A 71,898-nucleotide genomic window follows, 5' to 3' on the forward strand; every position below is an offset into this window, starting at 1 on the left:
TCATGCTGATTGCATTTGGTTGGGGACATGGAGAGGTCAGAGAGAAAGATCGTTCTTTAGCATTACAAAACTGAGCCCAGACAAGCTAGATTTCTTGCTTGTGCACCTACTTTATCTCTAATATTTTCTTGTAATATATTTAGTAAGCTGTGATGTATTACTGCAGTCTTTATTACTCAAAAAGAAAAATCTAAAAAGTAAAAACTAAACAATCTATGCACTAAGCCACATTTTTCAAACAAGGCATTATGGATGTCAACACAATATGACTTTTTCAGTGAGAAGGCTTCATTAGTAAAGAAACTTCCACTTTATAATCCTTTATAAACAGCAGCAACCATAAGGTGTACTGAAAAAAAATTGATGTGTGCTGTCAAGTTCTAACTAAGGCACGGTAGTTTAACTGATCTTGCGAAACTGATGAATGTCCATTAACAAGAACACAGACATTTGTTTACCCAAACCTATTAAAATCAGATGTGCAGAAAAATGGGAAAAAGATTTGTTTCTTTGAAATTGTACTGTTGGATTTGAGCAAAAAATAAAACATCCTTCCGACTTTAGAGTGATGCAGAATTACTAAATATAGCAAGACTGCATGAATATGCTAGACTTGTGGTATGCCTTTAAATGTCTGAGTGGATGACTAATTTACAAATGAGAATCCATGCTTTTGTTTTGGTTTATTTCAGAAACTAGGATGTTGTATCAGATAAAGTGTGTGGCAGGAATATTCATCCATAGAAAGCTAATAAGTTCTAACATAAGGAAAAGTTAATTGAACAATTAATCAAAGCTTAGCATGTCCATTACGTTTATTGGAACAGGATGATTCATTGGGCCTGCCTTCTAATTTAGTTTGGAATTATCTAATTCTGATTTACTTCAGAAACATAATAACCGTTGATGGTTTGAATTACCTACCAAACAATTTTACTAATTATTTTGAAAAAAGCAAAAACTTTTCACAAAGGCATCTGTGATGCTTTGTTCCAAATAATCAATTCAGAAGGGTTGTGCAAGCAATTTTACAGTTTTGTGCTTTCTAAGCATAAACCATTTATAACAACACAACAAATGTCAACTGCCAAAATATGCTCTTAGAAATGAAGATATACACATCTGCTGTCTGTATCCCACCATACCAAACAAATCTCTCCTCACAGCTACTAGTATTCATGAAACATGATGCCATATCTATCTAGAAACATATGGAGGGGCTGAATGGAGCAGGACAGACGTTGTAGACGGACTGACACTCCCAGTCACAATCAGGCCTGAGATAGTTCATTTTCTCTGTAAATGTTTCGTTCCTCAATTCATCTTTGACACGTAAATTGCTTTTGAGCCAGATCCTCTGAAGACTTTGGCTTAGTTGGTGCTCTGTGCTCCGATGTTAAATGACCTTTGAAACAATTTGATTATGATGTTCTGCTGACAGGCTCAGATTTTTCATGGGAGGGAACACTGTAATGGATCCAAGCAGAAGCTTAGAAGAAGAGGAAGAGGGAGGGAGAGAGGGAGGTAGGCAGAGGAGGAAACACAGGAAAACAAGGCGGCAAATGCCAAGAGGAAATGGAGAGATTAAGAGGAAGATGGATGAATGACCATTCTTACATGCAGATAGTTTTTCAGTTAAGTTCCATATTCTGATTAAAACTTTATTCCAAAATACTTTTATGTATGTGTGTGTGTGTGTGTGTGTGTGTGTGTGTGTGTGTGTGTGTGTGTGTATAGATACATACACACATTATTGGAATAATACTGAATAATAACTATCCAGTGTAAATCTTTTCCATTTATTGTGCATGATAACATGGTCTTTAATAAACAAGAATAAATGCAAGTGAGATGCCAAAGAAGGAAAGAAAGGGGGGAGGATAAAAAGAAAGAGATTTTCATTAAAACCATGAGGAGGAGCAACAGAAGGTAATGAAAAGCTCAGATGAAAATAGACGGTCAGCAAAGGCTAAATAGGGATTAGTTCCTGGACTTTTCCATAATTGATCAGTTTGTTCAGATAAGGAGTATGTATGGATTTTCTCATCGTGCAAGTTAATTGACCTAATAATCCTGAAATATATATATTGCAAGCCATGCATACATAAATTAGTGATATTTCTTAAAAATAATAAAAAGGGATGCTTTTGTGTGTGTGTGTGTGTGTGTGTGTGTGTGTATATATATATATATATATATATATTTTTTTTTTTAAGCCTGCATGCAGCTCAGTATAGTATCTGGTGATGGGTTTGGGATTGGGGCAAATAAAAATAAAAAAAACATGTGATTATTAAAAAAAAGTTAAATGATTTAACTTATGTGCTAGAATTTTTGTGGTGTCATCAGCCAGTCAGCTTTGTCACTGCATACACTACAGCTGGGAACTCAGGACACCATGGCCGGACGGTCTCCGTGGCCTTGGCCTCGCCACTCGGCCCGGCCAGTACGGACGGACCCATACTACCCCCCCGACCCCCCAAAAATACTTGGGGAGAATATCATCTTTAGAGGCCCTCCGTTAGCTTAACTCGGGAACAGTGGCCCTCCCTGGGCTTGACATTGGGACTGGAGCCCTCCTTGGGCTCGACATGGGGACTGGAGCCCTTTCTGTGCTACACTCGGGGACTGGAGCCCTCTCTGGGCTAAACTCGGGGACTGGAGCCCTCTCTGGGCTAAACCCGGGGACTGGAGCCCTCACTGGGCTAAATTCAGGGACAGGAGCCCTCACTGGGCTAAACTCGGGGACAGGAGCCCTCACTGGGCTAAACTCGGGGACAGGAGCCCTCCGTGGGCTAAAGTCGGGGACAGGAGCCCTCCGTGGGCTAAAGTCGGGGACAGGAGCCCTCCGTGGGCTGGAGCCAACACTGGAGCGAGCTCTGGGGCTGGAGCCGACCGCCTTTTCCCCCTTCGTTTCCCCTTTAGGTTCGGGGTGAAAGGCGTGGTCAGCAGGCTTGACAAAGGAAGAGGTTCCGGATCAGGAACGAATGCCCTCGTGTAGGTGATCGGGTCGTGGCTCGCCTAAGTCACGGCGATGAACAAAGCTTGTTCCTCCATTTTAGCGGGGAGAAACAAACAGGAAAACAAAACACTTTTGAAAACGGAAAACAAGCAGTGGGAGAGGGGGCGCTGCTTACTGTCCTTGGTCCGGTATTCTGTCACGGTGCTACTGTGTTGGAGTACGGAGCGAGGAACGAGGAGACCAGGAGTACATCAATAACGAGATTTTAATTATAACCAGGAAAACACACGTAGCAGAGGAGGTAGACATAAACAGACATTCACAATACCAGACCCCGAACTGATAACACGGAACACTTTATATACACAAATGACATGAGGATGGGATGACGAGACACACCTGGGATCAATAGAACTGAAAAGGGGACACCTGGAACAAATAAGGACAGGAACGGGAAGGACCAAATATGGGCATGGAAACACATGGGGAGCAAAACACGGAACAGAGTCTGACAACCATAGACAGACTAAGATCATAATACACACGAATGGAGAGATATTCCATCTATCATCTACTCGTCTACATGAAGATGAACCTCAATCTTCACTTCTTTTTCATGGTAAATGTATACATGCCCCTGCTGTTTCGAAAACTTTCAATAATTTGTATTTCATCAATGTTTTGTTTAAAGTTTAAGTTTACCTGTTGTCTTACCACTTGCTTCGATGAGATTCTAAAATAAAACTAAACACTACTTGACCTAAATGGTCACCTTTGACAATGATTGGATATATGTGACCCTGGACCACAAAACCAGTCTTAAGTCGCTGGGGTATATTTGTAGCAATAGCCAAAAATACATTGTATGGGTCAAAATTATTGATTTTTCTTTTATGACAAAAATCATTAGGATTTTAAGTAAAGATCATGTTCCATAAAGATATTCTGTAAATGTCCTACTGTAAATATATTAAAACGTAATTTTTGATTAGTAATATGCATTGCAAAGACCTTCATTTGGATAATTTTAAAGGCGATTTTCTCAGTATTTAGATTTTTTTGCACCCTCAGATTCCAGCTTTTCAAATAGTTGTATTTGAGTATTACACTCAATTTGAAATTAAAAAAATTGACCCTTATGACTGGTTTTGTGGTCCAGGGTTACATATATGTGAAAAGAGGCTACTTTAATTTCCTTATGCCTTTTTTTCGACTGTATTTTTGATGGAAGCAAACAAGGTTGCACCATTTGAATATTCGCTGTGATTAGTCAGTTTAATAACGAGCATAGCCTTTGTTGTGTAGTCTCATATAACATTTGTGCAGTTTAAAAAACTCGTCTGAGCCACCATTTATAAATATATAGAGAGTGTTTATTCATTACGTTCATTTTTAAGAAAGCTCAGTTCATTTGCTTCTTCCAGTGCACCCACACTGACTACCCAAGCATAAATTTACCATGGATTTACTTCAGTAACAGTAGTTGTAATCATGGAAATATATTAGAGGAGCAAGAAAATATAATTAATTTATAATAATTTGTAGCATGTGCTCCACTAAAGGAAAACAAGTAATGCATTTTTCTAATGTAGGCCTGCTATTTCTTGCTTCATGTTAATGCACTCATAAATAGATACATATTAGCAAATAAATTAGTGGTATCAAACGATTAATCGTATCCACAATAAATGTTTTTGTTTACATAATATATGTATGTGTGCTGTGTATATTTATTATGTATATATAAATACACACACATGCATGTATATATTTCAGAAAAAATATGTTATGTTTATATATTAAATATTTTTATTTATAATATAAATTATATTTAAAATAATATATATTAATATAAATTATATGAATATAAATATAGACATGTAAATACATGCATGCTTGTGTGTGTCTATTTATATATACATAATAAATATACACAGAACACACACATGCAAACAAAAACGTTTATTTTGGATGCGCTTAATCGTGATTAATCATTTGACAGCACTAAAATAAATTAAAGACAATTTTCTCAAAATTTCAAAGACTTATCTCAACACAATGCACTTGTAAGGATCCACCCAGACTAGCCCAAAGACGGAATCCAATTGGTGGGAGTCCAATTTCAAGTGATCATTAAATTTAGGCAATATTTCTAATTGAAAACTGATCACAAATATTGATTGTTTATTAATTTAGATATTTGATTATTCTGGAAATCCCATACTTTCAATTATTCATTCATTAACGACCTGGTATAGCTTAGTAATTCACTTGGCCAACGGTGAACACACGGCACAAACTTGCCAGTTCTGTACATATTTAGAGGATACAGGGTGATTATAATACCTTTAAGTATGCCGCACCCTGCTAGCAAATAAGTGTATTTTTTCTCTATAATCACGAAAACTGTAACTTGTTAAGCCAGTGACAGTCAGAAATCAGAACATCCGTAATGACGAGCCCCCTGCTTCACTCATTGGTACTTCAGTATGATCTATCCTGGATGCAGATTTGCGGAAACACCAGACTACACTTTAAATAATGATTGTAAATAATGATTTCAGAAGAGATCAGAATAAATCAAATATAACAATTTATTATTAGTCAGGTAAAATTGTATCATGCCAGTTACATAATGAAACAAGAAGCCAATTCAAGTAGGATAAAGGATAATGCAATTGCGTATCACATTGTAGCTGCGTGGCAACCCTATGTTCCTATACATGGATTACTGTAGCTATATGGGAAATAGCCAAGTGTTTCATGTAGGAGACAAACCAATTCAACATAGTCACACATGCAACAGTTATTCTAATTTTACGCAAGAAGACACATGGTCTAGAATGCATAGCATCTACCACCTTTTAAGTAAGCATTTCAAAGAACACTTACAGCAAAGCAATCATGTGTTTTAACCCTCTATGGTACGGAGTTGCCATATGGCAATAATTAATTTTTACTCATTTCCTACAATATATTGCATTATGGGAATTAAAAGGGTAGGTCTTAAGGTAGCCAATGATGTGCTGTTTTTAAGTCACATGACAACTGAATGTCCCTCCAAAACTCCTTTTCCCACTGTCACCCTCACACAGAAGACACCTGTTGAAGTGCTCCAGAAATTGCTCTATTAACTTAATTTCTAAACATCTTTTTTCAAGGGGGATTTTTTTGCAAAATCTTTGGTAAGTAAATTAGATATTTTCATTCACAAATCAATTTTGTCTGACATAGTTTTACTGTAAATTAAGAAAATATCAAAGTTGCCATATGGCAACTCTGTACCACTATGGAAAAATAGGTGCGTTGCCATATGGCAACACTGTACCACAGTGGAATTGCAGTAATGTATTTCCCCATTGGGATTTATTATAGATAGTAGCATAAATAAAATGATCACAGTTATTTATTGATTTGAAGTGTTTATTTTAGTATAGTTGTATTTATGTATAAATAACAAAATTATGTATTCTTTTCAGAAAATGAATACAGCAATATTTTATGGAAAGGGCAATAGGAAGAGTGCAGAGTTAGCTCTTCCATGTGATGAGAGTGAGGATGAGTTAGCCTTCAGTGACTGTGACGAGATGGAGTTGAATGAGGGCAGTGAGGGAGAAAGCAGTGAGGGAGAGTCTTCAGAGTCAGAGGCAGAAGAGTCTTTAGAGTCAGAAGCAGAAGTGACAGGTATGATCTTATGGATAGAAGTAAAGAATAATGTGTGTGTGCATGTGTATATGTGTTTGTATATGTGTGTGGCAGATTTTGATGGAGATTAAGATTGGATGAGGCCTTCATTATTTTGTACTTGTTAACATTTTTAGGACAAGAGGAAATTGAAGAACTTTGTGCAGCTGCAACAAAGGTAAAAAATCTCAACTTGCTCAAGCGGAAGAGCATTCCAGCAGTGCTAAAATGGAAGGGAAGCCTTCCCTCCGCCACTGAACTCAAACAGCCAGTGGAGTATTTTCGCAGCCTTCTGAAGAAGACTTTAACGAAAGAGATTGTGGAACAAAGCAAAATCTATGCTTCCCAATACAACATCAACAAGCCACTAAACCTGACCTATGATGAATTGGAGCAATTCATAGGCATATGTTTCCATATGTCCGTGCATAGTCTGCCAGGAACCCGCATGTACTGGGCAAGAAGCACCAGGGTTGATTGTGTGGCTGATGTCATGTCACTGCATAGGTGGGAGGCAATCAAAAGATTCCTTCATTTTGCAAACAATGAAGAGCATATAAGTAGTATAGTTGTATTTATGTATAAATAACAAAATTATGTATTCTTTTCAGAAAATGAATACAGCAATATTTTATGGAAAGGGCAATAGGAAGAGTGCAGAGTTAGCTCTTCCATGTGATGAGAGTGAGGATGAGTTAGCCTTCAGTGACTGTGACGAGATGGAGTTGAATGAGGGCAGTGAGGGAGAAAGCAGTGAGGGAGAGTCTTCAGAGTCAGAGGCAGAAGAGTCTTTAGAGTCAGAAGCAGAAGTGACAGGTATGATCTTATGGATAGAAGTAAAGAATAATGTGTGCGTGCATGTGTATATGTGTTTGCATATGTGTGTGGCAGATTTTGATGGAGATTAAGATTGGATGAGGCCTTCATTATTTTGTACTTGTTAACATTTTTAGGACAAGAGGAAATTGAAGAACTTTGTGCAGCTGCAACAAAGGTAAAAAATCTCAACTTGCTCAAGCGGAAGAGCATTCCAGCAGTGCTAAAATGGAAGGGAAGCCTTCCCTCCGCCACTGAACTCAAACAGCCAGTGGAGTATTTTCGCAGCCTTCTGAAGAAGACTTTAACGAAAGAGATTGTGGAACAAAGCAAAATCTATGCTTCCCAATACAACATCAACAAGCCACTAAACCTGACCTATGATGAATTGGAGCAATTCATAGGCATATGTTTCCATATGTCCGTGCATAGTCTGCCAGGAACCCGCATGTACTGGGCAAGAAGCACCAGGGTTGATTGTGTGGCTGATGTCATGTCACTGCATAGGTGGGAGGCAATCAAAAGATTCCTTCATTTTGCAAACAATGAAGAGCATATAAGAAGAGGCCCAGTGGCCCCCAGTGTGCCTGATCAAGTCAGGTTGGACCAAACAAGCCACTGGCCTGTCATGGAGAAGAAAGGGAAGTGCAAATACCCTGGCTGCAAGGGGATCGTCCGCATGAAGTGCAGCAAATGTGACTTGCACCTTTGCATCACAGCTGAAAGGAACTGCTTTTTGCAGTTTCACGGGATGCCATGAAATATGACATGAGTTGGACTTAGACAGGAGGATGGACTGGGAAAACACACACTTTACTTCAGGGAGCCGCCTATCGTTATACTTGTATTTTTGAAGTTCTTATGTTTTCATGTTCTACATGGTATTAGTGCATGTTCCAAGCTACCATATATTTACTTAACTTGTATAAAATACTTTCAAAAAGACTTGTTTTTGTTGTTGTAAAGTTTCTGGATGTAAAACAATAAAAAGCTGATGAATTTGATATGCATATATGGTACAAAAGCACATTTTTTTGTCCGTTTGCAAGCACTATTATAATACTTTTAAGTACCGTTTTGAAGGTTAAATGATAGGAACCTACTTACTTTTGGTTTGCATGAGGTCCAAGTATAAAAATCTATCAGTATCTAAAATAAATTACCATTTAAATAGAAAAGAAAATCGTAATTTAATAGAAAAACTACTTTTTTGGCCATTTTCCATTGTGGTACACTGTTGCCATATGGCAACGGTTTCCTAAATACTCAAAAATACTCAAAAAAAAGGCCAAAATGGTACCTTTTGGGGTACAAGAGCTTTACACCTAGCAGTACAACATACATATTAGTCCCTTAAGAGTAGTAATTCGTACCCTTAAGGTACTAATTTGTAGGCCTATCTATTAGGGGTAAAAAAGGAACAAATATGTCCTTTTAAGGGTCCTGTTCCAGTGACAAGCTGTTGTACCCCAAAAGGTGCAATTTTGGCCCCTTATTTCCTGTATATAGCCTATACATCCACAACAATTTCTGAAACCAGACAACCCTATTATTTGTATGGCCATCACATATAAAAGGTCTAAATCCTTAGTCTGGGACCGGAAAATAATTAAAGGTTATCTCTTGCACTGCACCTTCACTTCCCTTTCCCTTCACTTCACTTCCCTTCATTACTCCAGTCTTCAGTGTCACATGATCCTTCAGTAATCATTCTAATATGTTTATTTGCTGTTCAAGAAACATATTTGTTGTTGTTGTTATTATTATTATTATTATTATCAATATTTAAAAAAGTTGAGTACATCAGGATTCTTTGATGAATAGAAAGATCCAAAGATCCGCATTTATCTGAAATAAAAAGCTTTTGTAACATTACCCATGGACTATACCAAAAGCTTGTCAGTATCATTTTTTTTTTGGAGGGGGGGGTGACCTAACTATCGGCGCCACCTATCTCTCAAATGGACCATTGACATTATATCTACAATCTCAATTAGGAGTGTCAATGGTCCATTTGAGAGATAGGTGGTGGTAATGCACTTATAAGTCCGATATGCGATCCGCCATAAAGCAAGAAGAAGAAGAAGACGCGTCATGCACCGGCTGTCGAGGATGCGCTAAGGACGCGCTCAAACCAGTTCAGACAGTTCCAGTTTCTTGCACAAACCGATCGTTTCGTGTCTTTACACATCAATGTATCGTCACGAACCGCAGGGTTTAATTTGGTTTTGTTTGTGTATGTTTTTTTTACTCTCAAGGCCGAGATTCCCATTCACTTCCATTATAAGACTGACAGACTGCAACGGTTTGAGTTAAAAATCTTCGTTTGTGTTCTACTGAAGAAACAAAGTCACCTACATCTTGGATGCCCTGGGGGTAAGCAGATAAACTTCAAATTTTCATTTTTGGGTGAACTATCCCTTTAAAGTCAGCATGAAATGAAAGTTGAAGTCTTTTTTCTTCCCCTTTTATGACATATATCAGAGTAAAATGGCTTCTCGAATGAGTTGTGGTTACATCATTTTTTATTTGAGATATGGTTTCTTAACTATTTTTAATTTGTTGTTCTGCAACATATCCTAACTGCAACCAAAATACAGTGTTCTCAAATATTGTAAAATCGTTTTGTGTTTGCTTGGCAGTTTTCAAATGTGTTTAGGGTGTTTTAGACTGATTTTCATTAGAAATAGTTTTTGTAAATTAGGTCCTGATAGCACTTTAGAACTTAATATAGCTAATAATAAAGCCCCGGTTCAGATCATTGGCTGAAAACAAGCTTCCAGTAGAACTACACTCTTAAAAATAAAGGTGCTTCAAAAGGTTCTTCAAGCGATGCCATAGAAGAACCATTTTTGGTTCCACAAAGAACCATTCAGTCAAAGGTTCTTTAAAGAACCATCTCTTTCTTACCTTTTGTAATCTGAAGAACCTTATTTCGCCACAAAGAACCTTTTGTGAAACATAAAGGTTCTTCAGATGTTAAAGGTTCTTTATGGAACCATTTAGACAAAAAGGTTATTCTATGGCATCGTGAAGCACCTTTATTTTTAAGAGTGTACTGCATGCACTCTTGGCTGGCCGATTTCCAACTGCATGCTTGCCACAGTAATGCTATCTTTCTCCAGGTAAGATAATCTCAAGGTACTAAGGTAGGTAGGTACTGCACCATGACAAAAGACAGCTGGCAAAGATCCTGGTAGTCTTCCTCCTCCGAGAGCAGCTTTTACCTGGTTTCTGTCTATAACATCCACGCTCCAGAACACACTGAATAGCGCGTTATTAAAGAGAATGAAGGCCGGCATACACAAAGAGATTTCAAATGTCATTCCGGGGTCTGGCCCTCTGTGTTTAACACGCTGTCTCTCTCGCCTCGCTCTCCTTCTCCCATTTGAATCCACTCCCACGCACGGAGCCAAGCAGCAAGACCTATATGAAACCGAAATGCACAGACCTGACTTGCACTTCTGGCATTTGTTCAGTGCACACTGTAATTGTGACTGGCGAGGTTTCAAAGCTAAACTTTTGCAGCGTCGTCTATAGGAGAAGCGGACAGACAAAGGCAGACACAACACTGACAAGCACTTTTCAAGTTCATGCCAGTTTTATCTGTTTCTATGTGATAAATGTTACCATGGAAACCAATGTGGTTTTCCTGGGGATGGGTATTATCAGTGTGTCAATCAAACAGAAAAATATCCTTTTGGCTTTAGACAGACCTTTACTTCTAAGATACAGGAATTAATATCAGCCAGACATGTCACAGTGCCGTGCCACTTGTTTTCTTGGATGTCTATGTTGGCGGCGTGAAAACTGAGCAGTAGCAGAGTTTCTAGAACAGGGGAAGTATCTATACCATCTACCGGCTGAAACTGAGCCTGAGTATCGATTTTAGCTAGGTGTCACTCATAAACTGCAAAGTGTCACTTTATACAAATACAACTGAAGTGACAGACCACTAATAGGAGATGAGGTTATCTGCCACCGCCAGAGATTTGCATGTCGGTTGTTGAAATCCTGCACTATTACTATACAATCTCAGTTTCGATGTGGATGTGCATGTATGAATTAAAGGTGAATATAGCTTGCAGCTAGCAGCTACATTGGCCGCATGATCAATTCATCATTATTTCATAACCGTGTTCATAGTTGGCCTTTCTGGAGCATAGCGATCAATAGCAACAGGATTATTTTACATGGTAACATTGATTATTTCTGACATTCTCTAATTTAATCTCAAATAAGACAGAATGTCGGCCGGGTGGAAAGAACCTCGGGTCTATTGAACTTGTGCCTAATGTGCAAGGCATATACAAAAATGGTCACACGTTCTTGTTTTAATTGCTTTAGTGCAATAGAAAACTGCAAAAGTTGCAAATTGCTTATTGCCTGGGAGGATGTGAGCACTTGGGCTGCGTTCAGATTCCAATACAGCCAAGATCTAGCTGTTGACATAAAAAACACATTTTTTTAGAGGTTCCATTTTCGCCTTTCATCCGCCTACCTCCCTTAAATATTTTATTTTTACTTTAAATTTCCCATTTCACAGTTTATCTAATTTATTGTACTGTGCTCATAGCTTATCACAGTATAAATATTATTTATAAATAAATAAATACACACATCTAAGATGTCCAGTTCATCAAGATTTTTTTATTTTAGTACTTATTTAGCCCACAGTAATTATACATAATTTTACATATGAACTGAATATTAACTGAAAAATGCAATCAGGTTTTGGAATTTTTCCACATTGCAGAATATTGCTCCATGAACACTTGAACCCGCTGACTTGTGAAAGAGAAGGGAAAAGGGATTCAGAGATGGATCATGATGCCTACTCAATGATTCTGCTTCAATGCACAAAAATTCATCAAAAGACTCGTTAATTAGTTGCTAATAATTTTGTTGATGAAGCATCCACATGACAAAACACTGCGTATACAGATAAGTGCCATGGTGTGCAAAAATCTGCCACACTTCAATTGCGACATTTCAGGAAAATGACTAATGTTGTCCTTACACTGAGAAGACAGCATAGAGGGCGCATCTGAAGTGGCATAAAAACCACAACAGAGGTAAACAGTGCATTTACACAGATATTTTAATTCACCGTGGAGGCGGAATAAATGTATTTACACAGGAATCACATTCATAGGAAACACTGCGTTGGCTGTTGAAAACCAGATGGACACTGATTATTGTTATTATAATTTCACTCGTTATATTTCTATGGGTGGGTCAAAGCTGGTATATATTAGTATGGCTGTTATGCTGCTGCATTGAATCTTTACATACAGTTTACATACACAGTCCAAATCATATGGTCTACTGCATGATTTATTGCAAAAACGGTGTTTTGAATTGGGAAAAGAAAAAAAAAAGAAATAATATTATAACTTTATTAGTAAGTGGACCACAGAGGAAAAATTATGTAGTTAAAAAATAAAATAGGCATCTTGACATTTAAATTTTACATAAATTGACAATTCACAGTTTTTATACTGTAAAAACATACATATTTGCTAGATGCTCATCAGCCAATAATTGTTCATTTAGAAAATCCTCTTACACCATTTAATGTCTCGAGCCCAATAAATTATTGTCATTAATCTCATATTAGGCAAGACATTTCTCTATGTTCCTTTTTTAGAGAACCGCTCTCAAGAACGTAATTAGGCATTTAATTAGAGGGCAATTTAAATCATTTCTCCACCAATAAACAAGTTCACATACACTCAAAACACATATACACATTTCAAAGTCATTATTTAGTAAAGAAGCATAGACCAGTCGCTACTGAAAGGCAATTTGGTTTAAATTTAATGTCAGTTTTTCACTTTATTCTCCACAGTATACACCGGCTTCTCCTCCACTTGTCTTTTAGAGAGTGCTGACTAAGCAGCAGTTGTTGGTGCAGTCTCTGGATGCTCTGTGAGCAGAAAGATCAATAGACAAAGATTCAGTACAACCTGCAAATAGTCATGTGGAGTGGCCTCCCATTCGGACTTCATAGAACTGCTTGTTGGTGGGGGAAAATCAATTGGTTAAGTTACTTGTAAAATGTACAGAAGATTGATTAACCACGTAGAAAATGGCCATTTGGCTCCATCACAGGTCATATTTGCAGGATACTTTTCACTAGATGTGTCCATGTTATAGGCCTGCGGCAACTGTCAGACTCTGTGAACAGGACGGTGTTTGCAAGAGAGAGAGAGAGAGAGAAAGAGAGAGAGAGAGAGAGAACACAACATGTTAAACAAGGCCAATCAACTTTGGAAAGCTCAGGACCCTCAAGGGCTAAACTCTCAATTTTATAGTAATACTTTTATAATACTGAATACAGACAATGTGTAGTATAAGCAGTATGACCAGAGTCTTATATCACAGTATGGGTAATGTACTGTATTAAATAAATAGACAGATGATAGATAGATAGATAGATAGATAGATAGATAGATAGATTTAAATAATGTAAAAACCGTACAAATTGCAGTAATAGATGCTTTTAAACAGGAAGGAATTTCCATCTAATATTAAACCGAAAGATTTTATATAATTTTATATAATAAAATTATAATTTTGTAAGAAGCTGAATTGAATGTTGTATTTTTTTTTTATTTTTGCCATAAATATAGACTTTGATGAATATATGACATTAAATATATGTGACCCTTGTCTTAAGTTGCACTGGTATATTTGTAGCAATAGCCAACAATATGGGTCAAAATTTTTCTTTTATGCCAAAAATCATTAGGATATTAAGTAAAGATCATGTTCCATTAAGATATTTTGTAAATTTCCTACCATAAATATATCAAAACTTAATTTTTGATTAGTAACATGCATTGCTAAGAACTTCATTTGGATAACTTTAAAGGTGTCCAGATATTTTTCTCTATATTTTGCACCCTCAGATTCCAGATTTTCAATTATTTATTCCTTTAAAAAAAATACCATTATGACTGGTTTTGTAGTCCAGGGTCCCATATGTAAATCAACAAACAAACTGAAATGTTGCATACAGTTGTAATTTATTGTAAGAAGTTTAATTGTGTTAATTTTTTTTTTTTTTGCCATGTATATAAACTTTGATGCTTACATGGAATAAATGAATGAATGAACAAACAAACAAACAAATAAAGTGTGCTTTTTAAACTTAATCCAGTGAATATATTGCAAATAAAAGTACTTATCAATTTATTTATTTATTGAAAACAATTTGGTGTAGAAACAAGTTTCACTCAAATTTCACAAACAATTACAAAGAAATGGCAAGTAACACACTGAATTACACATAAAATTTTGAAGCAGAAGGACTGATTCTTTTTTTTTGTAAAATGTACTCCAATAATCTATTTCATTTAGAAGTTAAAAAACACAGCGTACAGTAACACTTGAGTTAAAAATAAATGCCTCAAACAATACATTATAAATATGTTGTAAAATGCTGTTGTAAAAACACAGGTGTATGTCGCATCCGGGATGAGACGCTGATGTAGAAACCACAACATCTGTCAGTGTTTTGTAATAAGCAGATTTTTTTTTAATTACCAGTGTTTTACTGAACATACAAATCCACTCAATGATAACAACATCGGACAGTCAAAAAAGGCATGCGCCCACATGTGTTGCATGGGCGACTTTCAGAAGCTAGCGTAACTTCAAAAGATGCTTGCTGCCAAAGGCGACTCAGTTCCAGCTGACCATCAAGTTTTCAACAATGAAAAGAGTGTTTGGCCAGTACAAAGCAATCATACAGGTTTTCCTGTTTCTCGCCCTGTACCAGCTCACCCACTGAGGCCTATCTGTCAGCATGTGAGTCAACACAGCCTTATTTACAGATACAGTAAGCAGCTCTCTCTCTCTCTCTCTCTCTCTCTCTCTCTCGCTGTCTCTCTCTCTGCCCACGGGCCTCCAGCCCTCACTCTTCACTTTATCCAGTGCTTAAGCAGCCGGTAAATTGGGCAAAGTTGCTTTATCTGATTAAAGAAGTGAATCACTAACAAGCACTCCAGGCAGTCTCTCTGATTTATCCTCACTGGTCCTGAGAGAACTCGCCGGTGAAAGAATGCACGGCTGACAATACCGGTGTTAATGAGGCTAAGCGGAGATGCAAACTGCACAATTAAAAAAAATGTCAGCGCCACTACAAAATAAAAAATGTCACAAACTGATTAATAATTTAGTCCGGTGCAGGAGGTGGTCGACTAGTCGAGAGGAGTTCCATCTTGACCCCAAATTGTCTAGCTCATTGAAAATATAATAAGCTGTAGTTAGCAAGACTCTTCTCCGTCAGTTAATCAGGGAGAGATTTGGGATCATAAGCCGGAATCTTAGGCTGCTTTTTGATTGTTTTGTCTGAACTTGAGCTCGACTGCAAACACCTCTGCCTGCTCCCACGTATCACATTATTCTTTTTTGTTTGCATCATCAATATGAGTACTAGCTGTAGCTGCAAACGGAAACTAGGGGTGATTCTTTTTTACGGATGCAATGCAAGACATCCAAAGAATGCAAGGTGCTCCCAGAAAGCAATTTAATCGATGATAGACATTTAATAGACAATCTGTTATGAGAAATGCAAATTAAGATGCACATTATTCAGGGCTGCAAAATGCACTCTGTTCAAAAGTGTGGGGTGTGTACTTTTGATGTTTTTGAAAGAAGTCTCTTATGCACACCAAGGCTGCATTTATTTGATTAAAAATAGGGTAAAAACAGTAATTCTGTGAAATATTACTACAATTTAAAATTAGTGTTTTCTATTTTAATATATTTAAAAATTTAATTTACTCTTGTGATGGCAAAGCTGATTTTTTTTGTTACTCTCCTTTCCTTTTAGATTACTTTTGCTGTCAACTAATGCTTATTTTATTTTCAAACGTACCAATAATTTAATAACATTTTTAAATACAATCCATATTTTGTACATGATTCCGTAATGTACATTATAATGTTGTGATTCCTAATTTCACTTGAACCCTTTAAAACAATTGATTTTAGTATTTATTTATTTAAATAGTATTTCAATACCAAATAGTATTGTAGTATTCCATCAGAATTTTAATATTGTCATTCATTCGGTATTCTGCAGAATTATTATATCAGTGCATCCCCAACATTTTTATCATCAGAATCATTTTACTTCCACGAGTTGCTCTTGTATCAATTGCAAACCGTAGAGAAGTTCACATGAACCCTTCCTCAGATCACCTTTTCATGCGGCTTCAGGTGAGGTTCAGCCGAGTTCAGAAAACCACTACCAAATGAAGCACACTCTGATGTCAAACAGACTCAAGTTTACATCAAAAGCTCTAATAAAAAAGTACCCTGTGGGTTTGACTTCCTCAGATTGCCTTATGTTTCTGAGCTTTGTGGGATGGTTGAACTAGTTTTGGGAAGCTTCTCTTCTGTGCCCTCAGCGATTCCTCTGGCAATTTGGCACTGCTGCACAAGAAAAGCAACTTGGGCTTCCAAATGGTGATGCCTGCTGGTGTAAAAGACCATACTGCTGATGTATCTCACAGCAGAGAATGAAGACCCAGCGGGATTAAAGATTAGTGGCACGTCCCTGGGAAAAAAATTCTTTAAAGTTTTCTTTTTTGAGTAAAGTTTAAAGTGAAATGTGAAGGGGTTGAGGTTGCAAAACTACAGATGGTGTGAACAAATCATGGTGTGGTGTCCTCAGCATGCTGGGAAGGTGACAAGGAGGTGTCCATGCGAGGGAAGAGGGAAGCATGTTAAACCAGTAGAAGAGCGCATAGGAGTTCTATAATGCCTGGAGAACGCAAGCAATTAGCTGTTGTTCATCTCAATGGCAGTCGCTCAGCTGGTCAACCCCATCCAATGGTATACAATTTTGCCATCTTTCCTAATGGACACTCGCTTGAGCTATAAATGAGTTTTGACATCAAAGAAAGCAGTCGTGAAAAAATAGTCCATCAAGTCCAATTAATGCTTTTAAGGATCCTACAAAAAATAAAACAAATAATGAAAAAGAGCACTGGTAAAACATTTACTATAGGTTCAGTGACATGAAACATTAAAATGCAGTTTATACAGAGAAAGACTTGAATACACATCATGAATTAACGCATTGAGCAGAAGCTTTTATTCAAAGACATTTATATTATGTACGCGAAAACTGCGTATCATATGCACGCGAAAACTGCGTATTATATCCACGCCAAACACATGCGTATGCACGCCAAAGTCCATTTTTGCGTATCAATACCACGAGTTTTCGATTTTATTTGTTCTTTAGTTAATGCATTTCCTAGGTTGATTTTTAGGTTGAAAAGCTATCATAATAAAGAAAAAAATCACTAAACAATTATAGTCATTTAAAAAAAGAATACCTAGTTTGGCATTATCTTTTATTATTATTTGCTTATTAATATTTGAGAAACTAATCATGCACCAACAAAATAATGCAGAAACATGCAGAACAATATTTAAATGCTTTACAAATATATAAATGCTATAACATTTTTTTTTTCAAAACCATGAGAAACAATTATTCCTAAGAATATGGCATGTGTTTTAAACTAGATTTTAAATGTTTTTCCCCGTTTTCTTTACCATGAACACTCTTATTTATCATTAAACCTATAATATTATTGATTAATATGTTGCTTGCAAGCTACTATTAAATGGCAATGAATAGAGAAATATGATTTTGAAGACACAGATCATATAGTTACAACATCTGCCACAAAGGGCTACATTTATCTGCCATATTCTCTGGCATCTTTAAAGGATCGTTCATACAAAAATAAAAATTCTGTCATCATTATGCTTTTTTTATCTTGCAGAACACAAAAGCAGATAATTTAAAGAATTTTGGTAATCAAACATTTGAAGAACAAAAGTCATACAGGTTTGGAATGACATAAGCGGGAGGAAATCATGATGCAATTTTCACTTTTGGGTGAACTATCACTTTAAGCAAGAGCGTCAATGGTTAAAAGTTGGCTTGCACTTAAGGATACCTTCTGCATATACTTTGAAGGATGTTCAGCAAAATAAGACACACAATGCTGGATTTATACAGTGGTAAAAGGGTGCAAAAAGCATTGGATGTGCCTCATCACATGCTGTGTGTTTTATTTTCACATGCCTCCATGTTCTTGTAGTGAGGCTGGACGTGGGCCGGAAACAGGAGAGAGAGGGTCACAATGACTGGAGGTGGGCAGCCCCTCTGTCACAAAGTGGTTTTGATGGCAAACTCGTGGGCTTCAACTTTTCAAATTATTGTGGGAGTTGCACCATTATTATGACCTCATAATGGCATTAAGGTAAATGCTGGTTGCAAACACAGAAAGAAGTAATGGAATAAAAAAGAGTTTATTCTACACTCCTCCAAGCTAAAATGTCTTGACTTATAATGTAAAGATTGAGGCTCTTAATGTCTATGAAACGTCTAACGGTTACCTACTGTGTGACAAATATGGTTCTGAGCAGCCTGCCCTAACCTTCTTGTTATACAACCATTTTCAGCAAGGCTGGCATTTACTGTAATTATACATAGCATGCTTTTTACACTCCAGGCTTCTCTTTATGTAACAATACAGCCATGATTAAAAGGACACTGAAAGTTTGTAGCATACAGTTCGGTCTACTGTATTCATGTAGATAATGTGCAGTAAACCCTGTTTCAGGGCAGGCATTCAATCAAGCTATATCAGATTTTCTCATTAAATAAACCTCCAATTTCTGTTTCTTTAAATTAACTGTTATTTCGGTTTGTAGTAAACCAACACAGAATATATTAAAATAACACAAGTTCACAAGCGCTTTCTAGTAAGAGGATATTTAACCCCAAAATTAATATTCTGTCATAATTTACTCGCAACGATAAATGATTAATTTAAAAGAAAGAAAATAAAACAACACAAATGTATCATAGCTCTCTTGAAGCAACACAGGTTTCTACAGAGAATCATTAGATCCTTCAAATGCACAGAGAAAAAAACTAAGAAATCCTATCCTCAGGAAATAAATTGTTACATAATAATAATAATAATAATAATAATATATAATTATATGTGCCATATGTTTGTCCTTAAAAATAGGACAGAAATATTGAAAAATAAATGGTAAGGCAAAACAAATATGGAAATGTTGCCAAGTGAAATAATAACTACTCTGGAGGTCTTTGAGCTGGTATATAGAGGTAGCTTGTCACTAGCTGCTGATGGATATTGCTGTTCATGCGGTTCCCCTGACTCTGTTTGTGAAGTTCATCTCTAACAGATGAACAATAGTTAGCTGTACCCTTTAAACTAGTTCAACACAGTACTATTTATCATTTCCCATCATTTCAGTGGGGTACCCATAACTCCTGTAGCTGCCCAACAAGAACTGACAAACTATAATAACTAGTCAGATCATCAGTGAAGGCTTACAGAAATACCCAGGAGTGTCTTTTGAATGAGAGGACAGGTTAGGCAGATATTATAATATTGCACAGTTATATATTTATATAATATTCCCATTACTTTTCCACAACCTTTCCAGTCATAGTGAATGGATTAGGATTTTCAAATAAATTATTTATAGAGATACTAGATGTATGTCATCTTTGGAATTAATTGTTAACAATGACTTTAATTAATTTGGAATTAATTAATCAATTAATTGTTGTGAACAGTAATACTTTTGTGAACAAATGACTCCAAATAAATACATATATAAAATTGAAAAGATGCTAAAAGCCCCCCAAAAATCTTTTGCTTCTTCATTATAGGAAACCTGTAAAAATAAATAAATAAATAAATAATAATTCACTGTAGAAATTTTTCAGGCCTATAATTTGCAATATTTATATTGATTTGTATCCATTTTTCATGACCGCGGGAACCCTAGATAATGCATATGTTCAGCAGATATTCAAAATGTGCAACATGAAATAATTCAGATTAAATGAGAATGAAAAGGAGGTATGACATTGTAGACTTAACTCACTTTGCTAATATTCCAGTTTCTAAAACATTTCATTCTGCACAGTGATTTTCCTCTTCATTTGCAAACATTTACTGGTTTCCTTGGCAACTCAGTGCACACTTTTTTTTACCCCTTTGAGCAGAAACGATGCATTTTATGCTAATTTGAACCAGCTTTCTTAGATATGAGAGCTTGTAAATGGTATGAAAAATCTATGCTAATTCGCCAACCATGAAAACTGCAGCCTAATAAGCATCAAACTTTTCTCTATTGAGTTTTTAATGAGACAATAGAAGGATGATAATGTGTTGTCTAACACTGCAAAGATACTTTGTTTTATTTTTATACTGAATTGCCAGCCAAAAAAAAAAAACTTTTTCCTATCAGAGCTTGAGGAAATATGTAAACAGTAAGCTGATGGAGGCCACTCATAGTTTTATTTGTTGTTTAGTCATTCAGAGGATGTGAATCTCAGCAGGCATAATCAATAGAGCCCTTCAATGCAATGAAACATAAGCGAGTGACAAGTTTGATGGTTGTCAGTCGAGCAGAGATAAATGGCGTGAAGCTTAACCACAGCATGTTGAATTATTTAGAGATGAGTCGCTGCAAAGGATCTGACTCGCCCCTCCTCTCTTGAAGATCAAGCGTGCTGACAAAGTGTAGCGTCACTCTTTTACAAGTTTCTATGGACTGAGGTCATGAATAATTCTCTGTTCATATTTCTACCCTGGAACAACTTTTGTAGTTATTCTCCTCTATTCTGTCCTTTTAGTTTATTTTGCTAAGATAAAAAATAAATCCGTCAAGATGCGCTTGTTATCTTTTGGACCAAATGCCTAAGGTTTTAACAAATTTGATCTGGGTAGGCTGTCTTTATCTGTTCCCGTTCAAATTCTGCCAGATGCGCAAGCTTTGAAATAGACTTTCAAAAAAGAGGAAAATGTGATGTGCAATTACAGTATTAAGTGGTCTATGAAATGATAAAGCCTTAGGGGTCTTCTGAAGGTTATATTGTAACAAATGATGACTGAACTTTCCAGTCACCTCTAAATTTTTCATATCGCAAGGAAACGTGCTTGCTGTCTATGTCAGGGTGTGTAATTAGGTGTAGATAGGCCAGATACTACAAAAATTACAAGGCAGAAACCACTGGTATTAAAAAAAAACTAGGAAATGGAAATTTAAAAGCCAAGGAGTGACTATTAGCTTTGTGAGAAGATTCTTTTACAGTAAAATGACATCCAGAAACGTCATGGTTTGTTAAGCTCCCGCATTTTACTTTGTGCTATGGACCATTTTCACATTTCACAAAGCTGCTTGTTTTCAAACTTGATGTGGCATTACAACCCCGCATGGATTGGAATTTAATAAGCACTTTCAATTTAATTCTGGAAGTTCTACTCAGCTGTAGTTATCACTGGATTGATTTATTACCACTTTAGATTATTAATTTAATGCCTACGATATTTACTAAAGACCATTGCATATATTTTGAGCAGAGGCTCTCTCCTGCAATGCTTCTATCCCAGCATGTGGACTGAGGCCCCCCAGTGGTTTACAGAGGTACTGCGGGTTTTCTGGATTACGTGTTTCTGTAAACAATCGTTCAAATACATTTTACATAGTAAATAGGCATATTTTCCTGATTGTATGTTTGACTGATTATCTTAACCTCTTGTACAAATGTCCTAATACGATAAGTACAAAACTAGTTAGAATGGAAACCTAGCGTTGTTCCCAAATACATCCACTAGAGGCCCCTACAAACATGATATCGACAGGCGCTCATAAAACTGAGCTGTAGGCCTATATGAAACACTAAACGTAAATTTGGTCGTTGCATAGAGTTTCACAAATAGTAGAAATTAATGGAATAATATTTTATAAATCGACACATCAGTGGAAGTGACTCCAATGGACACATGGCCTGTGTGTGGACACTGGAGTATGGACTATGGCCATATATGCATTAACTTTTAAAAACACTACACAGCACTAAGTACACAAAAGCATTCAAGCGTCTTCGCCCCAGACAAGTTCTGAATCATCAATTGACAGAGTGAACAGTTCAATGTTTAGAACACTGCACTGTGATATCTAGACTATTTACTGTAAACGACTGTGTAGAACCTAGAAAATAAACAAGACCTGGCAACCCTTGAGTCAACTCGAGCTCTGTTTTCCCTTGAGCTGTGCTTTAACATATTACTTTGTTTGTGCAGAACTTTACATCAATGATTTTCACCAGACGTGGTCGGGTGAATATGACTTGCTGGAAGATGTTCACTCCTACATTCAATGGTTAGATCCTGTTCCACTTCATCCAGGAGTTCTAGTTAACACTGTTTGAATTATTATGTATGTTGTAAGTGTTTGAATGGCCATCATTCAACTAACCATTTTAAAACTTTGCAGGTTGTTTCCAATACAAGAGCCGGGGGTGAATTGGAGAGCACATGTGCTCTCAAAAAAGGAAATAAAGGTCAGTTTAAAACATTCACTTAGATGGGTTTTTCAACTTTATTTACTAACCATCTTAAAAAAGTATTTATCTGGAAGAATTTCTCAGGAAATATTAGTCTCCGTTCAGAAGCTGGTTACAGCATATTGAAAAATAAAGAATGCTTAAAGGGGTGGTTCACTGGTCTTTTTCTAGGCTTGATTGTGTTTATGGGGTGCAGTATAACATGTGTTAATGCTTCGTTTAAAAAAAACAAACAAACAAAAAAAAAAACATTATTTTTCACATAATTAACCTTTATTCCACACCGCTCTGTCCCTTCTCTGAGAAACAGGGTGATCTTTTCCTGTTTTTATGAAATCCCGCCCTCAGAAATAGATGATGGGATCTGATTGGTTAGCTAGCCCAGTGTGTTGTGATTGGCTAAACCGCCTCTAGTGCACGTCTAATCATCCCGCCCCTCACCTCAGCGCATGTGCTCCGGTTGTATTGTAAACAATGGCGTCTTTAATATCGCTTATCAGTTTGAGCCCGATTGAGAAGCAGAGGATATTATTGAAGAGGATCGTGCAGAACCCGTGCAAGCACGGCTTTTAATGGTAGGCCTATGTTTTTTGTTTGTTGTTGTCTCGTACTTTTAGATATGCTGTTATTTGTAAATGCTACTGCTTGTTAGCTTTTCATATACGGTTTTATCCTGATTAAAGCTTTAATACTGTACGGCAACTGCACGCATGTATAACGCTTCTCATAGCTATGTGAAAATAAGTGTATAATTGGAACAGTGAGCGGAGAGAGAGATGCAGAGCGTGTGCAGAGCAGGGGGACGCGATGAACAGTATAAAGAACCTCTGCTTTAGAACATTGATTTTGAAGCTTGTGAATCCATTAGAATCGTTAGAAGACTGAATCGCGATTCATGTATGAATAGATTTTTACCTGCACCTTAGGTTTTCTCTTCCTCTTCTCTAAAGCAGCGCAGCATGGCCTCGCCCCCTTTGCTGCCTTTTCCTGAGGGAGGGGTTTATCTGGGTTTGTGATGTCACGAACCCGGGAAGTAACTCGTTGTAGTCCCTACGAGCCATTTTTGTAGGCATTAAACAGCCAGAATTTTCAAAGAGGATATCTCCGTTTGCATTGAACTTTCAGCTTTGTAACTTTGCAGATATTGTTTATGCTCAAACAGCAACATTACACTCTAACTAACGTCAAAAAAGTGAAATCGCAATGAACCACCCCTTTAAATTCATCTGCTCCATTTTTTTCCAGCTTTTCCGTAAAGATAAAGAAGCAAAGAGCAAATTGGTGCAATCATATAAGCTCATGTTGGATTTCTACGGCATATGTTTGGTCGATGAATCAACAGGAGAGGTGGCTCGTGCTCCTAACTGGAAGGACCGCTTTAGAAACCTGAACAGGTTTTTACTCTCATATTTTTTTTTTTATTGGTTGCATTTCAGTTGATGTTGTTTCAACACGTTTAGGGCTAAATTGTTTTTCCTTTGATTTTGCAGACATACACATAACAACTTGCGCATCACACGCATCCTGAAGTGTTTGGGGACTCTAGGATTGAAGCACTACCAGGCCCCTCTGGTCAAGTTTTTCCTCAATGAAATTCTTGTCATGGGACAGCTTCAAAATGTGAAGCAAAGTGCACTAGATTACTTTATGTTTGCTGTATTGGACAAGTCAGAGAGAAGAGAGCTAGTTAAATTTGCCTTTAAGCATTTCAAGCCCCGAGAACCCTTTGTCTGGGGCCCAAGGAAGATTCTGTCAGGTCAGGTGGCGCAATGCAAAAACAAAAACTTGGACCAGCCAACAGAGAATAATAGTAGTAGTGCAGAAGATCAGCAGAAAATGGTGAATCCCCATGAGAGCAAACATAAAATGAACAAAATAGATGCCAGTCATCCTCCTAAAGAGATGCAAAGTAAAAAATATCACCAAAATAAAGATGAGCCAGTTATTCCAAACAAATTGACAGAAACAAATAGTGAAAATGAAAATGAGGGTGTAGTAAAAAAAAAAAATCAAGATATGAGTGTTGGGGTCAGTGATGGTGATGATGATGAAAACTTAGCACCAGCAAACAAGTCTCATGGTCATGGTGCTGTTAGTGGTTCTCACCAAACTGAAGAGAAGAGAAAAAAAGATCAACAAAATAAGGATGAGCCAGTTATTCCAAACAAATTGACAGAAACAAATCAGTGGGCAAATAAGAGCAGACAGTGCAGCTCAGACAATGGAGATGTAGTAAAGCGAAATCATGAAATGAGTGTTGGTGTTGGTGATTGTGTTGGTGTTAGTGATAATAGCGAAAACATAGCACCAGCTAGCAAGTCTCATGGTCATGATGCTTTTTGTGGTTCTCACCAAACTAAAGAGGGGCCTTCATGTCAAGTGCATGACGTAGAAATGAAAGATGAAACTGAAGATAAAGACTCAGAAGATAACCACAAAATGTTGAATCCCCATGAGAGCAAACATGAAATTGAAAAAATAGAGGCTAGTCTTTCTCCTGAAGAGATGAAAAGTAAAAAAGATCACCAAAATAAGAATGAGCCAGTTATTCCAAACAAATTGACTGAAACAAATAGTGATCAGGAGAGCAGACAGTGCAGCTCAGACAATGGAGATGTAGTAAAGCAAAATCATGAAATGAGTGTTGGTGTTGGTGTTAGTGATAATAACGAAAACATAGCACCAGCTAGCAAGTCTCATGGTTATGATGCTTTTTGTGGTTCTCACCAAACTAAAGAGGGGCCTTGATGTCAAGTGCATGACGTAGAAATGAAAGATGAAACTGAAGATAAAGACTCAGAAGATAACCACAAAATGTTGAATCCCCATGAGAGCAAACATGAAATTGAAAAAATAGAGGCTAGTCTTTCTCCTGAAGAGATGAAAAGTAAAAAAGATCACCAAAATAAGAATGAGCCAGTTATTCCAAACAAATTGACTGAAACAAATAGTGATCAGAAGAGCAGACAGTGCAGCTCAGACAATGGGAATGTAGTAAAGCAAAATCATGAAATGAGTGTTGGTGTTGGTGATGGTGTTGGTGTTGGTGTTAGTGATAATAACGAAAACATAGCACCAGCTAGCAAGTCTCATGGTTATGATGCTTTTTGTGGTTCTCACCAAACTAAAGAGGGGCCTTGATGTCAAGTGCATGACGTAGAAATGAAAGATGAAACTGAAGATAAAGACTCAGAAGATAACCACAAAATGTTGAATCCCCATGAGAGCAAACATGAAATTGAAAAAATAGAGGCTAGTCTTTCTCCTGAAGAGATGAAAAGTAAAAAAGATCACCAAAATAAGAATGAGCCAGTTATTCCAAACAAATTGACTGAAACAAATAGTGTCAGTGTTAGTGACGATAATGAGAAAACAGCACCAGCAAACATGTCTCATGGTCATGATGCTGCTAGTGGTTCTCACCAAACTAAAGAGGGGTCTTCATGTCAGGTTCATAATGTAGAAATAAAGGATTCAACTGAAAATAAACATGAAAAATCTGAAAATGAGCAGTAAAGGGTGAAGCCAGTTAGTCCAAACAAATTGACAGCAAAAAATATGACTTATTAGGGAGCAAATGAGCAGTCAGTGCAGCTCAGAAAATGAAAGCGTAGTAAAGCAACATCAAGAGATGAGTGATTGTGATGATATCGATTACATAACACCAGCAAACATGTCTCATGGGGATGAAATGATGGTCTTCTTCACCAGTTTAAAGAAGGGGCTTTTTCTGACATCTGCCATAAAAATGAGGGTGATTAATGAAACGTAATAGGAAAATTAACAAGCACTGTAAATGCTAGTCTTATGAGTTTTCATATTTGTTTTTCTAAATTAATTCACAGAAAATATATTGGAATGTTCTTTATGAATTAAGTTAAAGTGCTATTCTTAAAGATGAATGTTTTTTTGCTTGTTTAGCAGATTGTCAGAAGGAAAAAGAAATGGCATCATAAAAGTACATTTGTCTGTCATTTTTGTGTAGGAAATGTAATATTATATTGATGTTTTTTTTCTTATCTTGATTTTTTATGGATTGTAGTGATGAATTGTTAATGTACTGATAAATTGTTAACTGCTAAAAAAGTAAATGTAAACTCTTCACTGACAAAACATCTTTGACTAAAGCCTGACTGCTTTACAGGAAATGAAGTAGTGAAATTGTGATGAAGCAAAGTTGCACTATGAAAATTAGCACCAGTAAATGTTAGATATGTGAGTTTTATGATTTTGTCTACTCTGATGAATTATTTTTGGAGAACACTGGAAATTTCTTTATGCCTGAAGTTGACGTGTGAGTTTTGAAAAGTTCAATATTTAATCATGTAATTTAGCTAATAAAATAAAATGCTTAAATAAAGCCTGTTATAAACCACACTAAACATGTCATGGAAATCAAATAAATATTAAAGCTGTTTAAAGTTTTTGGTTTGTTTAAGAATATTGTTATCAAGATCATTATTAAAGTTTGGAGTTAGAGAATTAAGAGAGTAGCATTGCAGAAAAGTGGATTTCCATGAGAGCAAACATGAAATGAAGAAAAATAGATGCAAGTCATCCTCCCGAAGAGAGGCAACTTCATAATTTATAAGGTGAGGTTTTATTCTTAAAGGTGATTTTTTTGTTGTTGTTGTTATTATTATTAGGATGTCTACTGCTGAAGCAAATAAATGTCTTCCTGCTGATAAAATTCTGCTTTTACTGATGCAAATATGATGCTAAAATAGAGCATGTTATAAACCACACTGAACATATTGCAAAGACGAGTAAGCCTATGTAATAGATATCAAATAAAATAAAAAAGATTTTTGTTTTTAGAATATTTTTCTAATGATTATAATTAAAGGTTGATCCTGAAAATAGCAAAAATATGTGCCAGATTAGTCTAGACCTTCTTTTAGATTTTTTTTGTAACCTGCTTTTTGTCTAAGTCTGAACATTAATGCAAGACATGGCAACCCTTGAGTAAACTGGAGTTGTGTCATTCTTGTTGAACTGTACTTTCGGTTCACCGTGACCTTCAGCTTTAATTTTCTCTTGACTGTGGGAGTGGTTGAGCACTTTATAGGCAGGCGTGTAGAGTCTGCATGAATCCTTGTGTCTGCTTTATGTTTTATATATATATATATATATATATATACTTGAACTTGGCGCTGTCTAACTGGGCCTGGGTGCGATTTTTTAAATAAAATCTGCATTAATCTGCAGGCAGCCAGACGTTTTTTTTTCTCCATTGAACTGATCGGTATTCAGAAAGAACCGCTCTCACCAGATAACTGCCATTCTATTCTTGAGAAAAATAGGAGTGAAGTTCATAGGAAAATATTTCAGAACTTTCTTGAGAATTGCACTTAGGAAAAATCTTACGAACTTCAGAAATGTCTTAAGAAGATTTTTGTGAATCAGGCCCCTGAGTTTACAACCAATATACTTAACATGGAGTCAGATAATGAGTGTGAATTTGTTTAGATGAATACGAACATAAAGCACCAAGAAAGAAGGCAGGCCTATGCTTAGATTTCAGTGCTATGCAATTTTCACTTTCATTTGGTAGTCTCTCTTGTTGTTGTAATTAATCCTACAACAGCATGCACACAGTAGTAACATCCTTGCATTTGTTAGTAGCCTAGTTATTATTTATCCATTGGTTCTATTTTTGATTTTATTTACGAACTATAGGCTAGCTTACATAACGCTCTATAACATTCCATGTGATCTACACCGTCCTCAGCTTCCTTTTTTTAATCAGATTCATAACTAACTGAAGGTAATTAGGCCTATTATTATTATTATTATTATTATTATTATCATCATTAGTATTATTATTATTGAATAAACAGTACCCGTTTTAAGAAACTTCGTATTATAATAATTCCCATTCTTCCCACTTTCTATTTCTATGAATATCTATGAATATAAAAAGGTTTTACAAACAACTGTCTCATTTGGGATTTCTGTTTACAGGTGTTGCACAGAAGTTGTTGCAGGAACATGAAAGCTGCAGGGGACATGCAAGACTTTCGACATAGCTGCCGGGTAAGTCTGTCTTAAAAAATGAGAGGGGTAAAGCTTGTGCATGAAGCATTTTTATGAAGATATCTGTTTCTCCTAAAAAAAAAAAAACATCTTACCCCACTCCTCTATTTAAAATAAACATGCCAACTTGCATTCATCCATTGACATATTGTATGAGAAAAATGTAGGTGAGAATCTAAACACAAAAGTAAATGTCTAAATATTGTGAAAACCTGCTGTCTACTAGTGTCAAAACTCAGTTTTACATGACAATTTTGCATTGTATTTGTTCTGATTATAGAACTTTGATGATGAGCCATATGAAGTAAAAAATCCACTATACTATTACACTCAGACTTTGCCACCTAGCATGTCAGTGGGTTTAGTGTATCATTTACACAAAACTCTATTTGGTTTCACAGCCCACTAAGTAGCCTTGAATTGGAGAAGATGATTGGCAATCGGGTTGTACAGTGTTTTTTTTATTATTTGTTCTCAAGGGCCGCTTCTATAACCTATAATTTTAATATGGTCGAATAAAATCTTCACCTGATGGCATGGCATTGTGCTCATTCTGTAGTTAAATCATAATCATAATCAATTTTTTTATCTAATACAAGTTATGTTCAAAGAAAGCATGCTCTTAAACACATTACCTTTGTTTGTGCAGTGAAGTGATTGGGGACTACTGAAGCACTACCAGGCCCCATTGGTCAAGTTTTTTCTCCATGAAACTCTTGTGGTCGGACATCTTAAAAGTCTAAAACAAAGTGTACTAGATTACTTTATGTATGCTGTTTTGGAAAAATCAGAGAGACGAGAGCTGGTTAGATCTGCCTTTAAATATTTCAAGCCCCAAGAACAGTTTGTCTGGGGCCCCAAGAAGATTCTGTCAGGTGAGGTACATAGCAAAAGTTAAACATTCAGTCATGCTACAAATAATAGGCAGCAAAGGGAGTGGACAGCAGGGACAAAATAAATGAAGAAAAAACATAAGTACAGTGCACTGATAAAATGTTTGCCTTGAATGCACTGGAAGTTGCTTTGGATGAAAGTGTCAAATGCATATAATATAATGTAATTGTGAAAACAATGAAAGTGTAGAAGAGCGAGATGAAAAGATGATGAATGATGAATGTCTTCTGGTGCTGCTGCTGATAATAGATGATACAATCTCTTCACGGTAATGTGAAGAAGAGATCAAGTGAAACATGACTGTAATATGAAAGCTTCCAAATAAAGTTCAGTCTTAGAAGTTTTAAGCATTTGTTCCGTTTTTTTTTTACAGAAAATATATTGGAATAACTTTCATGGCTCAAATCAAGTGTCAGATTGATATATATATATATATATATATGTTTATGTATGGTAAAATACTTACATTTGTGGTGATGAATCAAGGCTGCACTATGAAAATTAGCACCAGTAAATCATTTTAACATTTTTATGTCTGTTTTTATTTATTAATTTTGAATTTTTATTTTAAAGATGTATGTTGCTTAATTGTAATAAAGTAGAAACAGATTATGTGTAAGCACAGAGCAGAGGAAGTAACGTGACTGCATGGTTTCTATTTGAGACCGCAGTATCGCAATACGGGAAAAAATTTAATTGTGCTTACAATTTACTAATTTGTTCCTTCGTTTCAAGTAATTGGGTTTTAAATTGAGTCGGGAAGGAATTATAGAGACATTCTCAATAGCTGAAAGGCTTTTAGCTTTGTTGTGGTGGTACATTAATGCAAGACATGGCAACCCTTGAGATAAAGTGAAGCTGTTGTTTTTTTGTTTCGTTTCTCCTATGTAGGACTGGTAACCAAGAAAGAATCGTAACAGTCACATGCTGACAGCTATGAATCTATGCTGTAGATAAACTGATATCTCAGTAGCAGATTATATGCAATACTTATATACAAATATGTTCTGAGGTTTCAGCCCCTATATTTTGTTCACCAAATTATGCCATTCCTATAGGTGGATCATTAAGGCCATTGATTAACAGTCTAAATGTGATGATAAACAGCTGAACTATCAGTCAGTCTTTAACAGCTTTAGTGTATTACAGCTCTACTGTTAAAGCCAATAGTCCCTCTACTGATAAAATAGTGAGACTGTTGAACATCAGTAGCTCGGTAGATATACAGTATCTGCTGAATCATTGAAAACATATAATGTAGTAACAATAGATGGACGAAAACAAGTTTGTTGTTGTTTTTATCCTTCCATTACTCCTGCAATAAACAGACCGATCCCCTGTTGGCATATTTCGTTTTTCTTTCTCTCCATCTCCCCCTGTTGTAAGAACTATTGTACTGATTTTCTGTCTAGGGATTGTGTGTGTGTGTGTGTGTGTGTGTGCTTGTGTTTATGCTACATTGAAAGGACCAAATGTCCCCACAAGGATAGTAAAACATTTTCTATCTTTGAAGCTGCTTTTAGTGTGTGCATTTAAGTTATAACTGACTTATCAAAATAGGGAATGGATAATTTAAGCCGACCCTAATTTAATGATTTAATAATTAAAAGTTAAATGAAAAAAGAAAAAACTATATATATATATATATATATTATTTTTTCAACGTTTAAACATTTCAAAACGTAACTTTAAACTACTCTATGTTCATTTAACTCTTCCCAACAATAGAGGGCGCACTTGTCCTAAACTTTTGCTCACGAGCTGTCATTTCCGCACACATGGTAGTTGGTAGTTATGGCCACCGCAGGCTTCAGTTTGGAGCTTTGCTTCCGGATACCATGGTGTCGCAGAGCAACAGCCGTGGTTGTTGTAACAGTGTGAGGTTTTTGAATGTGTATAGTAGCGAGCTTTTGATTAAGTTTCAGTCAAGCGACAGAGGTCGAGTTTGTCTTTGAAACTACATTAAATGGCCTCTTATACACACGAAGAGTTTGAACTCAGCCAGAAACATGAAGATATGTGAGTCTTTTCAGTTGTACTCATCGGTTAAAAGGCTTCTCTTAGTCCTATTTTTAATTATTCAATCCTTGTTATGAATCTAAACGGCTTAATGAATGTAATTTTTCTCATGTAGACTGGGGAAAAGAGCATTACTTGTCCTAAACTTTTGCTCACGAGCTGTCATTTCCGCACACATGGTAGTTGGTAGTTATGGCCACCGCAGGCTTCAGTTTGGAGCTTTGCTTCCGGATACCATGGTGTCGCAGAGCAACAGCCGTGGTTGTTGTAACAGTGTGAGGTTTTTGAATGTGTATAGTAGCGAGCTTTTGATTAAGTTTCAGTCAAGCGACAGAGGTCGAGTTTGTCTTTGAAACTACATTAAATGGCCTCTTATACACACGAAGAGTTTGAACTCAGCCAGAAACATGAAGATATGTGAGTCTTTTCAGTTGTACTCATCGGTTAAAAGGCTTCTCTTAGTCCTATTTTTAATTATTCAATCCTTGTTATGAATCTAAACGGCTTAATGAATGTAATTTTTCTCATGTAGACTGAGGAAAAGAGCATCACTGCTGCAGCAGATGGAAGCGCATTATGAACAGCAGAAGGCTAAGAAGAAACAGCAGTGTCTGATGTCTCAAGCAGCGAAGGAGAGGAATGCTCAGATCCTTGAGGTTTCTCTACTGTGTGCTCTGTGTTATACATACACTGTGCTATATATTTATGATACAATTATGTATTCTAAACTAGGTGCTTCACAGAGCTCTATTATAGTACAGTAAAAGGGTTTTTATTTGATTTATTATAGTCAAATTAACATAGAAGAAATTTTATGACTACAATTCAGTCTTTTTAAGATGTTTTTGTTTTTTATTCTGTGTATTAGTTTGTTTGACTTCTCAGTCTTATCTATCTATCTAGCTCTCTCTCTTTTCATGTCTACTCTTGTCATTTTATTTTTTAGAAAAACTGAGTCCCGGTGTCCTCTACAGAGGACATAGCATTAACAATTTTTTTCTTATGCTCTAAACAATGTAATGACATGAAAAAATACTAAATTCACAAAGCTTTTTATTTCTGGTTCTCAGGAGGATATATATAATTGTATTATAATATAATTGTTTGTATTTATGGCTTATTTCTGTTGTAGGATTTACAGAATGCTGAAAAAAATCTTCAAACCAGACAGCTGCTTCACCCAGATATTATTAACCTTGAGGTATTAGTTACATCTTATAAAATAAAACTTGCACAGTGTTTCTTTTTTGAACACATGCAATAGTAAATCTTGCATTTGAAGTACTTTTTTGCATGTGTATATGATGCCAACGGCATCTTTCCCCAAGAAACTGTGTGCCCATCAGGGCTGTCATAATGAATCGAAAAGGTACGGTTATAAAGGGAATGGAATGACATGTGTTTTTAAAATGCAATAAGACAGCTGCTGTAGTTTAAATGCAGATGCCAGCATGAAATGTTTTACCTGCTTAAGATTTAAAGGGGTCATCGGGTGCAAAATTCACTTTGCATGTTGTTTGAACATAAATGTGTGTTGGAAGCGTGTGTACACATCCACCCTATAATGATAAAAATCCACCCAGTGTTTTTAAAAAAAATCCCTATTTTAAAATCCCCTTTCTCAAATCAGGCTGTTCTGAGATTCCTGTCTGAATGACGTAGTTCTGCACAGGCCCCTCCTTGCCACTGAAAACTACTGCGTGCGACTATGAAATCATATTTAGGAGCACCTGTGCGACTGACCCGATCAGCATATGTGTGTTTGCGCTGAGGGAGCTTCAAACGTTCTAACGTGCTTACTGTGTTTCTACAGCGTTGAGTAATGTATCTCAGACATATCCTCTCATTATAACAAACAAAGTGTTGACGGGGTGTAAATAAGATATTCATTGTTCAGTGTAGGGAGCTTCGTCGATTATAATGGAGTTTTGTGAGAGCTTTTAATAAAGTTAGAAAAATCCCATTACAAAGGTAAAAACAAAATTCCCTATAAATCACTGAGTCAAATATCACCTCGTAATGGGAAGGTTAATTTTTTTTATCAGAATTTTTGATTACTGATTAGAAGGTGCTCCTAAATTTTTTTAATTAGCGCTCCTAAAAAGAAAAGTATCCGTAGAGCCCTGGTATTGCTGTCACCCCACGGAAGAGAGGGGCGGGGTGAGCAGAGCTCATTAGCATTTAAAGGAACATGGACTAAAACGACTTGATGAAAACAGAGCTGTTTTTTACACTACCATTGAGAAATGTTAACCAAAGTATAGACTTTTCATTAAGACCCTAAAGAATCATATCAGCTTGTGGAAAATTGTCATCCGGTGACCCCTTTAAGAATATGATACAGAAATAAATATTTATGAGTTATCTGCTCCTTTAACAAGTTGATCTTTTGTTGTCCTGTCATAGACTCATTATTGGGCCTCAGTTGAACGGAAACTGCCAGAATGGGAGCAGTATTTGCTTGGGAAAGAGCAATCGCCGGTGAGTGAGACTGGGAGATTGCTTAGACAACAGAAACTGAAACCTAGACAGCAAGATCCCTCCCCTGCACAATGCAAGGGTAAACCACCTCGACCCAAACCTAGATGAGCTGTCTGGTGTGTAACTTATTTATATTTTTTTGCCCCAAATTGTTATTTTTATTTATTTATTTTTTTTGAACGGAAACTGCCAGAATGGGAGCAGTATTTGCTTGGGAAAGAGCAATCGCCGGTGAGTGAGACTGGGAGATTGCTTAGACAACAGAAACTGAAAACTAGACAGCAAGATCCCTCCCCTGCACAATGCAAGGGTAAACCACCTCGACCCAAACCTAGATGAGCTGTCTGGTGTGTAACTTATTTATATTTTTTTGCCCCAAATTGTTATTTTTTTTTTTTTGTGTGTTATATATTTGATTTAAATATTATATATGCAAATACAGAATAAATGTGTTCATTCAGTAGTGCATTAACATTCACATGCACAAGTGCATCCACATGGGGGCAATACTGACTACATGTTCTGTAACTACACAACTGTGTATCGAAAAATAAATGAATGAATCACTTGTAAAAATCAGCTGTGATTTACAGTGAAGTATTAAAACTATTATTTGTGCAGTTAGCAATGAAATTAAATGGTCTTATTGAAGTTACTTTAAAATGAGTTCAGATTAGTTTTCCTTTACAAGTAAAAAAAGGATTATCCATATAGTGTCAAATAATAAACATGTTTTCAAGTAAAATAAATTTACCATTCTATTTCCTCCTAACCCACTATTTAACCTGTATCTGAGTTGCATTATGCAATGCTAAGCATTACTAGTATCTTCAAGAACATTTTCTGATGTCCAGTTTAAATAAAAAATCTTGTCTCAAGATGCACAAATGCAAATTTGTGTGAGAAAATTTGTGTGCAAAAATGTTGCTTTTAAATGCACCCCTAAACCTCATTGCCTCCTTCCTGAACCCTCAACAACAATGAGGTCATGACTGCCATCACACAAAGCCTATCAGAGCACTTGGACTGTCCATGTGATAATTGCTCTTGTATTGCCTGTCTGTTGAAGGGTCAGCCACTTGAGTTGAGAGTTAAGTTGTCTATAATTCTGAAAATGACACATTTGATTTGTTCTTTGATTAGGTTTGTTGTTTAATTAGCGTTTTCTCATATTCAGACTGGTGGTTTTGGGAATCCAGGCATGAAACAAGCTCTAAAGTAGCTTGTATCTAAGTGGGTATATATAACAAACATATATATTTTTTATTGACTTTGAGTGCATATACTGTTTAATCCTGAATTTTTTTTCTCATACTCGTTCACTGTCTTGTCTATCGTCCCTCCATGGAGGGAGAGATTGCAGACCGTGTCCTAGCCTAATTGGATGATCAAACCAGTTCAGGGTGACACGGAGTGGCGGCTTGACAAACGCGATCATCTGGATGGTCACAGTTGAAGTGGTGGTGGTTGGCAGCTGCCCTTCCTCCTCAGCTGGGACTCCTGCCCCTGAGGTCAGGGCACCAGTCAAGGCTTCCAAATTGGCAGGGGGGTTGGTTGGCTGTGGAGGAGTGGAGAATTCTGGGTGTGGGTGGAGGGCACGACAGCAAATTATCTAAAAGGGTTTTGAAGAGCACGATCTGGAGCCCTTCCAAATGACTAGTTCTGCATTATGTATTCTAATAGGGAAAGCCCTGAGGTGGTTTGGCTACGGATACCACTGCCAACTGAGGCTGTCAGAGCCCAGGCACAGGCCAAGGCCAAATGTTGTTGATCAGCTCTGGGCTTCAGACACCTGGCCATCAGCCAGATCTTCAGAACACTATCGTAAGAAGATAGAACAAAGTTGTTTGTTACTGAATAACTTGTGTCTGTAAAAATGGCATAGTTGCTGTTACAAGAAAGCCTGATTATGTTGAGGATTATGGCACTTTGTTTGAATAATAGTAAAATTACTAAATAAAAATACATAATGAAATTTTTTAGTATTTTCATTCATCTCTGATCATTAGAGCTCTGCAACGGTATAAATATTTAAAAATTCCCTTAGCGAAAAAAGCTCGACTTCCATCAGAAACGTACCACCCATTTCTATCAAAGGAGCTTTTCACAACTAAAGATCTTTGTCAATGTAGTGCACTTAAACACAAATAGCTTTTGCTTGGGAGCCTGTTGGGGAATTCTCTCCATTCTTGAAACTATTATTCCAGCACTAGTGCTGGTCATGAGGGGACTCCTGTTGTGTTTTTGTTCTGGCTAACTTATACGTCATTCTGTTTTGTATTGATTTTGGGTTTCAATATTGTTATTTTCCCCATTTACCACACTGGATCCCATTAATCCAAGTAGTCAAAACATCCACTCCATCCCAACATTTCTGGCAGTAGTTTGAGTGCGCATTGCTTGTTTGTGTGTAGTCATGTATTTATGTTTTACACTCTTAAAAATAAAGGTTCTAAAGATTTTCTCAGCAATGCCCTTGGGGGTTTCTTATTGTGAAGAACTTTTGGAACCTTTTTCCACTAAAAAGTACAATGGAAAGTTTCCATGGATGTTCAAGCTTCTTCGTGGAACCATAGATGCCAATAAAATTGTATATGGATTGGACTATATTTTGTTCAGAAACCCACCACAGACTGGGCGTAAAATCACAGCCTAAGGGATCAGTGAGTGACACATCGCTTTATATCAAATCCCCTACATTCTAACTTGGTGTATTGAAGAGAGTACCAGCTTAACAGCAGGGTTTTTGGTCTGAGTTAATTAAGACCCATCCATTGGGAAACGGAGTGGAGGTTGTTCTGAAAGGGCATCCTGGGTCAAAAGATTAGCACCGGACATCCCAGATTTACTGATCCTGGCAAACAATGAGACTGATTACAGGTCACTCCTCTATAGAAGCAATACAGCAATTTAAACAGATAACTATTGGAGATCTGCTGATAAGCCTTAGATTTCATTTAGCAGTTTCCTTTAGCCCATATCCCTTATTTGCTAACACAATGCGTCACTTGCATTCATATTTATATAATAGGGCGCTGAGATTGTTGAATATAGAACAGATTGTTTTGAGGTCAGACCTTCGTCTCTTTTAAGACATTGTGGGTAAAGAGTTGGACGAGGGGACAGAAGGTCCCCTTCAGCTGCGTGGCCTGAAGCCCTCAAGACTGCTTCTGAATGGAGGTCATACCCGAGACTGACATTGATGTAATTCCGGCGAGGCAGAGTCCCTGCACTCAACTACCGTGCGGCTGCCTCAACACCTTAGAGCAATAAAGCTCCTTCTCTGAGCGTGCCCTTGACGAGCAGGCCGAACGCAGCGAAGGGGGCACCGCTGTCTGCCACTCAAGGCCCTGCGTGGGTAATGCCTGATCCTGCTCATTTAGGAATGGGAATGTGAACTCTCAAAGCATGTTTCATTTCTCTTTTTGCATGTGACTTTATTTCAAACATCCATGTGTAAACAAGGATGTCTGAAATCATAATTTTTTAAAAATATGTATGCCAAGTTCTTTGTTTTTAAGACAAGTGACAAGAATTGTTGAAGGTATTTTTTTTCTTTTTAAAAATATTTTTCAACATTTAAAAAAAAATGTGTGGTGTCTATCAATTAAAAAAAGTACATTGGTTATGTGTGATAGTACACAACTTGTGTTTTTTTTTTTCATTTCGTTTTCTTGCTTTCTGGCTGTTACTGCATTTGACTTGAGCTACCTATGCCTTTTTTATATAAAAAGTATGAAAAATGTTATGATTTGTTTTTCTTTCTTATCATTTCTTATGGCTTTCTTGTGTCTTTCTTATGTTGGTTACACCACTTTAATTTGGCGGATAAAATATTTTCAAATATTTCAAATATTTTAGAAGAAAATGTTGCTTTACTACTAAATTTAGTTAGCTAGTTTAATACATTTCCGCTTTTAATGAGATATTTTACATTTTAATTTATTCTTTCTGCCACGAAAGTTACCCTTTTTCTGTGATTGACATTTTTCATCACAGTAGATATGTATTGTAGATATGTATTCGTCATTTTTGTATAAATTGTATTTTTTTTACGTATTTTTATTTGAGAATGCCTACTTTAATTTTATTTGAGTGAATAGCCTCTGCTGTCTCGGTTATTCGTTGAATGACTGTTCACAGCCTATGAAACTGGATTAAACAACATATTGTCAGGTTGACCTTCTTTATCATCATCTTTTTGGACATAAATCCGTGTACAGAACACCATGCGGTCGCTTGGCTGAGTCCGTCTTTTCAACACCGATCCGTAGGAACGGATCCAAAGAGCGCGCGCATGACGCTCATTAACTTTCCCCTCGGCGCGCAACAATGCTTTTCGCGAGCGCTTTGTGCCAAGAAGCAACGCTTCTCTTAACAAGTACTACAACTAGCCCGCTCTTCTCCAACTGGGAGAGAAATTGCTTTCCAAAATGATGGAAGGAGGACGGTTTAATTAGAATTTAATTTGGGTTAAACTGAGAGAAACGATGTAGTTAACGTTTGGTGGACTTAATTGGGGCCTTTTCTTCCGCGCCCCCTTAAAAATGCTGACGCTACCCCCGTTAATCTTCCATTTACAATCAATTGAGTTGACCAAACAAAAGTCTGGGTCTTTTTTTCTTCCTGTCTCAGCCGGGCTTTTGTCGCTTGTAAATGCCTCAATTTCGGCTGATCTCTGTCGTGTACATGCTCTCCGCTGTTGACAGTTCATTAATGCGCTCTTGTCCCTATAATCCCTCTCGCCGCGTTACATGTGCATGCAGTAATGAGCTCCGTTGTCAATTAACATGTTTCTAGAAGCAAAGCTGGTTGCTCAGATGTTTGAGAGGTAAGTGCAGAAAAAGGCCAACGAGACTGCCTTTAGGTTGTTTTCTTCTCTGCAATCTTTTTTAGGCACTATAGGCAAGATAGGCAGCTTTGCACAAAAGGGATTTTTTTATAACCCACACAAACATGTCTTTTGATGAGACCCGCCCCCACTGGTATTTTCCCAGACCTCTTCATCACCAGAAATTCTCTGATATTTTAGTTCATCTTTTTTTTTTTGCCAATGTTATATTGTTTTTAACCGATCCAGACTCACACAAATCGCCAACGCATTAAAAAAATGTAAATGTAAATGAAAATGAAAGTTACAACCTGTAGTGATCATCGCGCTTTTAGACCACCTTGAATGTCATTAATGGTCAATAAACTCAAACTGATACCGAAACTTTAATTAAATGATGCACTTTGATTCAGAACAAAATAGACAATTCTTACAACTTTTTTTCGATTGAAAATGCATTATTCGTATAATAAATCATACTTCCAGTTCTGAAAGTTTTTATAATAGAACATGGTGCAATAAAATGTCACTGCAAAAATGATGTTTTATCTTTAGTCTTCTAAATTTCATTTTACTAGTTTTTATTGCCTTTTTTTTTCTCCCTTTAGCTTGCCCAAGAAAATTTACATTTTCAGTAAATGCGCATTATAAAGTCTGTAGACTATATCAAATGTATGCAATGTAGCTCTCGAGACCCGGTTATCCCTCGTAAAATCATGTTTTGATTTATGTTTTTTTTTTTAAAGCACGTCTATATTCCACACGGGACGACATTCGAATGCAGTTGAATGAAATAAAGACACTTCTGTTCAAACACATTTTAGAACCTCTGCCTCTGAAGAGGTGAGTAGGCCATTCAACTAGTAATATTAGACTTCTTCGTGGTCCCAAGACGTGGGCATAATTGCTAATTGGGCTGTAATTGGGGGAGCGAGATTTGGGATCACGCGCTTGTCTCATCAGAATTTCTGTTAGCCTGCAAGGATAATATTGTTCCAGGATCCGTGCGCCGAATACATTATTGTTTATTAAAGCTGCGGTGATGAGGAGAAGTGGGATGAGTGCAGTTCATTTTCCACCTACTGATGAACACGACTTGATGTGCTGAAGCTTCCCCTGGGGCTCTTTAGTTGATTAACGTAACAGGCTTTCAAGAGTCCATGTTTTATCTGATAATTTGAGCCATTAAACTGAAGTCAAGTGCACGGTCACAGAGGCAGAGTCGTGTATCAAATGTCTGAGTGAAACCACAGGCTTTGAACTCCACCAGACATGTCATTAGGAGCTTTAAATTGAACTGTGCACTGAACGGCTGCAAGGCAATAGATCGATAGTAATTATATTTGATAGATTAACGAGTCTTGTTTGTCCCCTTTTTTAAACTGTAAAATCACTCTAGCTTATGAGGTTTATAATTTACTGTAATGTGGCTAAATATAGGCCTAGTTTATTTCTTTAAAAAAGTCGCAGTTAACTTCTTTCCAATTGTATGTAAATAAGTATATAAATATAGACCCTTTTTCTGTTTGTTTCTTTCTTTCTTTCTTTTTACAATGGCAAATAATCACGTTTCTATTCATTTACAACTGACCTTAACCTATGTGCACGGTTCCTAAATCATACAAATACAAAGACCCACAAAAATGAAACAATTATTCTTCATGTGAAACAGACACATTTTAAATGTTGAACTCGGGTATTTTTTCTACAAATGGAAAAAATAGAAATCCGACATTATTGTATTCATGTTTTTTATTTTTATTTTAGCATATTCGCTTTACCGTGTCAACACATTGATCAAACATTTCTTTTACACATAAGTTGCATTTATTTATAAAACGCTTTTTCCTTCATCTAGTCTACAAATAATTGCTTGGTAGCCCCGTATGGCAGTGGTTTCATTAAATAATATTTGATTCTGTTTTATGTACAATTCCTCGATGATGTGATGACTTTCTCCCGTCCCGTTCATCTTCGTTCATGTCGGTGGAAGATGTTAAAGCACCACAAAAGATGGTGCGGTTCATCAGTTGTCCAAGTTCAGTCAAACACTGGTGGCGTCTTGGTTTTGGTGTCCTCTGGAAGAATCGTTTCCTCGCGATAAACCACTGGCGTTATCGTGCAGTTTCCGTATGTGCTTTTTCAAGTCAAAGTTCCTACAGAAGCCTTTCCCGCAGGTCCCACAGATGAAGGGCTTCTTGTCGTTGTGCGTGTGCATATGAAACGTGAGGTTATAGATCTGATGGAAGGCCTTGCTACAGATTGAACACTTGTACTGTTTCTCGCCGCTGTGGGTCAGTTTGTGATTCTTGTAATTCCCTGGAAAAAAAAGAATATAAACGAATTATGTCATTTTTTCCCCCAGCAGGTCAACAGTTCACAATTAAGTTGCATTTAACAGAAGAGTTTCATTTCCAAGCCTTCCCTAATCAGCACTTTGCATGTTGAAGTCAAGAAGTTGTCAAACTTAGTTAATATCACGTCGACGTACAAAGGAGTTAAAGGTCTGTGTTTTGACCCATATGAAATGTACAAATCTTAAGTTGTTAGCTGAGTGACAAATTGATAAAGGCCTCATTTCAACAACTTCAAAAAAAACAATCGAATGAAATATTTCCGGTTTTATTTTACGTGAAAAAAAAAAAGAATTCAGAAGTTGCTTACCTTTTTGATGAAAGCCCTTTCCACAAAATTCGCAGATGAATGGTTTGTAGCCCGCGTGAATTCGGATATGTGTATTTAAAGTCGAGCTTCTGTTGAAAGCTTTTCCACACTGGTTACATTTATGAGGTTTCTCCTGTGAATGAATTCACAACATCTGGGTAAGTAAATCTCGCGCGTGCTTTTTATTCTAAATGTATTAAATTATAATTTTTTTTTTTTTTTACTCACCTGTGTGTGAATAATTTTATGTCTACATAATGTGCTGGCCTGTCGGAAACCTTTCCCGCATACTTTACACACGAACGGCCTCGCGCCTGTGTGCACCGGCATGTGACGAGTCAGGTTATAGTGCGCATTGAAGACCTGTGAAGAAAAAACGAAAGAGCTTAATAAATCATCTGCAATTTATTCCGTGTGAGCATTATTTTACTGTCCCACATCCCGTCCAAACAACTTGACAAAATCCGTCATTTAGCTTACCTTTCCACAAACTTCACACGTGAAGTTCTTGGGTTTCCCGTCAGCGGAGCAGTTATTCGTTTTGCTGTGCGCTTTCACTCCGTTCTTCTCAGTCAGACTGTGGTTCTCCCGCACTATCTGATCCAGCTGCCCAGGGAGATGCTCTTTATGTGGGTACTGAGGTGTGGGGAATTTCTCGGGTGAAACGCACGCAAGTTTGGCGTTCTCCAACAAGAGGAGCTTCTGATGCGCGCTTATGGCTTGCGCTTGAGAGTTCGCGATTGCTGAGGAAAATAAATGTCCGCTCAGCAGCTCGGACTGATGATAAGCCGAGTCCAAGTAATTGAAATAACACAACGATCCGTTAGTGGGCATGGCCAGCGCTTGGTGTATCACCTGCGGCTTGATGACCCTGCTTCCCGGAAACACAGAGTGCTTAACTCCCGCGTCCGCTGTACCGCAGACGCCGCAGTTGGATTTACACATGGCCGCTGAAGTGCATAGTGCTCCCCTGAAATTAACTTTCCAAAACTCGGAATAGTTCATTAAAGCCTTGGCCTGCAGGTCGTAGCTGAACGGCTGGATCGGGATCATGCAGGGAATTGGGGTACACAAGCCGAGCGTCCTCTTCCCTTCGGATCCCTCAAGTCCTCCGCGGCGCTCCTCCTCCGCGATCGCGGCTTTTGGTTCCGACGTCTTGGACATGATTCTGTCGATGGAAAAGGCCAGGGACTTGGGTGCCGCCGTGGCCCCGCTCCTGTCGTCTAGTCTCGGGCAAGACATCACTGTTTCCAGAGGGAGAGAGCTCGCCATTTCTACCCAACTTGGTGTGAGCATCGACCAGCCGCCCCGTCCTCTCCTGCTGAATTCCAGAAAAGCCAGGACACGCACCAGTTTAATAAGCACCTTGCTTTTACAATGTCACCATTTGCATTCAAATGGCCATCCCCGGAACAATAGCGTCCAGGGGTACCCGATTAATGCTCATTAACTAGTACACACAAAATTAACAGGACATTACAGAGCTCGTTAAGCAGAGACTAAGACAAACCCCCTCCCAGAGTCGATTCCTATTCAGTACTTGCGAAAATCTTACGGCAAACTTACGCCAGAGTCGATGTTGTAGTTTACCTTTTTCCTCCAAAGCGCACAGCAGATGTAGCTATTCAACGATTACGGCGTGACTGCACTGTCACATTTTACTGGCAGACGTCCTCATCAGCGCGAGATCACTGTCTGGAGCACTTAGCTGACATCACTTGCTCTTGCTCTTATCAGGGTGACAAGGAGACGCCATCACCAGAACTGTCCCCTCTCCTACCGCTCATTTATACACGGCCACGGGGGTGGTATGCATGCATGACAAGATACTACAGATTATTATTTAAGTTTCTTGCCTCAAATGGTCTGTCGCGCATCCACGCACGGTTCATACCATGATCCACGAGGTGCAGAGCAGTAAGCCATAGACATAATGTCTGTAAATTACATTATTTTAGTGGCTTTTCTTCAACTTCGTTTTTATGACAAATTCTGTTTTTAAGCAGAGTATATTGCTTGATATTCGTGATGTTTTTATGATACACTTTCGTACTTCACTATTGTTTTTCGTGTTATTTATTTATTTCGTTTTATTTAATTATTCATTTAAACGAGCGCTCAGTTTCACATGAAATGTGCAACGCAGGTCGGTTTAATAGGAAGGATTTGGGGACCGTCCGACCAGTTTCAATTTTCATTGCAAGTTGCTAATCCTTGTCGCTGAAAATTGCTTTTCCATGCTGGTTTATACTTACTATTTGTACAATTGAGAAGGTCCTATTTCCACCTGTTTAGAGAGCAGATTGCGAGAGCAGAACCTCCCTCGGATCCTATTAAACGTTTTTCCTCCTTCACCTATTCAGAGGAACCAATTTTCCAACGCGATTCAGAGTTCAGCCTCCAAAGAAGCAGCTCTTTCACTTTTAGCCACTAAAGCACTGCATGGAACCTGGTTTTGTGTTTTTCTGAAATAAAGGGAAGGATTAAAGCAGGGAAGAAAAGACTTAGCCTGGCCAGAGGTATAGCACGAAATGAAAAAAAGAGAACCCCTTTTAAAGCTGTATAAAAAGTTTCCTGGAATCCAGAGTTTTGTGTGCTTGCTACAATGACCAGTCGCCCTCTCGTCTTTTTAAGAGGGCCAGCTTGAATTCATCTGTTTGCAGACGATTTCACCTGAGACTCACAACAAATTATTACAAAAAGAGACCCTTTTAAAGCTGTATAAAAAGTTTGCTGGAATCCAGTGTTTTGTGTGCTTGCTACAATGACCAGTCGCCCTCTCGTCTTTTTAAGAGGGCCAGCTTGAATACATCTGTTTGCAGACGATTTCACCTGAGACTCACAACAAATTATTACAAAAAGGCCGAAACGGAGCTTTTCAAGTTCGAACACAGTGATTATCTTTACTGTGAGGAGAATTGGTTCAAGTTGCTCACACAGTGTAGCCTGTGAAGATGCTGACTTAACATTCTTCTGATTGAAGCTTGATTACGTCTGCAAGCGTGGCTGCACATAGGACACTAATTAGTTTGTTAGGTTTTTACTGGAATGTCATTTGTTCGTGAATTGGAATAATTTGAATCTATTTATATAGTATCCTACACATTTCTGTAGTTAACTTAATTGCACTTAGGCTATTTGTTGTAGCTTAGTGCTTATTTCAGTAAGGCTATAGTCTATATTTCAACGAAATAAAATAAGCATAAGAACCCCATTCCCCACACCTGCGGCCGCAACAGAGAGGACTTTAAACAGGTTCCACTAATTCTACTCATATGTAAATGATCGAGCTCTTGAGTTTATTCAGGCACAATTAGCGGCTTGTCCACACAATAAACATTGATCATATTGCTGTACCTTCACTCTCAGCCCACGAACTGAAATGAAATGAGCTCAAATTCACACTCAACGGACGCGCTCCTCTTCAGAAAGCTGGAGGCAAAAGACGGAGCACGATTTACATGACAAATTGCTTGTGTATTAAGGCGGGTTTAATTGTCGTATAGAAAATACAGAATTTCAAATACATTTTGAGAATAAATGGCAATGCAAACCACTATTAGTTTGCACCCTATATTAAGAACTTGACGTTTTGGCACTGTAGGGAACAAAAGAAAACGAGGTGCTTTGCTACTATATTACATATTATAATTGTTTTGGAACTTAATCGAAATAATTAGCACATGTAATTCTTCCAAGAATGAGTTGTGTAGAATGTCTAAACACAAACCGATTTATTTATTTCGGGAGTTTGCATAATATTTACATTTGGGAATAAAATCTGTTATTTGTTTATATAATTTTAACCTACGTTGCATTACGTTACTTTACTCTAATTACATATTACTTTTCAAAACACAAGTTTTAAACTGGTCCAGCCTCCCAGGGTTGATTTCTTAAAAGTGATCACAGTGAGTGTGCGGAATGAAAAGTGAAGATGCTTAAAGGCATCAGTTTTCAGAAGTGGTCAATCAACATATTCACTATACCTACCGACTGTTCGTTTTCAGCAGCAGTTCATTTTTCTTTGTCCACTGTTTAATTATACCAAGTTTGGTTCTTTAATAAATGAGTTCATCTTTGCAACAGCAATGACAGCTTGCGAATGGTAACAGGTTACATTAAGAGAAGAACTGAAAAGCGTGTGTCCAACACCAATGAGTGGTACTTACTGATAATGATGACACCTGTGAATTTATCAGCTTTTAATTCTAGGTGCCCTAAGGAAAATGTGTAACAGCTTAATTGTAAGAATTGCAGGATAGGAGAGACAAACAGAGAGGAAGTGAGACACAAGCACACCTCCAGAGACACATTGTGCCACACTTTATTGCAGAGATCCCACCCTTAGGTGCATTTAGGAGCATTCCAATCCATCTGTTCTCAGATCAGTCAAAGAGTCTTGATTAAAAAAAGATATGGATTTAAATTTAAATCTGATTTGAGATTTGGGGATACAGCTCTAGGAGAAGACTAATGTTGATTTAGTTCACATTTTGTCAATGATTTGTGTGAAATTTTTTGATGGCTTAAGTTAATGTTCTCTGAATATATTTTTTTTCATTCATGTGTAACAATTAATGGAGTTCAAAGGTGTACATTAGATTACAATCTGTACACACCCAATGTATAGCCTTCAAGGTAAGATGTTTTTTTATGCAAATAAACTAGGTGTGAAACACTGTTCTGTTTTGCATTTTCTTGAAATGGATCCCCATGTTGGATTAAATGAATTTATGTTTAATATAAACAGTTCAAATGGCAGGGATTAAACATATCATCATTATCATTCTGAAGGAGATGGCTTGTCAGAGAGGAGGGAGGCTGTGTGTGTGTGTGTGTGTGTGTGTATGGATGTGTCAAGGTTGCAAATTGAAAATATGCCAGACTTGCTTGAATATGCCAGGTTCTGGGATGATACACACACACACACACACACACACACACTCACAAAACCTACAGTACATATACCCCCGAACAGATATCAACTTAAATTAATTGCTTTTCCATAAGATAAAAATCCAACCACTTCAAATGCAATAGTCAGATATTATTGATGTATATGTATATGAAGTTTTTTTTTTTTTTAGATCTTTTAAAAAATCTTTACATTTACATTACATTTGAAAAACTTTTCAGTTTTTAAAAAAGTATGTTTATTTATTTTTTTCCAACAGTCAATGAGGTTAACCTCTTCAGCTCGGCGGCATATTTTGGATTTTTTACTTTTTTTAAATTAAGTTTTTATTTGAATGTGATGAGTGGGGCGGAGCTGAGAGCCGTGGGAATGGATCTGACATTATTTACTGAGCCTCCACTTGTTCCAAACCTGTGTTTCTTTCTTGTGTTCAACACAAAGATATTTTGAAGAATGTTGGTAACCAAACAGTTGACGGTAGCCATTGATGTTTTTTTTTTTTCATACTATGGAAGTCAATGGCTACCGTCAATTATTTTGTTACTGGTGTATCGCAATAATCAATGTTGTTATATTTTCCTTGATTTTCATATCCATGTATTCATTTATGATTTATTATTTATCGATTTATGCATCTTATATTAATCCTTATCATATATTTATATTCAAGAATTTACACATTAATGTTACTCATTTATATGCCTTTTATTTAGTTTTATTTATGTTCATATATAATGTTTTGTAGTATTCTCCAAAAATATGTATGTTATGCACATTTCATATATGTTTGAAAGATGGGTTTTGTTAGATATTGGATATCTTTCAACTACTGCCTGAGTAATAATGTTTCTCAGAATTAGTCATTAACAGTACTAGATGTTCTTTTCCACAGTGTTTTTGCAATATGTAAGATTTGATATTTGAAAGTGCTCATTTTGCTGTATTTCTTCTAAAGGTATGAAAGCCATGTCTAGCCACACATCTATTTTTTTAACCACAAAATCTGACTGGTCAAGATGACCTAGTTTGACCTGAACTAGTCATTATAACAACATATGACATAATGGATACATCTATTTGACCTTTACTTATTAGACATAAACACCAGTTTGGGAGGATGTAAGTTTCCTTCATATATATTCCTTGTGCCTACTCCGATTACTTACCTAACTCTACTTTTGACTTTTCTTTGACTTCTTTCTCCTTCTTTTGCTTTCCCCCTCTCCTTGTATCTTACTTCTTTTGGGCTTTTCTTCTGATATTCACTACTTCATCCCTTAGACATAATAATTTGGAATACTCTGCACTTTAGTTATCGAATAAGATAGATCTTAATTTTGTTTAAACGTACTTCCTTTTATAATTTTCATATTAACTTTATTCTTTTATCGTATTTATAATTTTTATTTAATACATTTGCTATTCCCTATTCTAAAATTGATCTCTGACAAAGTCATTACTAATCTGTCTGGATCTCACTGCATCAGTTACCAATATTCTTCAAAATATCTGAAAGAAACAGCTGAAAGAAATTCATACAGGTTTGGAACAACTTGAGAGTGAGTAGATGATGACAGAATTGTCATTTTTGATTTAACTTTTTAAGATTTCTACAAAAATGCTTACCTCAAGCAAATGTAAACAAAAAACACTCATATAGCAACAGTAAGAGAAAAAGAAAGTAGCTGTCGAAGTTGCAAAGAAAACGGTGACCAAGGAGAAAAGCTGTGTTGTCAGGCAATTGCTATGGACTGCAAAAAATGGCTGTTTTAACGCAGACTTGAGTGAGTCCTTTTGTCAGCCAGCACATTCCAGCAGCTCGTCAGAGTTTCTCACTGCCTGTCTGTTCAGCTCTCTTCAGCATCCCAGAATCACTCAGATGTGCAGATATGGCAAACATTTGCATGGTCACAGTACTTCCAATGGCTTTTTTTGATTGTGTGGTCTTGTCATAGCCATACACGGCTCCCTATCTAGTGCATGCTCTCTTAGCCAGCTCTTTTCTGTTTTAAATTGTCTTTCAGTGCACCTTTCTTCTCTATTTTCCTTTTCAAGTCCTAATGTGCTTTCAAGTGATGAGTGAACCACTTTTGCTCCTGCCTCTATTTTTCTGACCCTTGTCCATGTGCAGTATGTTCTCCATAATGTCAGCTCTGAATGGTGCACTGGTCTCCAAAGCATGGGGGGGGGGACTTCACCGCACCTTTGATGCTCCAAGCAAAAGGTTTGAATGCTTTTTCCTGAACAATGGCGTGGAAGCCTGACAAAGCCGCGGGTGCAGGGCAACCTGAGTAACCCTACTTCACCTTCCTATTCATCATTCACGTCCCTCATCTGTCCACCAAATTAAATATGGTCCACAAAATGGACAAGGGAATGTCCCCTCCGGTGTTATGGGGACGGAGGAGACTGCGGGACGCAGACGATGTGTCTCGTGAGTAAGGCTGGGCATTAACATATTCGCTTCAGGCTGCAGAACAGGTGGATGAGGGAAGAATGGGAATGAGAATGAGCGAGGGATGGCATTCGAGCCATTTGATTGGCTGCGGAGGATGATGTGAGCTCATTGCTCTCAAGGGCCTGATTATCCACTTTAAACTTATTTCAAGCATATTTGTGTGTCTTTGAGGAGATGTCTCAAGTTATCAGACTCACAATCCAAAGTGACATCACCGTTGAGAGGCCATGCTGCACAGCAACAATACATTGTATGGATCAAAATTATCGATTTTTCTTTTATGCCAAAAATCATTAGGATATTAAGTAAAGGTCATGTTCCATGAAGATATTTTGTAAATTTCCTACCGTAACTATATCAAATATATTTTTGATTAGTAATATGAATTGCTAAGAACATAATTTGGACAACTTTAAAGGCGATTTTCTGTATATATATATATAAAGCTATATATATATATATATTTCAGATGATGTATAATTCTCAAAAAATGTTCCCTTATGTCTGGTTTTGTGGTCCAGGGTCACATTTATTTTGTGGCATTAAATACATTCATAGTTTTTAAAAAGATTTATATTTCAAATAAATACTATTATTTATTCATCAAAGAATCCTAAAAATGCATCATATTATTGAAATAGTATTATAAAATATAAATCAGCATAATACAATTTCTGAAAGATTTTATTTAAAAAATAAATTACATTTAATTACAATAAACTGCATTTTAACATATAATAGAAATTATGATTCTTTTGAATCATAATATTTCACAATGTTCTTGTAATCAAATAGCCTGAAATTGGGATTAAGATACTTATTCATTTTTAATGAATTTTTCTTTAATATTTATATTTTACTGGATACATTTTTCTGTAAAGGTTGTGCTATATGTTGAATATTGTCACTTTTCTGTGGGTTATATTGACTTGTCAGCCATGCCTAAATTAATAATATAGCACAGCCTCTTGAAATATTTATTGAGAAGCACATCTGCATCTTTATTCAAAGGTGTCCCAGATAAAGTGATGCAGATAAAGTGACCTTTACACTATAAAGTGTAAAGGTCAAAAACAGTCAAAGATTTGAATTCCGCCTGCTAATTATAAAATGAGTCGGCTAACACAGCTGATCGCGACATGTAATGGAGTCTTGATTGATCGTAGCTCGCTTGAAGGGCGGATATTGGGTCGTGTAGTGGAAAGGCACAGTGAGCTCTCGGCATAAGCCCATTCGCAGGGCCAGATATGACACACTTTATCCTCTGAGCCATTTTTGATTAAAGCAGGATGATGATCATCATCTTCATCTCTCTTTGTCTCTCATTGACTCTCACCCTGACGGCGCTCCCATGAGCTGAACATAATGTGAGATTACTTCAAACATTAAGCTAAAAAAAAAAAAAAAAAAAAAAAAATATATATATATATATATAATAATCAGGCCCGTTGTACCTCCATCCTAATGCGTAGATAAGATGGTTGCGGCTTGGCTTAAAAACCCATAAGAGGCTTTGAATTGTCCTTGTTGAAGGGATCTGACATCTACCTGTTTACTTAGAGACGCAAGCTGGCATCCAGTCGTGCTCCGTCGCGTCATCGCACATTGACATCTGCTCGAGCAGGCAGGGTGAAATACGCACGCTGTGGGCCTCGAATCGAAACGTTTAAGTCTAACCAAACGTTGGCACACAAATGTAATCGTGTGCTACTTTGCGTCTGCGGTTTCGGTTTTTCATTTGTTCCGGAGGTCACACGCTGCGCTCGGAGACGGGCCTCGCCTCGCATCCGCGTCTCAGACACCCTCTCCCGCGCAGATGCGAGTGTGAACCTGGGGCCAGTTCTTGTTGCGCCGGTCAATTGGAGAATCTTTTATTTGGATACACTTATCGTTCCTATTTCCTAACCTGATTGAGGCTTAAAAGCCAAAGCAGCTCAGATCGTGCCAGAATAAATCTCCTTGCCCATTAATCTGTCGCCGGGTCCTCTCCCTCTCAAAATTGTTGCATTGCGGCAGGATTTATGAGGAAATTAAATGTATGATATCCAAGCCTCCTCTTACGGCGCTCCGCGCTCGGCGACAGGGCATTTCTGTCCTCCTCTGTTGATTACAGTGAAATCAGCGCGAGAGTGGCGCATCGGAGGAAGCTACATTCCCACAATTAGGTCACAGCGGCGGGCCACGGGAACATATTCTAGCGGTGGGCCTCTCTCATTTGTCTTTCCCTGCCCTGTGCCCCCGCGCCGAGCAACACACCAAATTGTATCCGTGGGTTCGGATCGGAAAGAGTAAGGAGATGAAAAGGCAATTTCCATCTGCTAGTTAAAGCTCCTCAGTTCCTTTCTCTGGGTCTGAGTGCTGCATTATTGCCCATAGTCTGTGCTCCAGGGGGTTAAATGAAACACTTCACCTCAGTTATACTTAACAATTATGTGCCAGTGGACACTACGCGGTGTTATTCAACAAGATGAGGTGTAAATGCTGAGTGATGATGCATTATAGCTACTGTACGATCATAAAGAAGAGCAAAATGTCATTTTCCAGCAGGCCAAAACACACCCGTTCTTAAATTCAGATCGTTGTAAAGATATAAAAGCATTTTCAAACTCATCCTTTTTTTTACACAGAAATATTAAGCAACGCAGCTGTAGATAATTAGTAAGAAATGTGAGTTTAGCAACAAACCAGTTCTTTAAAATTATTCCAGAACATATTCTGCAGTAATGGCTGCTGAAAATTCATTTTTTTTCCATCAAAGGAATAAATTACATTTTAAAATATATTAAGATAGAAAACCGTTATTTTAAATTGTAATAGAATTTCAAAATATTACTGTATTTTTGATTAAATAAATGCAACCTTGGTGAGCATAAGAGACTTCTTTCAGATCATAATAAAATTCAATTAAATGACATTTGTCATCTTCCTTGGGACTCTTTCTTTATATATAAATGTATAGAATGTTGGAATTTGTTAGTGATACTAAAATACAGTTTTTGCTTTGTCTAGTAATTCTTGTTTGGTATCTAAAACCACCTGATCATTTCAAATCACATCTAGGTTGTTTTTCTCATCTTTGATGACTTGTTTTCAAGCAATCTATGTTCCAATTAAGATATTCCATCTTCATTTAATATGCCACGGGAATAATATCTAATCCCTTGAATCTATACTTACTGTCTTGAAGACCAGACTGATTTGTTTTGCAAATCTTACATGGAAAATGTTAATCTGGTTGAGAAGATCTGCCTTGGGACTGGTCTGTGTCATCTTTGGTCAGTCAATCTCCTTCTGTCCTGCAATATAGGCACTGAAGATGAGCTATGACTTAATCCCAAAATGGTAATCTCAGACTTTTTTCTTTTTGGTGGAAGTGGGTGGGTCTGGGGAGAGGTGGTTGAAGTATTGAGTGCTTTACTGTAAGTACCGAATGAAGCCTGTGCTGTATGCAGGTGTTGCTTTTGAGTGGGTGTAACTTTATTTATAACCAATAAAACATTGTGACCTTTATTGTTACTCATTTAAGAGCAAAAAAGTTTTGAGTTTGAATTCTTTTATTTTTATAAGCCTAGATTCTTGCATTCCAACTGTGGGTGTACATAAGGCTGACGCAAGATGAATCCACCGGTTACTTTCCACAAAATCAAAAGCTTTCGGATAAGATATCTGACAATTGGGACATGCAGCTACTGCACAAAGGGGAATATAAAGCGCTGTATACACAAAACAACAATGGCAATGATGAAAACCTGCAAGCATTTGGAGGCTATCCGAAAAGAAGGATCAGAAATGCTTTGTTGCAAAGAAACAAAAAGGATACAAACAAAAAGCCTCCTTGTGATCCCACCCCCAAAATACAGAATAAATATATTTTAGATTTTTTTTTTTTAATTATGCATGGCTTAAAAACATAAAAAAGTATTGACGTCAGTTTAAGTATATCACAAATAAGCAATGGGAATATATTGCGTCTCTAAAATACAGCTACAAACATATCACCATAACTAACTCGTTAAAAAAGGTGTCTCAAAACATTTTGGATTTTTGACATGTTGTTGAAGTCAGCTGAATATATAAACATCTGAACAAGTTAATACAATCATGTCAGTTGGCCTACACTCCAAAAGAAACAAGGTCTATGCAAAGTTATGTACCATTAATGTATTTACAATACATTGAAGCAGCGCCATACGGATTTGCATTGAACAGGGACACGACAAGCATTATTCCTTACCATCTCACACAACATATTTTACAAATGATACTCCATATTGCTTATAAACATTTAGAAATGAATTTCAGACATTTCACTTATTTTCCCCCCCAGAAAAACATCAAACTGTGTCAATTAATTTTAAGTTCGGTTAATATACTCTTTTGTTTTTGTCATCTGAATTGAGATTTGTATTTTTTAGTTTAATTTGAATTGAAGTTGGTCCCTTATTTGTCATAGAACATGACGTTAACATCCAGACATGTACAAGCGATGGACAGTGGTGTACATGCATCATTTTAGGCCACAATAAACGTGTCTAACCGAATTGCCCACACCTAATTGTCTCCAGCAGGATCTAGTCATCTTCCTCATCGCTGTCCTTCATGGATATTCCTTGCATCCCTCCCTCTCTTACAGATGCTGTAGCCTCTTCTAGAATCAGCCTGTTTCTCACCGTCTCATACATCTTGCTGTTCAGAGTGGAGTCCAACACACCTTGTAGTCGGAAATCACGATACTTTTTCTGCAAAAAAACAAAAAAACTGAGTATCGTAGGAATAGATATAGGGCATGAAGCGGAATGACATGAAGTGGATCTAGCGTGCATGCTTAGTTATATAATCACGGAAGAAAAAAACATTTTTGTCTCTTTTCATGAATATGGGTACAGAACTTTGATGTCCCATTAGATTTGAAGCAGTAAGCATGTTTGTTTTGTATATGTACACCCTATTAAACTATAATCTTAACTTTGCATTAAAATAGTTTATAGTTTATTGCATAAAATATAGTTTAAATATACATTTAAACAATCGCCAAGCATAACCTTCAACCCTATTACTACTGTTATTGGAAGAAAAAAAGATCAAAGAGATATTTTATTCAGTTATTTAAAAATATACACTATGGTTCAAATCTTATATTCACCAAGGCTGCATTTATTTGATCAAAATCAGTAAAAATATTATTACTATTTAAATAGTTGTTTTCAATTGGAATATACCGTAAAATGTAATTTAAATCTATGATGGCACAGCTGAATTTTCAGCACCATTACTACAGTCTTCAGTGTCACACGATCCTTCAGAAATCATTCTAATATGCTGATGTGTTGCTCAAAATACATTTCTTATCAATGTTGAAAAAAGTAGTTCTGCTAATTTTTTTCTAGGTTTCTTTGAAATAGTCTCTTGTAATATAAAAAATTTCTTTACTGTCTTTTGATCAATTGAATACGTTCTTGCTGAATAAAAGTATTAATTTCTTTAAAAAAAAATAATTACTAACCCCAAGCTAGTTCTATTGAGTGAAAAATAAACCTGCAGCCCTGTTGCCTATAGGTTTCATTTCATCTTTTCAATATTTGTATTAAATTCTTATTCATAAATTTCTTTACTGTCTTTTGATCAATTGAATACGTTCTTGCTGAATAAAAGTATTAATTTCTTTAAAAAAAAAATAATTACTAACCCCAAGCTAGTTCTATTGAGTGAAAAATAAACCTGCAGCCCTGTTGCCTATAGGTTTCATTTCATCTTTTCAATATTTGTATTAAATTCTTATTCATAAAAAAAAAAACATGCACATGCATGTCACTGATTTTGGTAACAGATATTGTACTCTATTTGTGGAAAGTTGCATCTAGCTGTTATTTTGGTTTTGTTGGAAATTGTTGATGAGGGAAACATGCCAATGAGGTCTTCTTTATCCAGTACTAAACCTAATCTATGCTGGGGAAAATGAAGGGAAAAAATCTGATATAGATCTAAAAAGAAACCTGCATCTGTGAGATATATCCACACACAGAGAGAGAGACACCATATGAGTGCACAGAAATAAATGTGTAATGTCATACTATGAAATCCTGTTGATCTTGCTGTTGTAAAAAATTAAGCACAGGCTGAGGCTGCAGAGGAAGACCGCCTTCACTTGGCTGATCCACCTCTGTAATCTGAATCTGACTGGATGGCATGTGCATATTTTTATAGCATGTGTTTACAAGTACATTTGGTGCAAATACTGTGCTACGATTACTTCCTGCACATACTTGGGAAGTTTTGAATCTACAACTGTTCTGCGTTTAATTCAGATGCACAACCACCCACACTTTAGAGGTCAATGATGCTGTTGTTTTTACCTTTATAATTCTGATGAGGATTTTCAGCTGATACACATGCAACTGCAGGTCCATACGGTCTGTCAGCCAGGTGCCCAGGAGATTCATTGTGCTGGTGTACCATTGCTGAAACACAAATACATTGTTCTCCAGCAAAGACAGACACACATATAAATGCTGCCACACACAAACACATAAGAAAACACATCTACAAAAACACAAGTGTAGGCAGTATATTTGTATCAAGAGAGCAGATTATGTGAATGAAAATCCTTTTAGTACAAGATCTAAACATACCAATCTGATCTAGCACAATTTTAAATCAGCAATGACAAAGATAGACAACCCATACACTATACCAGTCAAAAGTTTGGTATAATTAAGATTTTGGGCTCAATAAACGTATGCATTATCACAGTTTTTTCTGCTTTATATTTTTGTGGAAACTGTGATACATCCACCTTCAAACGTTTGGGGTAAATAGGATTAAAAAATCAAATAAAATAATTTAATACTTTTATTCAGCAAGGACAAATTAAAATTATCAAAAGTGACAGTACAGACATTTATAATGTTACAACAGATTTCTATTTCAAGTAAATGCCGACCTTTTGAATTTTCTATTCATCGAAGAATCCTAGGGAAAAAATGCATGATGGTTTTCACAAATATACTGAACTGCAAACAAAACCTGCTTTCAACATTGATAATAATAAGAAATGTTTCTTGAGCATCAAATTGGCATATTATAATGATTTCTGAAGGATCATGTGACACTGAAGTAAATAAATTATATTTTAAAATATATTCAAATATAGAACAGCTGTTTTAAATCATAATAATATTTCACTATATTACTGTTTTTACTGTATTTTAAAATCAAATGAATGCAGCATTGGTGAGCACAAGTGACTTCTTTCAAAAACATTCATTACAAAAATACCCAAAATCCTAATTATTCACTTTTGACCGGTAGGAGTTTTCTTCTACTAAATTTGGCATCAAGTAGTTTCACTTGTAGAGGGATATGGAGGAAAATGACTGGCAGAACAGAGCTTAAAGAGGCACTGCGAGCAAACTGGTGACATTACAAGGAGGGCTGTTCATAAAAGAGGTCCCAACAAGCTCTGCCTTGGAGAAAGTCCTTCTGTCACAGTCATGATCCTCACCCAAAAGCTCCACCCAGGAACTGCTAATTGACAGTTTCGGATCCCATCAGCTGTCTCCTGTGCTGCTTTTGGACACTGATCATGAGAGATGTTGCCCATGTTAAGCCAGCCACAATCCTGCCCTCAGCCTGCGCTTCAGACGGTGGCACTTTCTGTCACATTGAGGGAGAAACATCCATCATTCCCAGCGGACATGTTGTCTTTACCGCAGTCACAATGAGCTCACTAATGTACCCGTGGCTCAGGGTCTTATTTTTTACGAGACTTCCTCTCTCTTAGTCTCAGAGAGTTGTTCTCTATTTCTACTCAGTGAAAATCACTGAACTCAAAGCACCTCCTAAATAACCGGTGCACTTAGCTTTTGGGCTACAGATGTTGGACCGTGGGGAAGATCTCGTTTGAAGTCTAATTGATTAGTTATGATCGAGCTGGTCTGATGGTAATCAGAGCTGACTGAGTCTCAATGGTTTAGGAGCTGAGCAAATCGAGCCGGAGACACAGGAGATGTGTCTTGGGTAACTGCAGCACACTTGACAGTTTACTTTTTATAGATCTTGCATGCAAAATCCACTTTGCACCCACAGTTTGAAAAAGCATTACGGTTCTGTTGGTGATGATCTAAAAAAGGAAACTTTCACCTTGTCAAAAGACTTGAGTAGTAAACATAACACAATTTGCTAAGCCAATTGTTCCAGTGGTTCCACCAGTTTAACACACAATGAAAGAAGTGCAATCCATTGGCGTTTAAGTGGTACACTGGTAAAATTATGCCACTAAGGTGTGTCCGAATAATCAAATGGTTGTTTTAGGATTTGATCTAAGTGGCTGAGCTTTATGGCTTGCCTAATAGTGAATCAGATTGGTGTTGCTCTGTGAGGGCTGGTGCTCTGTGCCTGTGAAAGATTGGGCAGCCGGGCCGCGATGGACCCCCACGGGGAGGCCAGACCTGGAGCAACTGCTCTCTCTCACACTCAGTCTTTCTCTCATGCTCCCTCTTGTTCTTCTACATTTGTTCCTATAGTAGTGCAACCTCTCCATCCTCTATCATTTTAAAGGAATGACTCACCCACAAATAAAAATACTGTCATCATTTACTAAAATCATGTCAATCTAAACCTGTATGATTGACTTTCTTCCGTGGAGCACAAAAGAAGACTGTTTAGAATTTTTTGATTAATGTTTTGAAGAATGAAAACTGGTTTTGTCTGTAGTATGAAAGTCAATAGAGTCTGAAAACAACACTGGACCCCACTGACCTTCACTGTATAGACAAAAAACAGATTGTATTCTGTATAATGATGACAATGTACACGTAAATGTACATTAAATGTACATTACATTACATTAAAGAAAAAACTGTTTCTTTAAACTCATTACTTGCAAACCATCAATTCACTAAATGACATAATCGATATTTAAACATTTAAATTGCTATAATAATAATGTAGGAGTTCCACTTTATAGTCCCTGCTGTGGGCGCCGAATCAGAATCAAATGATGCACAAGGCCAAGAAAGACATATATTCATATAGTACGTTCTGCTAAATACATTTCTGAACTCATGAGAGACTCGTCCAGTAAGACCATGAGTCCTCTATGGTCTTGGTTGTGAAATGAACAGTGCTGGCAGTGGGATATTGTTCTGCTGTCAGCAGAGAAACAGAAGACTCTCCGAGAGCGTATTATGTACTGTGGCACTTTTTGGATATTGAGCAGCGGGAAGCTGGCAATAGCTGCTAGCCAAAACAGGAGTATCATGACTCTGAATGCATAATGAAAGAAGCGGATATGGGAGAGAAAAAAAAATCTGTGATCATCTAACGAGTTCCATCTGATATTGGAAAGCGTGAGGGCTGTGTGTACACGCGTGTGTGTGTTGGATGCGTACGTTATGGTTACCGATACAACACACATGAACATCTGCAGGGCCCCCACACCTCTAGCGGGGAGGGCTGAAAAGCTGAGCGACCTCCTGCCCCCTGCCACACCACGCACATGCACAAGCCGCGCTCCTAAGCTTGCGTTCACACTCTCATCTTTGACATGTTACAGGAAGCCATAGCACCTAGCAGGGGGGCAACAACAGAATTCAGTGTAAGGTTGCACATCCATCCACCCCCGTCACAGACGCGCGCACACACACACGCACGCGCGTTCACGACTCGCTTTTATCAAATCCTGAAGCACCTGAAGGCTAGCGGCTCCTATGTGAGGAGGACCAGAAGGAAGAAAGAGCTGGCAAGGGCCGAGCTCGGATTAGAAAAAACACACTCTTACAAAAGCAGGAATGCCGAGGAGGGGACGGAGGCTCGGTGGGGGGTAATGGGGGGATTACAAGCAACCTGTGACTCTGCCTCTTTCTGCCCTTGCTGGTGGTAGTGGCTCTGTAAATGTGTGTGTGCGCAACTCGGCCTGCTCTCGGAGGCCTAGGTTGTTTGAGAAGCGCTCCTGCTGGGACCCAGCTGTGTCTGCAATTAGCAGTAGGGATGGAATGATGATGGTTGTTAGCGCTGATGTTAATGCAAAGTGACAGGCTGGTGGAGATGAAAACAGGAGAGCGGTGCCTCACTGTCTTCTTCGCGGGCCTCGAGAATCAAAATCAAGAAAATACCCCAAACAAAAAACACGAAAATCGAGTCCAACCTTTCTCCTGGCTTGCTATCTTTGCATCTTTGTCTGCACTAAATAGAGCCGTGTCTCTCAGGCCAGCGGGTCGTAGGGCACTCGTCCTTCTTGCTGGCCAGTGAGTGAATCGGGTCCCTTGCTGGGCCAGAGAGGGAGGCCCCGGGGCCGAGGGGTCTTTAAATCTGACTACAAGACATTATGCACTTAGGACAAAAGCTTGGGGTAATCCTACCTGCTTGCTGTTCACGGCTGCCAACGGCCCGTTATTGTACGCCTCATCCCTCCTGAGAGGAGGTCCATTGATGACTGAACTCAATTACCATGGTAACTCACACTGGTGACCCCACGCCTCCTGGCGCTTGCTATCTCTCCGCCGCGGGACCCCACGACCTTGCAGAAAAAAAGTTGTGTAGGAAATACGCTACCCCAAACGCGGTCCTCCAACGTGCTGCTGCGTTAACGTGCTCTCTCTCCAGAAATAGGTGCTTCTGAATGGCGGGATTGAAAATAAAATTTCAGGCTCAGCAAGCGAAAGGGCTTCAAACTGCTCGCGATTGTGTTGTGGATACAAAGAGAACCCTGCTCGGGATTTGCACGCCTCACCGGATCCTTAAGTGGAACAAGCCCTTACTGTTTCTGAGCAAGCTCTGCAACACTTTTAAGTGTCTATAATGCAGTTTTTTGTGCGCGAATGAAGGAATAACCTACTGAACGTAACGGCGTCTGGAGCAACTTCTTGGAACGATCGAGCCGATCAAAAAGTATAATTGCAGGCAATGCATTTCTGCTACTAGTGTTGTGCGTGACAGTGTCCAAACAGGGCCTTTCTTTAGAAAAGAAGGAGCTGGTAGAGATGAACTAAACGGCGGGAATTATAGCCTGTGATCGTGTCATTGAGTAAACACACAATGAAGAAAAAGGGGTGAGGGATAAGAAAAGGAACAGGAGAGAGAGAGAGAGAGAGAAAGAGTTTGGTCCCAGGGCAAAGTGAGCCATTCTGCTCACAAAGGAACGCTTAGGGGAGGATTGAGCCGAGCAGGAATGAGGAGCATAACACTTGTGGGGTTCGGCCTCAATGGGGGGAACGAAATGGAATAAACCAGCGAGCACTTGAGAGCCCCGCGGTGCACCTGAATGGCTAAGGGCCGGGAGGGGGGAGCGCAGAAGGTGAATGGGCTGCTTTTTGGGACCAATTTGTTTCTTTTCACCCTTTTCCCCTGCCTCTATGCTGACAGATGTACAAAGGCGGACCCGCGCTGAGCCTCTCGTATACATGAACCCGCTAGCAGATGTCACTTTTGTCAGACAAGTTAATCAAACAAATGCCACCATACCTCACTTATATGTCACGGGGAGAGCAAGAGACGGAGAGAGAGCCAATAGATGGCTAATAGAGCCAGTTGAGAGCCACGGCGCTCAAATGCACTTCTTCTGCTGCGCGTTTACTTTGCTAAAATCTCTAGCCGTTAGTGTTGTTGCTGCTGGTTTATTCAAATTAGCCTCGGTTCACAGTAAGCGACAAACAAAGCACTTTTTTGCTCCGTAATTATCAGAAACCTGAACCGCTAACATCTGCCCTGCATTCTGAAAGAGCCAAACCCCTTTAACATGTTTTGAACAGTATCCGTGAAAGGACCTGTTGGGTCCCTTTTAGTCTTTTTTTCCCCATACTGACCTACTAGCGTTCAGATTATACATCTAAAGCTCCGTTTTGAATTGGTTTACCTCTAAAATAAAAGGATTAACTGGGGAGAAAACAATAAGCGCATATCCGCCTCCCATATCGCATGATTATCTAAATGCAGTCAGAGGCATCAGTGAAATAAATAAATAAATAAAATAAAAACACATTTTTGCTTGTTGTTGTTCGGGATATCATAATAAAGAATAAAGAAACCATTTTCATAACAAAATTGTTGTGATGGGGTTAAATTGGATAAAAATGTTTAAGAAATTAAATCTGCCTTTTCTTTTCCAAAACATGTTTTCTGCATGTTTGTTGATCAAAGTGTTCTTTTGCAAAACAACAAAATGCAAAGCAAAAGAAAAGAAAAAATACAAAAGAAAAATTTTTATTCAATTAAATTTTAAAATGCACAAATGTAATAAAAAATAAATTAGAAATTAAATTTATTATTACAACCTTTTTTCATTGATTCATTTTTTTTCTTTCTGTTTTTCTTGGACCACAGAATGCACAGCATTAAGTTTGTGTGCTAGCTAAAGTTGATTAAACTGTTCACTTGGGTCAGCTGGACCTGCAAAGTGGTTAAGTGTCCAAGGACAGTGAAGTGGTATTACAGGTCTGTGAAATGCAACACAAGTAGCAGCTCAGTCTAAACCCGCCTTGTTTTCCAGTATCTCCAACCCTTCATGTGTTCTATGCAGTATCCAGCAGCAGAACGATTAAACCGCATTAACAGTCACCATAAAGTGCAATCTCGACAATCTGATAACTGCCAAGGTCAACGGGAATACTTCAAATCAATCAATGAGGGTAGGCCGCAATCTCTTCCAGAAGCAGATTAAGTGTATAATTGACGTGTGTAATCTGCCGTGTATCTGAGTCTCTCTGCTGGCACTCAGACACACATGCATACACACACACACACACACACACACACACACTGAAGAGCCGGGGAAAGGACGTTGGTATCAGTGAAGCACTGGATTTGGAGATGGCTTTTTTTAATCAATGATCTATGTGCTCCGCCCCAATCTGACAGATGAGCCCTCATGTTAAGCACAGCTGCCTTAATCCTGCTCTCCTCAGCTGTTCTTTCAAGAACTGGCAGGCTGGCGGAGTGAAATAAATTAATTTTCTCCACCACCCCTCCCTCTCCCTTCCTATCCCTCTCTCTGGTTCTCTTTCCTGAACTTAACAAACTTTATCCATCCACTGGCAAATGATTTGGCTCTTAGGCAGCTTGTATCTGGTATTTGGCCTTCTTAAAACAGAACTCATAAATATTACAGCGGACATTTGTCGCAACAAGCCGCTTGCAAGTAAAATTCACTTTTGAAATATTTTTTTCTTTTCAAATTAAGAAATGGTAAGAACTTTGTCTGAATATATTAATTAACATGAATGTTTTTTTATATTTAATTCATAGTTGAATTAATTGATCTTTATTTACTACAAAATGTAAACCTCAGAAATGTCTTATTTCAAACAACAAAGTGATAAACTTATCTTATTAGTAAAATGATCAATTTCAAATTCCAAATAATTACTAGTATTATTTGACACATCATCCTTTTCTAATTATCACTGGACTAAAATTTCATTAATTTTTCGTTGTTTTCATTTTTCATAGTTAATCCCATATGGTCGCTTTTTCTGCATTATGAAACGCTGTTATGAAAGCCATATTTTGAATTAGTCAAACAGCAAGTATAATCTTCTTACTCCAGCCAACGTGCCATCTCTGTCTGTGAGAAATCAGCATCCTTGACCCCAATTAACCCAAGCTTAGCGTGGGCCACATATACTTCAATATGACAACCAGCCAAGAACAACTAAGCAATTATACTACACCCACCAAACAGATCATTTCAAAGCGGATTACTTAAAACAATCAAAAAATGAAAAAGTGTAAAAGGGGAGGAGGCCATCAAGAATATTCTGACTACTGGAGTAAAAATAACAAGTGAAAGCAATATTCTGGCTGATTCAAAAACAAAAGGGAAATTAGAAACCACAATACAGCATGAATGATGAAGAAAACAGCCCTTGTAGTGATTGTAACTCCATCCAAACTAAATTATGTGGCTCTTTCATTATTAATCATTAACATTTTAGTGAAATTTTGGAGAAACTCAAAATTTTTTCAATCTCACTGGCACGTCTGAATAAACCTGAACAGATGAACAGACTAACATGTATTAACTTATAGTGACCCCTGCAGAATCTATTTCTTCATTCTTTTAATATTTTTATGTATATTTGTGTTGTAAATTTCCTGCCACCAAATGTGTTTTTCCAAATCAGCAAAAATGGATAGAGTAAAAAAAAACCGCACAAGTGAAAAGGGGGGGCTGCTGTTCTTTTAAACCCATTTAATTAGTGTCGTCGATACTATAATCTCCTCTATATGTCTTTTTTAAAATAATGAACTGAATGCCATTTTTAAATAGGGTGAGTGTAGCAGGTTTAAAACAACAGCATGTGGTGTTATGGCTCATTGTGGAGGATGTTATGACATCTTTAACAAGTGAAATGACAAAGTAACAAGAAAACATTTGAGCAGGTTGCCTGGAGCCCCCGATAAAGAGCGGTGCTGTTTCAATGGCTGTTTAGCATAACAGTGAGGACCAGAGTGTGCGTGTTAGCGTGTGTGAGACGGAGTGAGCGTGCATGTGTGTACACATGTTGTCTTTTTCAACTAACTATGAAGGCCTGACCACTTGAGCAGGTGGAGAGGGGAGATATGTGCCATGCGTGCCCATCTGGGGTTGACTGAGGTGGGGAGGTTGGGGAGTGTGGGCTGGTTGGCTGGCTGTGTGGATGGATGTGTGTAAGTGCATGTAGGAGCTGAGTCTCTGAGGACACGAGCCATGCTAGTAGATGTACAAAGGAAGATTATTTGACTCTGAATAATGCCACTTGGCATAATGTGACAAAAACAACTTGACAGGAAGGATAAGTTTCATTTTGGTTCAGGCGCAGAGAGAGAGAGCAAGAAAAGAGGTGGAAAAACAAGAAAGGAAAATGGAGAAATGGAATGAGAGGGTAGGAAAGACAAGGCAGATGGGATCTTTTCCTTGTTTGCATTCGAGGAAATGAACGCAAATGCACAATGCAGATGGAAAAGAAGCGACACCATCTCATTCCAAGCAAATGAACAAAGAAACGAACACAGGATCTTTTCAGACACCCTCCAGGAGGGGAGAAAGAAGTAAAGTAAAACCAGGACAAGCTAGCATACAGCAGCAGATTCAAGCAGCCTTTTTGTAGGACACTCGAAAAACCAGAGCTCATATGTTTCAAGCATCTCATAGTAAGACTACTGATCCCGGGTCAGTGAAAGTCAACGACGAACCATGATCAGGATTCTTACTTGAATTGTTCACATATGATATGAGGAGCCATATTCACAAAGCTTTTCAGAGCGGGAGTGCTGTTTTCAGATCAGTTGGTCCTGAGTTCACAAGGAGCGATGTCAAGCAAACGGACAGGAAATTTTATCCCAGATCGGCGCTCCCGTTCTGGCTTTCTTTCTGAATATAAACACAAGTCTTTAGCCACACAATGCAAACACACCTCTCCAACAACACACACTTAACAAACTGGTCTACAGACAGCACAAAAGGATTATAACCAACATGATGGCCCTGGCCATCTCTTAAGACGGTGTTCTCCATTGTGTGCCCTCCCCTTCAGTGTTACTTATTCAACTCCTCTTTCTTGCCCTCAGTGTTTTCCCTCATTCTTTCCTTTTCTTTAAGCCTTCAGCACAATAAGCTCAAGGTTTGGAGGGCTTCTCTCTATTTGGATCTCCTTAGTGGGAGATTTACTCCGGAAATAGGGCACCCCCCGCCCCAACTATCAGCTAAAATGAACAAAACAATATCCATCACACTCTGATGGTTTTAGCATGTCCAATTGCTTTGGTTTCCATAGAAGCCCTAAGAGGGCATGGATTATTTTTTTCTCCCATTTTCATGATCTTGACATAACAAAAGTTGCTTTCTAAGAGACAATGAGAAAAAATGGAAATTGTAATGGCAATATTTCTTTTTAATTTCCAAACAAAGAAGAAAATGTGTAAATAAACTTTACTTCAAGATTTTGAGAAAATATCTCTCACATCATATGTACACTACCATTTAAAAGTTTGGTCTGTAAGATTTTTTTTTATATTAAAGTCGTCTTATTTGTTACATCAAAAATATTTTTTATTTTAAATACTTGTTTTCTATTTTAATACATTTGAAAATTAATTTTATTCCTGTGATGCAAAGCTGAATTTTTAGTAGCCATTACAAATCATTCTAATATGCTGATTTATTATTACTAACGTTGAAAGCAGGTACATTATAAACATTTATAGACATTATAAATGTCTTTACTGTTTCATTTGATAAATAATCTGAATAAAATATTTCTCTTTTTTGTCTTTTTCTTATTGACCCCAAACTTTTGAACAGAAGTACATGTTGAGATCTTAGAGGGAAAAAAAAATGTGTTATGTCGAGATCTACTCTACTGTTCTCTTCTTTGAACCGCAAGCTATTCTTAACAACTAGAACCTTTAATCAAAGGTCTGCAAGTTATTGACCCCAAACTTTTGAACAGAAGTACATGTTGAGATCTTAGAGGGAAAAAAAATGTGTTATGTCGAGATCTACTCTACTGTTCTCTTCTTTGAACCGCAAGCTATTCTTAACAACTAGAACCTTTAATCAAAGGTCTGCAATAACTTTCATAACATAGCTACGTCTGTGTAGTCGTCTGTAGATTCTCAGTCTCTATCTTTGATTGCAGTGTGCTGTAGGTAGCTTGAATTGCTTAAGCTCACATCTGCATGCCCCTTTGTGTGAGAACACATCTTAAGATAATCCTCCTCCAGAATTTTGCACTAGGAATAACGAGCAGAGCAAAGGGAATATTACAGCCAGAACATTCAGGAATACACACAGCACTGCAAACCAGAGAGGAAAGTTTAAGCCAGAGAAAGCGATAGAAAAAAATGTTTTTTAAAGTGCAAGAGATAAAGTTAGAGTCAAAGGGTAAAAGATAGAGAAATTAAGTGAGAAAGAGAGAGACGCAGATCTCAAAATGTGACTGACTTATCCCTCCTAACTGGCTGTTATGTCACATTTTGGAGGGCCTCCCCCTTCACAGAGGGAGAAGACAGCCATTACTTACATCAAATAACCTTTCTATATACATCTCCTCATTGACCTTGTCCCGCAAGACATCCTGAGAGTGGCGAACTAATGTCACATAGCTGTCGGCAACATCCATCCCAGGTTTCTGCAGATGAAGGAAAGAAAGAAAGAAAGAAAGAAAGAAAGAAAGAAAGAAATGTTTTACTGCTTAAAATAATTTAAATATTAGCATACAACTCAGCTCATACACAAACCTCATAAGCCCAAACCTTGTGAGCGGCCTATATAGGCAGCATCCTAAACATCATTGAGCCTGATACGTGACCGATTCAGAACAATCTAGACTCAACTAACTACAACAACAGCTTTTTAATTACACAATTTTCAGTACTGATTGAAATATGTTTTATAATCAACTGTCACTGCAATCTTGGATATGTGTTAAAATGATATCAATGCAAGCATAATCAAGATGCTTACATTTTGAAAAAATAGTTTACCCAAAAATGAAAATGTTGTCCAAGATGTAGATGAGTTTGTTTATTTATCAGAACAGATTTGGGGAAATTTAGCATTATATCACTTTCTCACCAATGGAATGAGTCAAAAATGCTGATGAAAACATCACAATAATCCACAAGTAATCCACACAACTCCAGCCCATAACGTCTTGTAAAGTGAAAAGCTGCATGTTTGCAATGAACCAATCCATCAAGATGATTTTAACTTCAAAGCTAAAATATGAGTCATCTATCCATAATATTGTTTTCTCCAATGAAAAAAAAAATCAGGAGAGAAATATGCACATATCAAACACTGTTTACAAGCAAAAACAGTTCTAAACAAATATACTGGCGAATTTTGATGTGAGAGGACAACAGGGGATGCACTTCTTCACTGGATGAAGCGATATTATGGATTATGAACTGATATTTTGGCCAGAAGTGACATTTTAAAGGTAAAATGTCTAAATAATATGTTATTTAAATCACAAGACAGTAATTGATGGACTGGAGTCATGTGGATTACTTGTGGATTATTGTGATGTGTTTATCAGCTGTTTGGACTCTCATTCTGACGGCACCCATTCACTGCAGAGGATCCATTAACAAACAAGTGATGTAATGTTAAAGTTTCCATATCTGTTCTGTTGAAAAATCAAAATCATCTACAGGTACATCTTGGATGGCCTTGGAGGGCAAGAACATTTTCTGCAAATGTTCATTTTTGCGTGAACTATTCCTTTAAAATACTATCAGCAGCTCCCTAGGTTTCATAATGGAGAATGCAGTCACATTTACCACTGTTCAGTAAGTAATTTCAACAGGAATTTTCGCAATCTGGAATTTCACATGAAAACGAAAGATTTTGCACGAAAGATCAAGTTGGTAATTGCCACGTTGTCAACCAAAACACTACATGGAAGCTGTGCTTCATACATTGCTACACTACTGCTACACTCATTTCGCTTACTGCACTGTTCTGAAATCTGTATTGCTATGCCAATCTAACGCTTATGTGGATTTTGCTTTGTACAGTAGCAAAGCTACTGTCTACTGTCAAATTAGCAAATTATATTTCATCTGACAAGCAGACAAAAAAAGTGTTTTCTTTCTCATTTTCTTAGACATCTAATAGTCAAAACCTGAGGTGTGCAAAATGAGCTGTCATTATAAAAGTCTGAACAGACCGGCAGGAGAACAATGTTATTTGATTAATACGACTATTCAACAAAACAGCAAGTGAAAAATCAACCCAGAGTAAATCTTCTGGGGTGTTCTGCCCCCCTGCTCGGCCTCAGAGGAGAATTAAACACTTCCTTTGCCAGCAGGCATATGATGGTCATCAGAATTGGTAATTGTCAGACGCTGTAAATTGAACTTACTTCACACATCTATGGGTCCTTTCAAAGGGTGCAAATTTTGTCAGACATACTTTTATTTTGTGTATTAAGCAAACAATTACCATGGAAACATGAGATTTGCTAACCCTCAGATCATCAGCAGAACGATAAAGATAGAGAGAAAGACAGCGAGAGGACGCTTCCGGCATTCATTGACAGGGTTTTAATTTAAAAGGCCTCGCGTCGTGACCAAATGTGTTGGCAGTTGAAGGAAACTCAGTGATGTGATGCTGAATGCAATGAGTTGGACCCAGCGGCATCTTTACAACGGGCTTTTGTTGCACAACACACACATCACACTGTCTGCTGCAGAGGGGAGAGCTTCACAGAGACGACTCTCTCCCACATACATATGAATGGCCATTTGGGGTTAAGAGATGGCCATCTGCACAGCAGGCCATGGTAATTATTAGACGTATCTTAAAGCTGTTACAAATCTTCTGATAACAAAGTGTAATACTATTAATGAATTATCCAAACTAATATGCTTCTACTACTGAGGTTTCATGTCTACAAGAAACAAAAGTAGGAAACATAAGTTGATTTAAGACGTAAGAGCGGGTGCGGCTAGCTGTAAATTTGATGTGCGAGGCTTCCGGTCTCATCCACTTCCAGCAATATTTAGCTGTACAAAACAGCATTTTTTCCTGTATGATATCGCAAACTAGTGTGTCTTACCATCTTATTTTAATGTATTATCTTAATTATGAACATACTGGTTTGTAGTGCAAACAGTTTTACCATTTACTGCACTTTGTTATTCTTCTTGCTATTTTCCTACAGCCTGATAATGAACTGAAAGTCTTGCACATTCACAGAAAATTGCTTACTTTCACACTGAAAAATAAGGTGGATAACCAATTAACTGTTTGATTGATAAATCAAATGAGCATCAGTAAAAAATCCTGTTGTCACTTACAGGTACGTCCACATATTTTGAAGCAGCTTTTACCTACAAATAAAAGGGACATAAAAATCAAAATTAAAATAATCATTTAAATATAAATATTTTACTTATACAATACTGTGAAGTGAAAGATAACACATCTTTAGAAGATGGCTAATTTTTAATATAAGAATAAATTGAAATAATGCATTTTGAGTGAAAACATCTTGTGCTAAAGTAAAAGATTTATTATTAAAATTGTCTGAGTTTGTCAATAAATTAAGCTACTATTTGTTCTTACTGTAAATGACAGGAAGGAGGAAAAAAGTGTGCCTTCATCATAACGTGACAACTTTGCCAGAACACTCTCTAGGATCACAACAAACTGTAAAACAGAAATAAAAAATAAAAAAATGCTAAATTGCTAAAATGCTAAAAATGCTAAATTATCATAATTGATCATTATTTTCATGCTATGAATTTCAAGAGATTTAATAATGAACAGAAAACAAGAAACAGTATGATTTAGAAAATTTATGTCTGCTTTTAATGTTTTACTTTTGAATAAAGCAATTGTTTGTAGATATCAAAACATAACTTAGGAATATTGTTTTCCTTAAATGCTATACCTTTGCCACGAGTAAAGTAATCATTTCTTTCACCATCTCCTCGATGAGATTGTCTATTTGCGAGTGGTACTGTCTCTGGAAAAGAAAGACATAATGAGCAGAAATCGCAACAAGCTTTCTTGAGCTGTTTGGTGGTTTTCACCTGGGATAATCTGTGCAAACTCAAAATCCATTTGTCTCCATTTACCCCATATGAAATACGTCTGGGTAATTAATTCAGTTCAGATCATTACCTGTCTCAAGATGTTACGGATATGAGATGTCTCACTTCTAGCACATGTATATTCAGAAGCAGCTATCACATATGGTAATACAATCAAAACAATTTAAGTGTCACAGGACTGGGGGAAACTGCTAGGATTGCTAATTATACCTTTGGGACATAAAGGTGAGAATTCAATTGAATTGTTAGCCACACTTACCCATTCTCTAACAAACTTTCACAAGATTGAGAAAAGGGATGAAAAGAAAGATACAGCAGACAAGGTGACAGTGACAATTACAGAGCAACAGAGAGAAAAAGAAAACATCTCATTCCAGCACAGAGTCAAATTAAAGTAAAATTCAGAAATGACGGAAAGTTGCCATGCTGGTGAATCATTCAGATCTACAGCAGTAAATGCATTTAAATGATATATTTACAATCATAGAGAATAAAAACAATGTTCAATTCAGATATACCTGCTGTATATATTGTAGGCTGGTGCATATGATGAATACATGCAATTCAAAACACTACAGAATAATGGATTTTACAATGTAAATTAATATTCAATCTAAGATGTATGCAGATCAGCACATTATGAAGGTGTTGTACTTGAAAAATTGTGGCAGAGAAAGTGCATGTTTGCAATGATGAGAAAGATAGAGAACATGAGAAGTGTATAAAGATGTAAGTGAGAACAGAAAGATACATTTGTTAGTGTTGTCTACCTCTTGGCTGAGCTCCATGGCACATAGTTTGGCCGATTGGGCCTTGGCGTCCACCATGACGTTGAACATGGTGCATATGGACTGGGGGACACGGAAGTCTGTAGTGCGTGGACTCTTCTGCAACTTCACCTCAAAGGCTGCTCTGGTTCTGAAACAACACAAGGGACATCGAATTCTGATTGGTTGCTTTGGTCATTTAGAATGGTGTAGGATTGTCAAAAAGTCAGGAAACCAGACTAAATATATGTGACTATTTAAGAGTTTCAGAATAAAATTGCCTGATAATTTACTCATATATTTTCAATATATATTTGACTGTTCAATCATGAAACTCTAGATGGCGCATTCTGACGGGGTGTCAACGTAACTATCATTTAGAATGGTGTAGGATTGTCAAAAAGTCAGGAAACCAGACTAAATATATGTGACTATTTAAGAGTTTCAGAATAAAATTGCCTGATAATTTACTCATAATTTACTCATATATTTTCAATATATATTTGACTGTTCAATCATGAAACTCTAGATGGCGCATTCTGACGGGGTGTCAACGTAACTAATGATATTCAGAGAGTTAAACGACTTGGCACAAGCTGATTGGTTCATGCTGCATATGAGCTTACTGCCTTGCATTTATATGGCTGGCTAGCATTCACTTGAGATTCCTGCAGTGCGCTTTCAGAGTTCTCTGAAACCCTCCACCTTCCCCAGCTCCACCTGTATAGATCTGCTTCTTTTTTTTCTTTTTTTTGAAAATGGCAGATCGTTTTGCAAGATAAGACTCTTATTCCTCGGATGGGATTGTGTAGAGCCCTTTGAAGCTGCACTGAAACTGAAACATTGAATTTGGACCTTCAACCCATTGGCCACCATTGAAGTTGGCCATCATGGAGAAAAATCCTGGAATCCCTTAAAAACCTTAATTTCTTTTCAGCGGAAGAAAGAAAGACATGAACATCTTGGATGATATGGGGGTGAGTAAATTATCAGGAAATTTTCATTCTGGAAGTGAACTAATCCTTTAAACTCTCATTAGCAACTGCCATTCTAAGTAGTACAGTAGATATAGGCAAACTATATATTTGGTTGAACTGTAACGCAAGAGATGACTGAGATGCAGCAAAGGATCTAAATAAATACATAAACAAAACACACAAATTAGAGTTTTATGTTCCACATTTTTAGCATAATAAAACTTCTTTGTGTAGATTGGAAGAAGAAAAGGGGTGGATTTTTTTACTTGTTACTGAATCAGCAAATTACCATGACATTACATACAACAGTTTCTTAAAGCACTTCAAATCACGTCTTCACTCACAGCAATGACAAAGAGTTTACAACTACTACTAAGTGAGGATGTAGTCTCTCAATTAATGTGGTGTCATAATAAT

General features: G+C 37.4%; 4 protein-coding genes across 11 annotated transcripts in view; 2 read left to right on the forward strand and 2 right to left on the reverse strand.

Annotated features, from left to right (window-relative positions):
• The first annotated feature begins 6,549 nt into the window (after positions 1 to 6,549).
• LOC107590177 (opioid growth factor receptor-like) lies at positions 6,550 to 27,267 on the forward strand. The gene is made up of 9 exons (XM_016278801.1): positions 6,550 to 6,646; positions 6,784 to 7,118; positions 7,258 to 7,462; positions 7,600 to 7,866; positions 22,633 to 22,711; positions 22,826 to 22,892; positions 24,141 to 24,289; positions 24,386 to 25,536; positions 25,918 to 27,267. Exons 1-9 carry the CDS (start codon positions 6,550 to 6,552, stop codon positions 26,034 to 26,036), a joined length of 2,469 nt encoding a protein of 822 aa, XP_016134287.1. The 3' UTR covers positions 26,037 to 27,267.
• A 4,345-nt stretch (positions 27,268 to 31,612) lies between these two features.
• LOC107590156 (uncharacterized protein C3orf14-like) lies at positions 31,613 to 34,495 on the forward strand. 3 transcript variants are annotated; one of them, XM_016278771.1, is made up of 5 exons: positions 31,613 to 31,844; positions 31,960 to 31,977; positions 32,395 to 32,500; positions 32,977 to 33,045; positions 34,251 to 34,495. In XM_016278771.1, the coding sequence occupies exons 1-5, from the start codon at positions 31,792 to 31,794 to the stop codon at positions 34,431 to 34,433; spliced, it is 429 nt and encodes a 142-aa protein (XP_016134257.1). In that variant the 5' UTR covers positions 31,613 to 31,791; the 3' UTR covers positions 34,434 to 34,495. The 3 variants fall into 3 exon arrangements, with proteins under 3 accessions (XP_016134257.1, XP_016134259.1, XP_016134258.1); XM_016278773.1 differs by lacking the exon at positions 31,960 to 31,977 and having other exon boundaries at positions 32,377 to 32,500; XM_016278772.1 differs by lacking the exons at positions 31,613 to 31,844; positions 31,960 to 31,977 and adding an exon at positions 32,011 to 32,261 and having other exon boundaries at positions 32,377 to 32,500.
• Positions 34,496 to 40,893: 6,398 nt separating this feature from the next.
• Positions 40,894 to 44,214, reverse strand: LOC107590189 (fez family zinc finger protein 2). 6 transcript variants are annotated; one of them, XM_016278818.1, is made up of 5 exons: positions 44,076 to 44,214; positions 42,301 to 43,141; positions 42,049 to 42,183; positions 41,821 to 41,953; positions 40,894 to 41,475 (listed from the first exon to the last, which is right to left on the reverse strand). In XM_016278818.1, the coding sequence occupies exons 2-5, from the start codon at positions 43,114 to 43,116 to the stop codon at positions 41,201 to 41,203; spliced, it is 1,359 nt and encodes a 452-aa protein (XP_016134304.1). In that variant the 5' UTR covers positions 43,117 to 43,141; positions 44,076 to 44,214; the 3' UTR covers positions 40,894 to 41,200. The 6 variants fall into 6 exon arrangements, with proteins under 6 accessions (XP_016134304.1, XP_016134302.1, XP_016134303.1 ...); XM_016278816.1 differs by lacking the exon at positions 44,076 to 44,214 and adding an exon at positions 43,411 to 43,576 and having other exon boundaries at positions 42,301 to 43,138; XM_016278817.1 differs by lacking the exon at positions 44,076 to 44,214 and adding an exon at positions 43,411 to 43,576.
• An 8,554-nt stretch (positions 44,215 to 52,768) lies between these two features.
• Positions 52,769 to 71,898, reverse strand: part of LOC107590158 (calcium-dependent secretion activator 1) — a 125,618-nt gene continuing 106,488 nt past the window's right edge. Inside the window, exons 27-34 of the mRNA XM_016278774.1 lie at positions 70,508 to 70,655; positions 69,997 to 70,011; positions 69,575 to 69,649; positions 69,247 to 69,330; positions 68,979 to 69,011; positions 66,194 to 66,301; positions 55,550 to 55,654; positions 52,769 to 53,935 (exon numbers count right to left, since the gene is read on the reverse strand). Of these exons, the coding sequence (XP_016134260.1) occupies positions 53,768 to 53,935; positions 55,550 to 55,654; positions 66,194 to 66,301; positions 68,979 to 69,011; positions 69,247 to 69,330; positions 69,575 to 69,649; positions 69,997 to 70,011; positions 70,508 to 70,655 (736 nt within the window). The 3' untranslated portion in view covers positions 52,769 to 53,767. The remainder of the gene's footprint in view (positions 53,936 to 55,549; positions 55,655 to 66,193; positions 66,302 to 68,978; positions 69,012 to 69,246; positions 69,331 to 69,574; positions 69,650 to 69,996; positions 70,012 to 70,507; positions 70,656 to 71,898) is intronic.

Source organism: Sinocyclocheilus grahami, unplaced genomic scaffold, assembly GCF_001515645.1.
Source record: "Sinocyclocheilus grahami isolate Dianchi unplaced genomic scaffold, SAMN03320097.WGS_v1.1 scaffold125.1, whole genome shotgun sequence".
NCBI classification, from domain to species: Eukaryota; Metazoa; Chordata; class Actinopteri; order Cypriniformes; family Cyprinidae; genus Sinocyclocheilus; species Sinocyclocheilus grahami.

Bases quoted from the DNA above. Each gene is read 5' to 3' on its own strand.
- LOC107590177 (XM_016278801.1), top strand. From the start codon at position 6,550: ATGGAGTTGAATGAGGGCAGTGAGGGAGAAAGCAGTGAGGGAGAGTCT. The intron at 7,463-7,599 runs GTATGATCTTAT...TAACATTTTTAG, and splicing joins GTCAGAAGCAGAAGTGACAG to GACAAGAGGAAATTGAAGAA. The intron at 24,290-24,385 runs GTTTTTACTCTC...TTGATTTTGCAG, and splicing joins CGCTTTAGAAACCTGAACAG to ACATACACATAACAACTTGC.
- LOC107590189 (XM_016278818.1), bottom strand. From the start codon at position 43,116: ATGCTCACACCAAGTTGGGTAGAAATGGCGAGCTCTCTCCCTCTGGAA. The intron at 42,184-42,300 runs GTAAGCTAAATG...TTTTCTTCACAG, and splicing joins CGTGTGAAGTTTGTGGAAAG to GTCTTCAATGCGCACTATAA. The intron at 41,954-42,048 runs GTGAGTAAAAAA...ATTCATTCACAG, and splicing joins ATAAAATTATTCACACACAG to GAGAAACCTCATAAATGTAA.
- LOC107590156 (XM_016278771.1), top strand. From the start codon at position 31,792: ATGGCCTCTTATACACACGAAGAGTTTGAACTCAGCCAGAAACATGAA. The intron at 32,501-32,976 runs GTTTCTCTACTG...TTTCTGTTGTAG, and splicing joins GGAATGCTCAGATCCTTGAG to GATTTACAGAATGCTGAAAA. The intron at 33,046-34,250 runs GTATTAGTTACA...GTCCTGTCATAG, and splicing joins CAGATATTATTAACCTTGAG to ACTCATTATTGGGCCTCAGT.